The following is a 72089-nucleotide window of genomic DNA, read 5'->3' as shown; positions in this document are numbered from 1 at the left end:
CAATACCATTCTGGGGGGAAAAAAACATCACAGAAAGAGGCAGGTGCTCCATGGTGAAGAACCAGAGAGTAACTGCAATGAGTGCACGGTGGATGGATACACTCACCAGATGGAGTTGTGCAAAACAGGCAAAACTCTACACAGCCTGTATCACTGGAGGGAGGACATGGGGATCCGCAGCATCCGCAGCATCGCCCGTCGGTTATCCAGGAGGAGGACCAAGGCAGGAAAAAGTAATCTTCAACAGTGCATGATAAAGATAGGAATATAATTTAATTTATTGAGGTAAGATCATGCAACGCTTTTCAGAAACACTATCTAAAGAAGGAAGCTGTCCATTTCCAAAATGTATTAATGATCTTACCTAAATAAGTTAAAGGGATTGTACAAGTTATATTTATTGATGACCTATCCTCAGGATAGGTCATCAATATCAGATCGGCGGGGGTCCAACAGCCGGCACCTCTACCGATCAGCTGTTTGAAGAGAAGGCACGCGCTGTGCCAGCACTGTCTTCTCTTCATTGTTTACCTGCTCGCTGTAGCATCTGCAGCGGTGAGCAGGTTTAATTACACCCAAGCCGTCCCATAAATTTCAATGGGATGGATCGCTCCTATACAAGTTGTAAGAAGGTACAAAGAATAATCGTGGATGATAGGTATTCCTGGCCTCGGTGGAGTAAGAGCCAGTTTTCATGTGTCAGCAGCAGTTGATGTTTGACACTTTGCTATTTAGTATGGCTGTAAATAGCTGATCCAGGACGGCTCTTACTGGGAGTAGTCAAAGTGCTGGGTGGGTGACTACTCCCCACGTTCCAGGCTGGGGTTTTTTCAGGCCTATAAAAACAGCCAGCAGTGTCAGGTGTGGTGAATTATCTCTCTCTGACATTGGACCTCTGGAAATCTCTGTACCGGGATCTGAGCCTTGTGCCAGGCTGGAGGCCTGAATCCGGGAGGACTGCTCTGTTCTGAGCTATGCCGGTCGGCTGTGGATTAACACCCAGGACAAAAGGTGACTGTTTTTTTTTTAGCTATCTGGGTGTGATCTAACCAATACTGCATACTGTCGTACTGTGTACTTGCAACAAGTGTGAATAAACACTGACGTTTTTCAGTTATAAACTGGTCTTTGCCTCTATACTGCGTCCGCTTGTCCTGACTACCAGAGCGAGTCCCCACAAAGTGTATACTACAGAGCCTTCCCATTGAAATGTATGGGACGGCTTGGGTGTAATTATTCCTGCTCAACTCTGCAGATGCGATGGCGAGCAGGTAAACAATGAAGAGAAGGCAGCGCTGGTATGGCGCACGCCTTCTCTTCAAACAGCTGATCGGTAGGGGTGCCGGCTGTCGGACCACCGCCAATCTGATATTGATGACCTATCCTGAGGATAGGTCATTAATAAATATAACTTGGACAACCCCTTAAATTCCTATCAGTATCTTGCTCCGTTGAAGCCTGCTTTTTCTTGCCTTGGTCACCGTACCCAACACCATGGTTCCTTGGTCCGCTTGATAGATGACAGTCCCAGTAATCAGACCCTACTGACCACACATTGATACTATATCATATGGAATAGCTATAAATGTTATATGCCAAATAGGAGTTGTTGCAATGAGTCATTCCATGGGGAACAGCACAGAACTTTGAAGATGTTGCAGGACAGCTTCACACCACAGAAGGTCTATTGTCTCCAATGTAATAAAATCTATTTTTTAATAAAAGTTTTTTTTGTATTTTTTTATTTTTATTTTACTCTTTTCTAGAGCATGATTGGCAACTACATCCTATGGACTTGCTTTCTCCTTCTTCTGGATACACTGTATGACAAGGTAAACTAGATGGACTTATATCTCTTTACACCTGTCTTGCTATGTTATAGTGGCCTTTTACAAGTCCATGGGCCCTACTGTACCTCCATATACCTCCAATTAAAAAATAAATCTACTATTGGTACATGCTTCACCGGATGCCAGATTACAAAGCCGTCATATGATGCCACTATGTTTTCATAGTACAGAGCAACAGGACTACTCCGGCTTCTCCATTTCGAAAGGTACAGTATATAAATTCAATGAATAGACCAATTTTCTTGACACACAAATCTCTTGCAGCCACACAATCCGACCATAGCTATTTATTACCCATTGTGCATTAATATTACGGCCCCTCGCCTTCAGTTTATATAATGAAATCAGCCTGAGATGTTTACATTGCTTAAGTGTCTGAATTATTGTAATTACCTATATTATATCATTCAAACTGCAGATTTCCATTTACCATGCGCTCATTTTAATGAACGAAAGTAAAACTATTTCTTTCCTATTATTTACAGTTTTATGATTGCACTAAATTCAATGCAATTTCTTATTTAGGATTTACAGAACAGCTGAGGCCCACAAATATTACCAAATAACAGCTGCAACCACAAGTTTTTTGTTTGTTTTTTACCTTTGTGCCAGGCACATTTCCCTAAGGGTATTCTCCCTATCCAGGGGCGGCAGGGAGCTTCACTGCTAGTACACCGCAAAAGCATGGCAACACTGGGGCAGACCATCAGTTTTTTCCTAAGAATTGTGCACATACACCATTGGATCCTAGAACACACTTTTTGTACGCCCTGTTCTCCTGCATTAAAGTCTATGAGGGATATTCTCAGTTCCAGTCCAGCTCCGCATCCATACACAGCAATCAGTAATGCTGTAATATAAATACTAAGCTTAGTTTACCAGGCAAAGGATCAACTCAAGGTTTTTTAGACTCATAAACTCATAGCTAAGGAGTTAATGGAGATGTTTTCCCGAGTAGGACTACCTAAAGAGGTTCAGACCGACCAAGGGACCCTTTTTATGTCCAAGGTGATGAGGGAACTCTGTAAGTTGCTGCACATAAAACAACTATGCACTTCCGATTACCATCCGCAAATGGACGGTCTGGTAGAACGGTTTAACCAAACATTAAAAAATATGTTAAAAAAAGGTAGTGTCTAAAGATAGGAAGGACTGGGTCCTCCTTCTGCCCTATCTCATGTTCACAGTGCGAGAGGTAACCTAGGCCTCTACTGGGTTCTCGCCCTTCGAACTGCTATATGGCAGACACCCTCACGGTCTCTTGGACGTGGCCAAAGAGGCGTGGGAACAACAACCCACTCCACATAAAAGTGTCATTGAGTACGTTATCCAGATGCAAGATCGCATAGAGATAGTGTTGCCTCTTGTTAGGGAGCATATGGAGACAGATCAGCGAGCCCAGAGTCGGGTCTATAATCGGCATGCTCGGGTCCGGATCTTTAATCCTGGTGATCGGGTTTTGGTTCTGGTGCCGACCGTGGACAGTAAATTCCTGGCTAGGTGGCAGGGGCCCTACGAGGTACTCGAGAAAATTGGATATTTAAACTACAAGGTACACCAGCCAGGGCAGTAAAAGCCAGAGCAGGTTTCCCATGTGCAGCATCCTACTACGTGTGTGTGGGCACCGCTTAAAAGCACTTTTTTATATTATTATGAGTACTAGGTTGTTATGTATAACTTTGCATTTGTGTATCTGCATAATCCCTGTTAACAGGCCTATTAGGTGTAATTTATACATCCCGCCACTAGATGGGGATAAAGTTCAGGTCATATACAGTTGCAAGAAAAAGTATGTGAACCCTTTAGAATTATATGGATTTCTACACAAATTGGTCATAAAATGTGATCTGATCTTCATCTAAGTCACAACAATAGACAATCACAGTCTACTTAAACTAATAACACACAAATAACTAAATGTTACCATGTTTTTATTGAACACACCATGTAAACATTCACAGTGCAGGTGGAAAAAGTATGTGAACCCCTAGACTAATGACATCTCCAAGAGCTAATTGGAGTGAGGTGTCAGCCAACTGGAGTCCAATCAATGAGATTGGAGGTGTTGGTTACAACTGCACTGCCCTATAAAAAACACACACCAGTTCTGGGTTTGCTTTTCACAATTAGCATTGCCTGATGTGAATGATGCCTCGCTCGTCTCAGAAGACCTACGATTAAGAATTGTTGACTTGCATAAAGCTGGAAAAGGTTATAAAAGTATCTCCAAAAGCCTTGCTGTTCATCAGTCCACGGTAAGACAAATTGTCTATAAATGGAGAAAGTTCAGCACTGCTGTTACTCTCCCTAGGAGTGGCTGTTCTGTAAAGATGACTGCAAGAGCAAAGTGCAGACTGCTCAATGAGGTGAAGAAGAATCCTAGAGTGTCAGCTAAAGACTTACAAAAGTCTCTGGCATATGCTAATATCCCTGTTAGCGAATCTACGATACGAAAAACACTAAAGAAGAATGGATTTCATGGGGGATACCACAGAGGAAGCCACTGCTGTCCAAAAAAAACATTGCTGCACATTTACAGTTTGCACAAGAGCACCTGGATGTTCCACAGCAGTACTGACAAAATATTCTGTGGACAGATAGTGTTGTGTGTTTCTTTCAAACAACTTATGTGTGGAGAAAAGAGGCACAGCACACCAACAGCAAAACCTCATCCCAAATGTGAAGTATGGTGGTGGGGGCATCATGGATTGGGGCTGCTTTGATGAGTCAGGGCCTGGACGGATTGCTATCATCGAAGGAAAAATGAATTCCCAAGTTTATCAAGATTTTGCAGGAGAACTTAAGGCCATCTGTCCGCCAGCTGAAGCTCAACAGAAGATGGGTGTTGCAACAGGACAACGACCCAAAGCATAGAATTAAATCAACAACAGAATGGCTTAAACAGAAGAAAATACGCCTTCTGGAGTGGCCCAGTCAGAGTCCTGACCTCAACCCGATTGAGATGCTGTGGCATGACCTCAAGAAAGCAATTCACACCAGACATCCCAAGAATATTGCTGAACTGAAACAGTTCTGTAAAGAGGAATGGTCAAGAATTACTCCTGACCGTTGTGCACGTCTGATCTGCAACTACAGGAAACGTTTGGTTGAAGTTATTGCTGCCAAAGGAGGTTCAACCAGTTATTAAATCCAAGGGTTCACATACTTTTTCCACCTGCACTGTGAATGTTTACATGGTGTGGTTAATAAAAACATGGTAACATTTAAATCTTTGTGTGTTATTAGTTTAAGCAGACTGTGATTGTTTATTGTTGTGACTTAGATGGAGATCAGATCACATTTTATGACCAATTTGTGCAGAAATCCATATTATTCCAAAGGGTTCACATACTTTTTCTTGCTACTGTATATACCTAGGTCAGGCCTAGTTAGTCAGTTGAGATCCTAGTTGAGACCAGGAGGGAGATGATGATCAGGATAGCTAGGAAAATGTAGTCAGAAGAGAGCAGACCTGAGGTAGTCACATCAAATTACTGGGAGGAAAGATAGACTGAAGACTTCGCAACACATATTAGTGAGTGGAGCCAACTTCGCTAGGAGGTGTTACTCAGATGTTAGGTGCAGAAAAGCGTTTTCCTTCTGTAGCTGGACTATAGACTTGCATCCCTGACCAGTAGGAGAAGAGCATTCCTAGGAATTCATTGGTGATAAGAGCCATTATTGAGGGCCACAGACACCTTTGCATGGTGGAGGTTTTATAGCTTCAGGCAGCCACACCAACCTTTTAAGAGACGGTTGAGTTTTCCTGTCTAAAATATTTAGCTTGTAGTGAAAGACAAGGAATAGGATCCAAAGCATCTAACGGAATCAGGTACATCTAACCCACTGCTCCAAAAAACCAAGAAACCTGACAAGCCTAAAACAGTGGATTTTCAGAATTAACTCTGTACCATCTAGAGACTGCATAATTGTACTGCTGCAACCAAGAGACATCCAAAGTAAAAGTTGTGAGTTGCATCTTACCACTGTCTATCTCATTATTACTACCTATGGTTGTACCACCATTAACGGTACTGGCGTCATGACAAAAACCATCAAGGGACTCAGCCGCAACAAGCACCCTAAGCACCCCTAACATCAAGGGCACCTCAACCACCATCTTGGCTGATGCTTCCTACCACAGAGCGTGCCCTGGAGGATTTCGTGCTGTCCACCTCAACACTGTGCTGCCAGCCCAGGGAGGCTATCTGCTAACCGTGAGTAAACTGATGAACTGTGTGTTATACTATTTGACACCTCATCGGTCTACTGTGTACCTCACGTGTTGCCCCTGCGACTGGCTGGCTGCACATGTAAATTTACTCAAACCGTGGTAAGATAGGGAAACCTGTACAGAAGAAAGCTTGCGGCCGGGTTTTCTAGGAGAAGAGGCACCGGCCCCTCTGTCTGATGCAAGAGAGAAGGCTGCCACAGTAAAAATTGCTTTTGGAAACCACAGGCGAGTCTAGAGTCCCCCTCGGTCAGGAGGGGAACATGGAGACAAAAGAAGGGGTATGGGGGGCGCACAATAGGGTAGTATGTTCAATACAAACTTAATTGTAAAACAAGTTAAAGGTGCTCACCTTTTTAGGTTGTGCAAGAATAGACACAACTCTATTGTAGGTATGTAAAATAAGCCAGAGAGATTTTTCGGATCCGTGGATGCAGCCGCAGAAGAGGTATCTTTGGGATCGGAGGCCCAATCCCCCAAAGGATGCTTGTAGAGAAGAAGGTTTTCTGGTCAGGCGCAAAACACATAGGATCCAAACCGTCTCTTGTAGGTGAATCTTTTTTATAAAAAAGATTCACCTACAAGAGACGGTTTGGATCCTATGTGTTTTGCGCCTGACCAGAAAACCTTCTTCTCTACAGTTAAAATTGCTGACAGCCTCTCCTCTAAACAGACTCAGGAGGCCAGGGAGTTCGTTAGTCGGAACACGGATGTGTTCTTGGACCTCCCTGGACGCATTTCCATAATCCAGCATGACATTGTCACTGAGCCAAAGGCAAAAGTCCGATTAAAACCATACCGGGTACCCGAGGCTCGGCGACAAGCCATATCGGAGGAGGTGCAGCTAATGTTGAGGAGTCAAAATGTGAGTGGGCCAGTCCTATAGTATTGATACCCAAGCCGGACGGGACGTTGCGGTTTTGTAATGACTTTCGAAAACTTAACAAGGTTTCCAAATTCGATGCGTATCCCATGCCCCGGGTGGTTGAGCTCATCGAGAGGTTAGGACAAGCCCGGTATTTTTCTGTTTTGGACCTCACGAAAGGGTACTAGCAGGTGCCATTAACGGAGGCTGCCAAAGAGAAAACTGCCTTCATCACGCCTGAGGGGCTGTATCAATATAAGGTCTTACCCTTTGGTCTGCATGGCGCCCCCTTCATTTTTCAGCAACTAATGGACATTGTGCTTCGTCCACATCGTTGGTACGCTTCAGCTTCCAATATTGTCATCCACAGTACCGACTGGGAAAGTCATCTACCCAAAGTGCAGGCTGTAGTGGACTCCTTTTGAACATAATAGAGGCTATACGGAATCGGCCACGACCTGTCACCACTAGGTAAATAAAGTAATTCCTGGGAATGGTGGGCTATTACATGAGGTTTGTTCCCCACTTTGCTACTGTAGCCGCACCCTTGACAGGGCTCTTGAAGGGACAAAAATCAGTGATGGTTCACTGGGATGATCGGGCGGAAGAGGCTTTTGCCGCTTTTAAGGCTGCCCTGTGTGGGTCACCGGTTTTGGTGACGCCCGACTTCAAGAGGGAGTCCGTGGTACAAACAGATGCCTCCGAAGTAGGCCTCGGTGCTGTACTGTCTCAGGAAGTCAACAGGGAGGAGCATCCTGTTGTCTTCCTAAGCCGCAAGCTCACCCCAGCCGAAGCCAGGTACAGTATAGCGGAGAGAGTGCCTGGCTATAAAGTGGGCACTCGAGTCTCTCCACTACTATTTGTTGGGGAGAAAGTTCAGCCTGGTGACCGACCACTCCCCTCTCAGGTGGATGAGCCAGGCCAAAGATAGGAATGCCCGGGTCACCAGATGGTTTTTGTCTCTGTAGAACTTTAAGTTCTCGGTAGAACACAGAGCAGGCCGGTTGCAGGGAAACGCGGATGCCCTGTCCCGGGTGCTTTGTCTGGCGTGTGTCCACCCCCTCGGGGTTGAACAAAGAGGGGTATGTGACACAGTGAGGGGTTGTGTCTGGCAAGGAAGGTATTTTCCTCCCAGCATGTGCGGCTGGGCTGGTTTCCAGCCAGGTGAGGTTGAATACCAGACCGGAGTTTAAGTGCCGGTCCGGGTTTTGGCAGCACCTGGCTGTCCTTAAATAGACAGCAAGGCTCAGCAGAGATCTCTCTTTTTTGGGATGTGAGACTTTGTGCAGTGCTGGAGGGCTGAGAGCCGCACGCTGGGGAAACAGGCCCCTAAAGCCTGCTGTGGACTACTGGAGGCAGAACTGCCAGCAAGGTGACTTGGGTTATGTGAACTTTCCATTGCGTGTGAAATAAAACCAAGACTGCAAAGTTGCGTGCTGTTTTGTGCAATTGCCTCAAGTGTGAATAAACACTGACGTTTTGAGTTAAGAACTTGTATTTTGCCTCTGTACTGCGCCCGCTTACCCTATCTACCAGAGCGAAACCCCACTATATATATATATATATATATATATAATTTATTTAGATGAATAGACAGATAAAGGAATAGGTAGATAGATAGAGACTGACAGACATATATAACGATACAGTAGATAAATGATAGATATATTTAAGATAATTAAATAGATCTATAGATATTAGATCAATAGATAAATGGATGAATGAATAGAAGCATAAACAAATAGAAAGTGATAGATAGATAGATAGATAGATAGATAGATAGATAGATAGATAGATAGATAGATAGATAGATAGAGGCAGATACAGTCCTTTTATGTGCTTCCTAGATCTACAGTGATGTTACATTTAGGAGTCTGTTTCTTTTTAATCTCCAGACAGATTTGTAACTAAAAGCTGAGATATCATTTTATAAAAGACAGTTGGTTGGGAGATTAAGGAACTAGTCCGAGGGAGGTGAACACAGATTAGACTCTGTAAGATAAGACATGTCTAGAGAGGTATGAATAAGATGAGAAGCTTCCCGACAACAGGAAATATGATGATCTTCTGCAGATTGTACCCAGCTCACTTTGTATACGGTGGCTTTCATTTATAGCGGAATAAAAGACAGTGTGTTTTCTTTGTAGTGTTGTTTGAGAACTATCATAGGGACTGTAATAAGCACGGAGGGGGTAAGTCAAGCACAATGCCTTCTATATGTATCATTAAGGTCCCCTGGTTACCAATGTCAATGCGACAGATCATGGACAGACAACAGACAGATAAATAGATAGATAGATAGATAGATAGATAGATAGATAGATAGATAGATAGATAGTTTGGAGGGAGAAGAGGCGTGTTCAGTAACAGGAAGGAGCCCGCTCTTAATATATCAGCGTTGGGTGCCATGTTTAAACCTCAGACATCCACAAAGGGGGTAAAGAAGACTATGATTCCATTAAATTAAATCCAGTTTGTGATCCTCCTATATTATAAAATGTGCAACTGAACAGCAAAAATATCCAATAAACTGCAGGTTATAAAGGAGTCCCCCGCTCCCTTCTAATTGCCTTTTAAACCCCATGCAGTCAGTTAATATCCCTGGGAAGCTGCTCGACACCTTCATTACTGCAGCCGGGATCCAGCCAATAACAACGCTGATTATGACTCATACTTATGGCCATTACCATCAGATATATGGCTGCTTTAAATTTACTACATCCAAGTCCTGCCAGATTTCCTATATATATTTTTACATTACTATCGACTTTTTATTTATTAGTACAGTGTTAAACACGTTACTGTCACTGCTCAGACTATGCTACAATAAAATTCATGCACTGGAAAATTAGACTCGAGAACAACTCGAGACTTTGGAAAATCACCCAGCTCCATGAACCCACCTCTTCTCGTCTTCTCTTCTGCAATACGCCGTCTTTTTATTTCACCTTTATATGTTGCCTTACAGCTACAGCAGTCAATTCCGTATATTACATCTGGCGTTTGATCTCGGTTTACCTGTTCCTCTGGTTCTGTCTGTTCTTCTCTGTAGAGATTTCAGGTTTGTAGGTCGCTTCAATGTGATCGTTTTATAGATTCTTTCTAAGTTGTCTATTTATCACCAGCAAAACCTGAATTACTATTCATACTTTTACAGTTTCTTTTTTTTTTTTTTCGTTTTTTTATTCTTTTTTGTTCTGTTTAAATTCTCTTCCAGCTGAGCCTGAAAATCATTACAAAGTAGCGGAGACGAGTGTGTGGAGCAGAGTGGTATAATGTAACACACCTTGATTGAGCCTTCCTCATTTTAAGCTTCAGTGTTTCCAGAAGTTCCTCCGCTTACATTATAAAATAAAATAAAATTAAAAAAAACTTTTTATATTCAAATGTCATTTCTATAGAAAACTCATAATGTAACTTGTCTAGATTATTGAACCTTGGCAAGAGAGATAAGACTGTTGGACCAAAACCAATATCCAACGTAATGTTCAGAGGGTGGATTATAAGGGATGAATTGTTCTTCTTAAAGAAAGGACACCAGCCAAAGTCAAACACCCAAACCAAACTTGCCCAAAGTGCAATGAAGGCTCTCGGTGAGTTGTTTCTTTTACAACTTTTTTATCACGTTCTTTCACAGAAAAAAGTGTAGCATGCTACATAAAAAAGTTTTTAAACAAAAGTCCCCACCAAAGGGAGAAGAGCCCATAATCTAATCCTCAATGGTCAGAGCCAGGAGGCCCATGTTTTAGGTCAGAAACAAGCTTTCCAAAGCCCTCACCAAAAGGAGAAGAGACCATAATCTATTCCTCAATCGTCAGAGCCAGGAGGCCCATGTTTTAGGTCAGGAACAAGCTTTCTAAAGCCCTAACCAAAAGAAGAAGAGATCATAATCTTTTCCTCAAACATCATAGCCAGGAGACCCAGGTTCTAGTTCAGGACCAAGCTTTCCAAAACTTAGAGAGAACCCTTGCAAGCACATAAATATCCTACAGACAGGTTCTGTATTTGCTATGGAGCCTGTAGGTAGTCCTAGTTTATAATTACTCCATCCATGCATTTTCCTCATGGTTCACGGGGTTGTTGGGGATCAACCAAAGCAAGGCAATGGTGGTAAATGGCTAAAATAATAAAAGAAGCATGGCTTATTAAAGATGTTCTCTGAGATCAGGAACCCTTTTGGATTTTGCTGTGAAGGCTACAGGTAATAAAAATAAAATACTCACCTGTCACTGGTGCCCTAGTTCCTGTAGCAATCTAGAAGTTCCTGTAGCAAACTGGAAGTCTAACGCGCCATCTACATGTCACTTCTGTTGGCCAGTCAATGGTCTCAGTGGTGACATGTGAAGGCATGCAACCTGAATGTTTCCATCACTGATGCCATTGATTGACTGCCAGCAATGATGTGAGCATTAATGGCATGTCACACTTCTGGTCCAGAGATGACTGGAAGTAGAGGAGAAGGTGCTCAACATTGAAACCAAAGCACCAGTAACAAGACCCAGCACCTTGTCTGGCCATTTGAAAAGAAGTTCCGTCTCGGAGAAAACCTTTGAATCCCTTGCTGTTCAAGCACCACTGTTGCGGTGAAGTCACATGAACTGATGTGCCCACTGCAGTCAGTCACTGGGCTTAGTGATGAGACTGGATAAACTGAGTGAGGAAGACCCTTTCTACAAGCAATGTGAAGTGTGTGAGGGGGGGAGGGGATAAGCTTGGTCTTATCCGTCATGTTTCCACAGGACTCTCCTGGCAATCAGACTACAAAGAGGCAGAAATTTCAAGATAATATAGCAAACACTATACTCCTCTATGCCAGTGTTCTTCAATCCAAGGTTCCCCAGTTGATTCCAGTTGAAGTCTTAATGTATAAGCATGATAGGAATTGTAGTTTTACAACAGCTGGAGAACCAGAGGTTGAATATCACTATATATGAAGATATAGCACATGTATAGGGCCCAGTGCAAATAATGACCCCCAAAAACTGCACTTGCAGTGACCTGGAGGGCAGGGGAGGATGGGAGGAGAGGTAGTGGCTATGATGCTGGTAGTGATGATAGGAGAACGAAACCTTTGAGCCCTTGGGGAACTCCCTGCGCACTTTTGGGGCTTGTGCCTGGTGGTATTTGGGGCGCCCTTGATGGTAGATGTTTGTCAGGGTGCAAGGCAGGAGATCAAGTGTACTGGGTCGTCGGATGTATGGTGGAGTCAATAACCAGTCCTGTTAGCTGCAGTAAATACAGTATCGCTTTAATGCATTGATGATAGGAGTAGTAATACATTCATCAGCAAAGCCACAGTTCCTAAGTACGTCGCAGTGCAGGCTTTTCTCAATCTCTGTGCAATGACAGCAACAATGATGGTAGTAGTATTCCCTGTCTCTCTCTATGCACACTTTGTAGTGTCTCCAAATTGACCACAGGCGTGCTATCCCCTTCTGGATAACCTTTTCCGCAATTCTCAGGCGGATGGGTCCATCAAAAAATGTGGTGTGCACCGAGGCAATATTCCCTTTCCACGCAGCAAGGTCTCTTTCTGCCGTAAACAAATGAATACCTTGCGGTTGTTATCGTGCATGGCCTTGATGGTGGTTCTCGACTTTCGAAGATGGCTGGTCTCTTTCTCTGAGAGGTACTGTGGTGGCAAAGTTACTTCTTTGGCAGCTGTAGTCTCAGACAGAAAAGTTCTTTGGACTTGGGCCTAGTATGCAGGAGCTCTCACACAGACTTATTAACCAGGGGGTGGGCTTAGTCCATGACCCTGGCAACCTAACCCCGTCTGCCAGTTTCCATTGTATATTGCCCATACATCGCTATTAGGCATACCCAATGCAGAGAAAATATTTAACTCTGCAACAGTAAATTAACCCTTTTAGCAATAATTAACCCTTTGCAGTGAACTACGGAGGCACCGCACACTGCAGAGCAAAGGCCAGTAATTTCTTTCCCACAATCTTTCGTCTGTCAACAGAAATGTATTAGTTTACAATTCCAGCTCCTCGTCACATCTTCTCACATCCTGTCCTTGTCTTTTTTTTTATTAAATCTTTCCATTTTTGCTTCTATATCCAACAGCAAATACCTGCTGAACTTTACCAAGTCTGCAATTATACACTGTGAATAGAATATTTGTTTCAGGTTTTTTTTGTTTTGTTTTTTACTTTGTCGCAGTGGACTAAAAATTTACATAACTTATCATAAAAACGCAAATGTGTCTCTGAAAATATCACACTTCCTATCATTCCAGATTTTAGATCGTCTTCTGTTCTGATGGAGCTGGGCACCTTAGCGGTCTGCTCACACAACACTAAATAACGGCATGACCACTACAGTGGGGGGCATTTACCAAGCATGTTGCCCCAGAATTATGGTGCAAAATACACCAATAAATTGATGTTTTGATTTGTGTCAAATTCAACTGTTTTCTCCAGAATTTTCACCATAAAGAAGGCATCACTCCAGATATGAGTTATAAATGTCAAAGTGGGTGGGGCTATCAAATTGGCGCATATTACGCCTCCTTTTTCATCCTCTTATTGGCAGAAATGGCTCAAATTGTTACAGACAATTAAGCCGGCTTATGTGGTGGTGTTTAGTTTAAAAAGTCACGTTTATGGCAAAGAAATGCAACTTTTTGTCAAAAAAGTCGCATTTATGAATAGAAAACCAACTCGTCGTGGGAAGAAGTGATTGGTAAGTATTAAAACAGGGTGCGATTATTTTTATCTAATATAAATGAGCCAAACTACAGGATTTTGTCAGAAAATTTACATTCAACAAAAACAAAACAATAACAAAAAAGTCCAGAGTCGGAGACAAAAGTCGCAATTTACCACGGGAAATGTCACATATATGCTTCAAAAGTCGCAACTATGTTTAAAAAAATCTCAAGTGTGGTCTGGCAGGGTTGACTGAAATTGCGCAATTCTGTTTAAAAAAAAGTCACTTTTGTGTGCTATTTGCGTTAAAATGTCGTAAATCAAGAGAAAGAGGGGAATAATCAAGTTTCTATTTAAAGTGGCGCATACTATTTTTTGGCGCACATTATGCCATTATTGATAAATGTCCCCCAGTGTGTCAAGAGCTTGTGAAAATTTGATTGTGACGTCTCTATTGGCCCCCAGAGTTGAAATTACTCTTCAATTAATGGGTTCTCTGGGACTGGGACCCTGATGAACTATTCTTAAAGGGAACCTGATGAACTATTCTTAGAGGGAACCTGTCACCATGAAAATACAATGTACGTTGCAGGCAGCAGGTTATAGAGCAGGAGGAGCTGAGCAGGTAGATATATAGTTTTATGGGAAAAGATTCAGTAACACTCATTCTGAACTTTGAAGTCCACGAGGCGGTCCTATCAGTGATTGACAGCTCTCTCTGTATACACAGTCGTAGAGGCGAGGCTGTCAATCACTGATAGGACCGCCTCCTGGACTTCAAAGTTCAGAATGAACAGGAATTTAAATAAATAAATTACAAGTTTTACTAAATCTTTTCCGATAAAACTATATATCAATCTGCTCAGCTCCTCCTGCTCTATAACCTGCTGCCTGTAGCTCAGACACCATGTTTAATGTGATAGGTTACCTTTAAGCTGGCCATGCGCATTAGTCCTTTGCCGGCCAAGCCAGCCAAGAGCGGTGGCTTTGGCAGACAAACTAATGCAAATTGTAAGCAGTCTGCAATAAAGTTCCAGATGGGTGTTACCAGTTGGGGTTGTGTCCCTGCACAGTCTGACATTATCCAATCAGCACTGCCAGTGACAGACTGTGCAGGGACACATCCCCAACTGGTAACACCCATCTGGACCTTTATCGCAGACTGTTAGCAATTCATCCATAAACATCTAGTAGAAATAATAGAAGAACTGCACCACGTAGAGTCCTAAGAATAGATGCCCCAGAATTGCTATTAGATGGAGAATGCAATTAGTTGCTAAAGCGGAAAGTCAGAAGAGGTGACAGGTCCCCTCTAACGAGTGGTATGGTAACAACTAATTGTCAATTTAGTTATATATTTGCAGGAGGAATAATACACAAACTCGCTCTTTCTCTCTCTATATATATATATATACTCCAAGATACACTAAGTATATATACTCCAAAGTAATTTCATGGAGAATTAGGAAAGTATTTCTCAAAACAGACGTGTCAGGATAGACCAAGGAGCCAACGCTAAACCCCGCGCCTCCTTACCTGAAGCTTTGGCGGTATTATGCTGTGAAGTGTTCTTGGCATACAGTATACAAGTAGGTCATGCATCTAATATGTAGCTATTCGGCTTTAAATTGCCGATTGTGGACTGAAATTGGCTTTCAAGAGCAGGACAGATGATCATTTCAACTTCCTCAAGACGCTGCAGAGATTATGGAAGAAAATACAGACCAATTTAACATTCTTATCTGCATCACAGATGCATAAAACGGGATAATTTCACAGATCACTCAAGAGAAGAATTTATGTCTCTTCAAACCAAGGGGATATATCTGAGATCAGCAGAGTCAAACCACACAGGTGAATTGCACTTTACAGCTGGAGTAAAACTAACACATAGAAGGTTGGCGGCAAGAATAGAAAATATCACAGTTTCTAATAAAATAAAGGTACGAGCAGTAAAATAGTACCGTAATTGTGGATAGTAACACAAACAAAGTCATACCAGATACATGGAGATTATTCTAGAATCTGGTCTTATGGTCTCATTTCAAAATTACTAATGCTGAGATTTTGCTCTCACTAGATTTGACCATCCTCCTTCCCACGCCCTTCACCCAGATTTTAGGGCAACAATAAGGTGGAAATTTCTTGAGTAATATGAATGTCTTCTCTTCTCCATACTTTGGTCAACGTCTGGCAAGGCATTTTTGGTGTTGTGAACAGATGTAGACAAGAACATCATGTTGGGGGAACCACCATGAGCCCACCAGGAGAGATACCTTTGAGGTCCCATTTATTCTCAAAGTGAATATTCTTCTTGATTCCATCATAGGTTTTCATCATTTCATTGTATATAAAGCCACATAGACTATATGAACCCACTGGTCATTTGCCAAACAACCCCAAAATATTGGGTAAACCCCCATGGCAAAAGACCTAATCAGTTTCAGATGGGATAGTATACAGCTGGGCATCATCGGCCCTATTCTGCTGAACCAACAATCATTTCAGATCTTGCATCCATCATTGGTTCTTCTGGTTCTATGCTGGGCCATGCGAACTATGAGTCTAGTTTAAGGCATTGTCTTTGAAGGTTCTTATTCATCCAGGTTGTGGTATACAGTATCAGTAGTTGGCTAAAGTAACTGGACTTGCATTTTTAATTTCTTGGAGACATTCCACTAGTCTGACTGGCTTTTTTCAATTAGAATAATGTGTACAAAGAATCACCAGTATTAAATACTCGCGACCCATGCTTCAAGGGGTTTTCAGATTTTTTTTTTACTGATGACGTATCCTCTGGATAGGTCATCAGTATCTAATTGGTGGGGTCCGACCAAAGGGACCCCCACAGATCAGCTGTTTGAGAAAGTAGCAGTAGCGGCATGGCCTTTTCTCTGCTTTTTCCAAAGCTGAGTGACCACACGTTCAAGTATCAAGTGGCGAAGGAGTAGTTCAGCCCGATTCAAGTGAATGGGGCTCAGCTGCAATAGCAAGCACAGCCGCTTTACATTGTATGGTGCTGTGCTTGGTAAACAGCTGATCGGAGGGGGTTCTGGGTGTTGCACCCCATCAATGAGATAGAGGAAAGGTCCTTAGTAAAAAAAAAATCTCAGAAACCCTTTTCAGTCAGCCTAATCTATTTATCAAAGTCAACCAAAAATCAAGGTTCTCTCAATTAGAATAACTTGTAGAAAGAAAAGGCAAGAAAAAAAGGCAAGAAAGACAGGAGACATCACCTCTTGTGTAGTATTGCCACAGTAGGCTAAATGTGTAGGAAAGTAATGTGCTTACCTATTCACAGCTATTATAGCATGGTGTTTTGTATGACCGCACAGCAAGCAGAAGTCCTGGACTGCAGACTCGGTTCTTTACCAGCAGCGCTTGGACGTGAATATAAAAAGCAAGAAGAACCATACTTTGGGTGTTTTCATCACAGGACTTAAAGACAGCTAAGTAAAACAATAACTTCTTTATTTGTCTATGTGCTTCGAGGGTGAACAGCCCTCTTCGTCAGGACAATAACAGTAATAAAAGCATTAAATACTTGTCATTCATGCTTCATTAAAGCATAATTTGTTTATTATTATCAAAAAAGAACAAGGATTTCTCAATGTGTATAACTTGTACAAATAATCTTTAGCATTAAATATGGGGACTCACCCTTCATTCAAACCTGTTTAACATAATCAACAAAAGATCAATTCTTTCTCAATTAGTATAGCTTGTATAAAGAATCTCCACCATTAAATACTGGAGACACATACTTCAGTCAGCATAAGCTGTTTATCACAATTAACACAAGATGATGGACCTCGTGGAGTTAAAATGAAGGCAAAACTTTCCTACCAACTTCCACACTTTTATGGTCAGAAAGGCAAAGAGGTCTCACTAATTGAAACTTGCATATAATTGGGCAAAGCAGTAAACAACTGTTGCCCAGAATATAGAGGAGAATGCTTTGTCATTACTCAGAAGTTCTTTAAGGTCGGAGGAGAGGTTTTCTGGAATGGGACAAATGTGGAGGTCCTACTATGAAAAATAATTGGCATTTACTGATCTAAAGGTCTTGTCCCACCTGACAACTCCTCTTATAAAGGAGGACCCTAGCAATCGGATGTTATTGATGTGTGAAGATGTTATTTTCCTGTAGTGGCTTTGCATGTTCAGTGCCCCAGTACAGGGGTTATCTGCAAATGGTTAGTAACATTATGTAATGTTATGTTATTTAATATTATGTGCACACAGCACAGCCAGGTATGGATGGCAGGGAAAGGGTTAATAACTCTGTTCCACCCCTCTCAGGAGGTGCAGGATTGGGCTGATCCTACTTCCTGACAATAGAGACTAGTGTGAGTGAGTGAGGAGGGAGGAAGAAAGTCCATGTGCTCCATCTTCTTAGGCCTCAGAATCCAGAGACTAATCGATCTCTGCAAAAGTTAATGCTTCTGCTACAGCAAGAAAGAGAGAAAGAAAGGAGAACTTGGAATCTGCATGGCCAAGCATAGGAGTCAGCAAGGAAACCTGCGACTACAGCTAAACAGACCTTGTTGCTTGTAAGGGACTACAGTTAGGACACCCATCAGACTTAACCACGTCCTGGCCAGACGTGCTTCTAAACATGCATCCTGTTTAGCCCTCTCCTTACACTGCACTGGCCCTAGGGAGCAATGACCTGAGGAAGACCACCTGAACACATCATACTGTTAGAGCCACCACCACTCACATCCTCGACCCTGACTCCCCAACGGCTTGCTGGACAAGTTGTCTATTCAGATGAGAGGAAAAAAGTATTCAAAGAGTAGAAGTCGTTCATAGGGTAGATAAGTAACAGTGCATGGTCCCTCAAGGAGATGTATTTTGCTCGCCTGAAACTGTTGTGCAAAGTGGGTACAACATTAACAAAGGTTTAGGCAGTGAAAAAAGGGTTGGTGCAGCCACTGCTATCTTTGTTCTCTAGGGGCAGATGCCAGTCAACCAAACGAGTAGTAGAACGGTAAAGCAGAAACTAGTGTACTGATTGCATCTCGATCTGAAGTGATAGCTGGCATGCACAAAACTACAACCTAAATAGTAGTGAACTATAGGACCTTTATTCGATATTTTACATGGCCAACATGTTTCGGGGCACTCAGGACCCCTTTTTCAAGTCTTAAAGTTGGCAGTTGCCACTTGCTGCTAGAGTGTGGCTGGAAATTAATATGTGCAGAGTGCGTAGGGAGTGTCAAGAGTCGGCTCCGCTCTAACAGTGAGCGGCAATTACCCGTCAGCTATCTCTTTCGGGTGAGACTCAATCAGTTCACTTGTTTCGGCTCTATGATTCAGATGAGAGGACAACCATGTACGGTAATACATGGTCATGATGAGTCCTCCAGAATCCCAGAGACCTCCTCTGTGATGTCCACATGAACTTATAGGTCATATAGTCTCTGCTTTTCCTTATGTGACAACCTGTTTCAGAACTAGTAAATAATACAGCCGCCAACAGAACTTAGTTATGCCTGTAAGCACACTACTACCCTACTTCTCCATTTCTCCAGAGGCCCTCATTCTAGGACCTCATCCCTTCCAACTAAAAAACGATGCATTTACTGTGCCGTACCAGAATAAAATAAATAACCTTTTAAGATATGGAATTTTCTCACAAGGATTAGCCTGTGAAAATGTGGAACAGAAATTTTCTCTTGTAGTAATTTCATTTCTAATAAATATTTAACTAAGGCAAAGTACAGTTTTGCCCTGGATGCAAATGTTAAGTTCACATTTAAAGTGGCTTTTAGGTTTCTTGCTGTTTAATACTTGCCTTCAAGGTCTCTGATTACAGATATTTTGCGGTGCAATGAGGCTTACCTGCCATTTCATGCAAGAAAATATATAATGGCGCGGCAGCCTTGTTACATACAGAATACCACTCTGCCCGCGTTACACTGGATTTTACATGGTAACAAGCATCAATCTTCTTAAGCCATGCACAATACGACATGTGGAATTTAATATGTAGTAGCGTGGAGACATTTCATTTCAGGTTTCCAATGTTGAATGGTATGAAGATGTAGAATTAATGTGTTGGCCCTGGAAAGATAAAAAAAATGACCCCAATTGAGTCTAAAGCTCCTCGAGCATTTGCACAGACCACTGGTTGGGTCTTAAGCATGTTCCAGAATGGAACGATTTTTCTTTTCTTCCATCCATATCCATTTATATAGTTTCCAGCTGTCATTGTTTCCTTGCATTTAGTTGTCAACCATATGGATAGCTGTGGTGCCCCCTGTCGGCTAGTCAATGTTTTGCTCTATATAAAATTGGAGTGCAAAGTGCATATCATGTATGTCCAGCTATTTGTTCAAGATTTCATGTGGAGAAGTACCTTTTATGGGGTTTTCTCAGGAGGATTGAATAGGGCCTCAAAGGTTCAGGGCCTTTGGGATCCCTGCCGATTGTGAGAATGATGTGGCCATTAAGTCTCTTGGTGGCCACATCTCTGGAGGCCACATGATGGGCCCATTTATAGTCAGTGTCCAATCATGTGGCCACACAGAAATGGCCAAGTGAAACTTAAAGTGGTTGGCCTGTCTCAGACATTGATGGCATATCACTAGGATAGGCAATCAATATCAGAAAGGTATGGATCCTACCTCTGGGACCCACTCCTATCTCCAGAATGGGGTCCCCGAAGTAAAGGAGATTGCACAGTTATTGTGTGGCTTGCTCTCCATTTACTTCTATTGGAGTTCTCATACAAGTGGATAGAGAACACACCACGCATGCACAGCCTCCTCTCCATTCACCGCTATGGGAATTCCAGAAATAGCTGCTTGCACAGTTCACTTTCCTTTACTTTGGGGAGCTCGTTCTGTAAGCTAGGATCAGGTTCCAGAGGTCAGACCGGCACCTATCTGACATTGATAGCAAACCCTAGTGATATGCCATCAATATTCAAGGTGATACAACCCCTTTAAAAGACAATGCTTTATAAAAGGATTTTCTAGTAATGCACGTTTTACTTTTGCCTAAAAACCTGCATCACCTATTGAAAGGGTCATATATCATCTGCTCCTCGCTGCTCCTGTCCTTGCACCCGCTTGTACATTTTCCAGTCCCTGGCTTTTTATTTCTTCCATCCAATCCAAGTATGGACTTGGTCACCTGCTGTTCTGCAGCCAATGATTGGCTTCACCGGTGAGGTACCATTTGGGAACCATGCACATTTGATCATGTCCATACCTGGGTACCAGAAGATGGACGAGCCAGCGATGAAGACCATAGCAGCAGGGAGCAGGTAAGTATGAACTTTTCAATTGGTAATGCAGGCTACTAGGCATAAGTAATAGTGTATTATTACTAGAAAACCCCTTCAAACTTCATTCCAAAGATCAGCAGGGGTTCCAATCAGACCCCCAGCAGTTGGAGAACAGCAATATACCACCTAGCGAAAAAATTTATGTAGAAAAATGTGCTAGAATTCTATCTCATATAGCCTCATATAAAGCAATACATGGCATTGGGTGAGTTTATTATGTATTTGTGCTATATTTTATGCCAGCCTCTGCAATTTTGATGCCAAAGCTGTGCGTTATTTTTGTACATGTTTTATTCTTGTACATGTACAGTAGCAATGAGGTGCTGTAAAGTAGACTAGCTGATACTGGTTACATTAAAATTATGAGGCAGTGTGAGCCATTTAGATAGATTTGCACAATTTTTGCCAACTAATAAACACACGTCTAACTATTGATCAATTTCCTTTATAGTTGAATTAAAAGCCACATATTATGCCATAACCAGTGTCAAGAACTCACTTGCCTGTGTCCCCGCAGCGATCCTTGCTATGAAGGCTCCACTGACGTCCTTCAAATACTGTGGCAACCAGCTCTGATGATGCTGGGGCTAGTTGGCCGTCATCATGTCTTTCCTGTTGGTGAGGTATTTAAACAGGCAACTGCTGGCTACAAGCACCTGTGACTGATCTCCATTGCCACACTAGCCTTAGTACATTTTGAAACTCCTGGATCTTGACTTTTGCTTTCATTGTGACTTTGCCTGTGATTGCTGATTATATTTCTGATGGTACCTCCGGGTATTGACCCTGCCTATTATTTGATTCTGTTATTGTATCTTGTTTTGGATCTGACGTTTTACCTTCTGATTTTGTCTTTTTGACAGTTGTTATTTTTACCTCTTTTTGCTTAGGCCTCTTCACTTAGTAAAGTTAAGGACCATCGCCCAGTTGGGGACCGCCATTTAGGGCAGATTGTCCACGTAGGTAGGGAAAGTGGTGTTCAGGGCTGCATTATTCACCACCTGATGTGCCAACCAAGAGCCATTTACACCTTGATTATGACCTATACAGAAATCTTAATTGGAAAAATTAGCATTTCTGATTTCCAGAACACGTGTGGGCTGTTGTGTGGCTATCCCTGCCTTCCTGCTAACCATGAGTGTAGCACACACTGTGTGTACAGTTATAATAGGAAGAGACACACTAACTGTTGCTGTAACATGTAAGTTCCTGTGCGCACAAAAGCTGTCCATACGCATTAATGAATTAATGAACCTGGCATTTTTGGGGGGCCCAGCCAACAATCTAATGTTTATTGGGGCCTACCAACTCTCCCTAGGTGGCGGATCTAGGGCAAGATATGGATCTGGCAGTTGGATTACAGCTACCCAATCTTTTTGTCCTCAGGAGATAAGCCGCTGTAAGAGGTGTCTGGCAGCTGCTTTCACTTTTTTCCCTAATCAGGAAACATACATGCTAGGCTGAGCATGCATGTGTATGCGGAGATTGAAAGAAATACCAGTCATCAGAGCATGCTATTGAATGTAGATTTAATATGGCTTCTTCTCTGAACTTCGACAAGAAATTTGATTTGTTATGACTTACTTCATTACAAATCACTTTCCACTATATGGAGCAGGCGCAATGGCGGGGAACAGAGATCGCGCTGTTCTCCATCATTTAACCCCCCCCAGATGCCGTGTTCAAAACTGATCACGGCATCTGTGACTCACATTCAGCCTTTTGGGGGTTAAACATGGGAAAAAATAAACCCTCATCCACTGGCTCGCGGAGAAGCCGCCCACTCCTGTTTTGATTGAAGAAAACCTGCCAAAGGACCTTCAGCGAGCCTGATTATGTCACAACGTTATCACGCTGGATGCACGCGGTGACGTCACCAGCGCAATCACGTGGTGATGGCATCATGTGGACGGCCTCTCCGTGAGCAAATAGATTGTGATTTTTTTTTCTTTTTCAGCCACCATTTTAGGAAAAAATGATTCGTTACCATGAAGCGTGAGGAAATTCAACTTCGTAATAAATAAAAAATTTCCTGAAATTTGGATTGAAGTCCACATCAGATACTTTGATTCGCTCAACACAATATATGGCCAGTATAAGAGAAAAGTACCAAATATGACTACAATTTAGTTCAGTGATTGCCAAATATTAAGTCAATTTTATAAAACCTACTAATGGAGAAACAATCAATATCAAATTTCTTGGTGTTCGACCGATAGAATGGAGTGAAAGCAGCGCTAGGAAAGTACTGTCTTTTGTGTCCCTATCAACGCTACTCAGCTTTCTCTGGAGGGCACATGTTGGGCCAAAGACTATAAAGTATATACCATATAGACAAAGCAGAGCTGACCGCTGCCAATTGGACATTGCTCCCAGTCAATGCACTACATGTCACTCATTGGCTAAATGGTATTTTATTAGTGTGCCAACCCAAGGCGACAGCATGTTGTGCCACCTCTATGGCGGCATCGCATGTCAGGCGCATGTAGCCCAGGGTTAATATTAAACTAAACACGCTGTTTAGTAGAATAGGAAATGTTTAGTGCATAATTTCTTGAAATGTTGAGATAATTCTTCGGAGATGACAATGTAACGACTATGAACATTTTATGATCCCGCCTGCTGCAATATTTCTCCAAAATTGTTTTGCATTGTAAATTTATATCAGGAAAAAAAGTTAATAAAATGCAAACTTAACTGAGTGGAAAGTTACACAATAGTACTGTGCATGTCATCAGGCGGATTAGAGAAAAATGTGCAGGGGAGTCGCATTCTGCCAGTTTTATCTTCTCTAGAAGTAGTTTCTATGGGGAGGATGTGATACAACCATGCCAATAGAACGCATCACATTCAACACAAATCCAAAAATAACAACAAGGTGAATCAAACCGTAGAGGACCCCCGTGTGGATGCAGTGGAGCTCCTGGTGAGGACAAGCCCAGTCAAGGTTAATCCCCCCAAAATCAGTCGGTTCAGCCAACATTTATCTAATGTATATGGTTGGTTTAAAGGGGCTCCCTGGGATTTCCCGGGATAGGTCATCAATATCTGATCAGTCGGGGTCTGCCATCCATCAGCTGTCTGAAGAGGTTAGTGCTGTGGCCTCTTTACAGCTTACCAAGCATGACGCCGTACACTGTATAGCGGCTGTGTTTGGTATTGCAGCTCAGGCCCATTCACTTGAAAGGGACTTAACTGCACCTACCCCATTTGATCGATAAATGTTATGACACTGGCCTAGGAAGTGTAACAGTCTCTTAAAACAGCTGATTAAAATGGTACCAAGGCTTGGACCCCCACTACACTGATATTGATGACCTATCCTATCAATATTGTACCCCCCAAAAAAAACTTTTGACACTACAATGAAACCTGCCCAAGACCACCTCTTTGAGAAGACAACCCTTTTAATTTAGAAGAGAGTTTCTGTGATAGACTTTGAGCTGCACCTTATAGAGTGTACATCAGCCATCTTCTTTGAGAAGACTACCTCTTAATTAACTGTTAACGGAAGGCCCCTAGCCTGCATCATCTACTGAAAGATTCACACTTACCTGATCCCCGCCGCTCCCATCATCTGGTCATCCATCTTCTCCCCCCCTGGTATGGACCTGGTCTCATGTGCCACTGAAGCCAATGACTAGCTTCAGCATTGTATCCCCAAGCAACACTTCACTGCTGAAGCTAGTCATTGGCTGCAGCTGCACAGTTATCCATGTCCCTACCCTGGCCACAAGAAAACAAACCAGGATAGGAAGATGGAGAGATGGAGGACAGTGAGCAGGACTGGACTGGTGGAGAACATGTAAGTATAAATCTGTCATTAGGAGATGTAGACTACATCCTTCAGCTAATCGTTAATCATTCCAAGAAAATCCCTTTAAAGGTTATCTGAGTTTTCAGCAAACTTTTGATGTTATAGAGACATATCAAAAGTTTTGACCTGTGGCAGTGTGAGTGCTGAGACCCTCACCGATCACACTTACATATCACGCTTTCTCTCCTTATTGTGGGATATGAACTCAAAGGAAAATCTATGAGAGAGTGCAATATATGTTCAATTCTCTATCCTCATTCTAGGAATCGGTGGGGGTTTCAGCATCCAGACCCCAACAGAACAAAATTTTTGATATGCCTCTGTAATCAAAAGTTTGCTAAAAATTCAGTGACCTTTTAACGAAATCCAAATATGATGGTAAACGTTTTCCTTCAAGAATATTGGACGCAACAAGCAAATTATGCCCCCGGTGGCCCATTTTTCAGACTTGCATCCTATGACAGTATTGAGAAATATCCCTCAAAGTATTCACTATTTTTCTCTACTCCTTCAGCGCGTAAGGTGGTAAGTCACTTTTCACTCCATTGTAGCTATTACTAAGACTGTAAATCTCCCCTTTGTCTATTATTATACTGATAGAGCTAAAACCAGGTTTAAGTCCTACTAGCCAGAGCTTCATCTGACAGAAGAACAATTACTTGTAGTTAAATTGCTATGTAGCTTCATGGTTGTATCCGTCAAGGTCATCTTGTCCTCAGTTATCCATTTGTCTATGAAGCCACTTCTAATTTCTCCCAAATGGAAGGAAAAAAATCCTAACAAATGCAATCAGATTATTCCCTGGATTAAGGTTTTCTGATGACGGACTGTGACCTTCAGTTCCATAGTCTCCAAAAGTGGCCAAATCTACTTCGCCTTCCACATTGTTACTAAGCGCAGCCTATCAATAAAATACCATTATGGTGATGGCGTCCCAATGTATATTTGTATTTATGGAAGAAGCCAATGGATATTTCCTAATGTTTCACTGCAGCTGACGGGGGGGGGTTTAATTCTTCAGCTTTTAAGATTAGGCGTCTGGTGGTCCGTGGTTCACTGTAAATGAGAGGATTAGTGAGAGTCTGAGCCCAGTATGCAGGAATCATTCACTGCATTCCACGTTAGTATTCATAATGACAAATGCTATGATATACTATACAAACATTGCAGGAGTATTATAGAGAAAGCCATCAGATTATCGGTGCATTCCAAGATTATGTGTCACCTCTGTCTGTGCTATTAGTCCAGGAGTCTCCGAGAACAAAGTAGCAGCAGAAGAGAAGCCCGTACCACTCACTCAGTGAAGCAACAGATGTTCCATGTTATTTGGGGTTCTTGTAGACTGTCATTTATTAGTCTGAACAGGAGATCATATAAGGTTTCACACTGAGACAGCACTGACACACATCTAACTAAAACAATGAGAGGAATTCGCTGTCTGATGTCCATAAAATACTTAGACAATAATGAAAAGATATGTAACCTGATGGCAAAAACAAAGATATAAAGATATAAAGATATAAATATGTATGTATTAGTCATTTAGCTATTTATCTATTTATTATTTGAATTTACATTATGAATAAATATGTGGCAGATTTATCAGGAGGGAAATTTTTACAGTCAATTTTGTAGGAATCTGCACTTCAGGAACTTGCTCCAAATATATTTAAAGGCTATGTACACCTTTATAGGCATAGTGCATTGTACTCATTATAAGCTAAAAATATATATTTTTTTTCAATTGGTCTTTATTAAAAATATGGAGTCGTTTTGTCGGTACAGAGCTGAGATGCTCTATTAGCAAGAACTGAATTTTCTCTCTTGTCCATCAGACAGGGAGCTGACGGGCTCTTTATCTCTGACATTATAAACCCTCATTATAGCTCAATCCTTATCTTACTGATAAGAATGTGGCTTAAATAAGTGTTTATGACCTCTTATTAATTTAGAGATAAGGGTTATTAAATAACCGGTACAAAGTGAATGTAGGAATCACACAGCTAGAAAAACAAGTAACCCTGTGTGACAGAACCGCTCAATATTTTTAATAAAGACCAATTGGAAAAAAATTTTTTAACCCCTATATGAGTAAAAAGCAATCATAGGAAAATTATTCCCAAAGGTGTACATAGCCTTTAAAGTCACACAATGTTGGATACATCTGGGACATCTTTAAATTGAAGACTTTTGTCTTGAGACGTTACGCCCCTTTAATGGAGTAGGACTGTGAAAATCTTTGTGACATCTTAAAAAGTCACAGTTGAGACATCTGTCTTGAAAGGGTTTTCCCTTTGTAGATTAAATTACTTCCCCACCCCAACCAATTAAACCTGCGAAGGAAAGCATACGTACCTTTTCCCGATGCTCGTTTTCAGCTCCATACCTCCAGAGCTGACTTCTCCAGACTTCAGGTTTTTACATTTCGGCACATGGAAGGGGTCATGTTTGAAGCTGCAACCAATGACTGCCCTCAGTGGTGATGTGTCCCCCAGCAGGACATAACCCAGGAGTCAGGTTCCACTTTGGGACTTGTCCCCACTGAGTTCAGGCATTGGCTGCAGCGGCACAAGTGACCCTGTCTGTGAAAAAAATTTATTGGAGAAGACAACACAGGATCCACGGAGCAGGTAACTATGCTTCCCTTGACAGGTCCCATTAGGTGGGAAACAATTTAAAAAAAGCAAGAAGTTTAAAAACCCCTTTAAATCACCACAACAAACTACTAATGCTCATTTTTCCACCCACTTTTCAAAACTGGAGTGATAATAGTAATGTATACTGTATGTATATATTAGGTAGCAAGTGACCAGTCAGTTTCAGAAGTTGATGTGTTGGGAGCAGATAAAGGATATGTGCAACTTTGAGAAGGGCCTAATTGTGAAGGCTAGATGACCAGGACAGAGTATCTCGAAAACGAAAGGTATTGTGTGTTCCTGGAATGCAGTGGTTGGTGGCTATCAAAAGTGGTCCAAGGAAGGATAAATCATGTACTGGCAACAAGGTCAAGGTGGTGCCCAAGGATCACTGATAATCATGGGGAATGAAGGCTTGCACTGTATCTGATGATCCTACATGGAATATGTGGTTGTGTATTTCCTGCCCCCTCCACCTTCCCTTCAAATTTTGGGACCCAGCTATCTCAGGAATCACCAATGTACTATATCAGAATGGAGGGGGCCTAAAATAGCACACATATACAAAACCCATGCTAAAAACTGATTCCTCTTATGATAACTGATGATTTGCTGATGCTCTCATGTGTTAACAGGAAATTCTTCCTTAACTAAATGACATACTAATGTATCTGAAGTAGTTTTACTTCCAATCATTTAGACATATTAATCTGCTCTCTGCAAATGCTTTTTCTTATATTTTAAGCACTGCAATCTAGTTCCAATGCAGGAACTGTATTTCAGAAGCTTAAAAAAAACCTGTCAAAATATCATACTACCAGACTAAGACTTAATAGAAACTTAGCTTAATTTAGCAGACTTAGAGACACCAAATACAGGTATAGAGCATCATAAATGAGCAAGGTTGGAAAAAACTGTAGAGATGCCATATGTTATGTAGTTCAGTAACAAATGGCCTAATTTCAACTTCAGTAGAACGTTGAGTAAACAATCTTCAGGTGATGATTTCTTGAAAATCTGTACAAATAAGTTTATTCCTGTCCACAGCCTGTCCTCCTCCTGCTGGGCCTCAGAGGGCAGAATTCCTTTGAGCGAAGGGTTTATTTGGCCCATCTTGAGAGGTTGACAGATGAACAGCTTCTCAGCCAATACCTCAGGAGAAGATCACATATGCGACCATGTGCTGTCATGAGTCTTTGGACTACATAAAGTTGACCTCAGTAGAAGATTGAGTAAACATCCTCCAGATGATGATTCCTTGAAAATCTTGCCCTCTATATTTCTTAATGACCCTCCCAGGGTCAGAATTCTTATTTGAGAAGGGCTATGTTGTCCATCATGAGAAGTTAAACAACCGGTCAAATAATAGCTTGGGCAAGGATTACATCTGTAGTGATGAGCGGCAGGGGCAATATTCGAGAATTCGCCATTATTTTCTTGATTCTGAAAATCGGCAATGTAATATGTGCGTATTGCACGCGCAATACAGGCGTGGGTCACTTTTGTAACACTTTTCAAGGTTCTAGAAGTTTCCTGAGACTGGAGAAAATGGTTGGCACGGCAGAACATTGCAATAGCTTTATAGGCAGATAGAGTGCTCCAATATATTTGCGATTGCGTAAATTAGCAAATAACGATGCGCATATTTTTGTGCAATACGTGCAACTTCACATTTTAGCAGGTCTGACTACATATTACTGATTGATGCACTAAGTATTGTTGTGAACTTGTGACATCACAGCACTATGTCTGTAGCATGTATGTATGGGCGCAGAACCTATCAGCTACACTATATCACTATCTAACCTACACTGACTATCTGTATTATATACATAAGCTAACTAACTAACTATCTAATGTAATGACACAGCAAAGCACAGAGCACAGCAATGACACTGCTGTCTCTCTCAGAACTTTAAAAAACTGTAGAAAATGGCTGCTGGAGAGTTTCCTATATAGTAAGGGGTAGGCAACTTTCCTATTGGTTGCTAGGGATGTTGCTAAGCTCAGACAAATACATTGCAGCCTTCTCATTGGCCCACAAGCAAGAAGCAGAGAGGGATCATGGGTTCAGATGAAAAAAAAATCTAGAATATTCGCGAATACGAATATATACCACTATATTCTAAATCTTCGCGAATTCTCAAAGTGGCAATATTCGCGATTAAAATTGGCGATTCTAATATTCGCACCAAACAATATCTGTGACCAGGTGTGGTCAACATTCAATAGACTACAAATGAGCATCCTCCTATTTTTGGAGTAAAAGAAGTCAGGATAATTAGGACTAATTTACAAGGGCCAATGCATGGAGCAATGATCAAGAACAAATGTTCATAAGAATGCTCGTTTCAGATTATTGCCAGCTTGTTAGCTGCATTTACATACAACAGTTATTACTAATGTATGGTAATGAATGATCACTACTACAATCATTCCTCCTAGTTTCATTGTCGGTTGCACCACCTTGTTTACACAGGGCAGCATGCTGCCCAGGAACATAGATTTTTATATATTTTTTTGTGCCACAAAGAACAAGTATTGTTAAGAATGGTCGCTCCAGAAAATTCGCCTGTTCCCTCATTATACCGTATATAGATCACTGGATGCAGTAGTATGTTTGCAGTCATTGATGGCAGGGTATATTTTATTTGCTCGTTTATTTGCGACGCGAGATTACATCCTCTTGTCGGCCAGCATGATGACGTCATACGTCACCACGCCAGCCGGCGTGATGAACTAATGTCGCGCAGTACGGGATTTCGGCCGAGATCTTCAAGCAAGATGGCGGCGGCTGGCACATCGCAAGCAAATGGTGGCAGTAAGTTAGAATTTTTTGTTTTTTATGCTATTTCAGGTTAAATCGATTCACTGACGCGAAGCACGAGGAAATTTTGGCTTGTAGGTGAATCGAATTTATCCTGAAATTCGGATCAAATTTCACTTCGCGGGATTAGATTCGCTCATCTCTAGTCTGGATTTCAGACTCCGCTACCGGTCTCAGTAGCAACAGTTCCTCACAGGCAGGGAGCTTCCTCCCTCTATCTGCGATGTGATGAAGGGCATTGGCTGTCCGGCTCAGTTCATTAGCTAAGCCTGTTCTCTTCTGCATCAGCCATGTTGAAGAATAGATTGAGCCAGACAATGATGGGGGCTGCGCTATTGCAGCTCCCTGTCATTGCACCCGCTACTCACAAAAAAATCCGCTTTGTGACAAAGTATTTCATCGCAAAGCAAATTTTTTTGTACAGTTCGGCGAAGCAGCCGAACCAAATTTTCGAGAAATTAGCGAATCTCTAATCCAGACATTGGTGCAGTTTTCATAATTAAAATATGTTAGGAAGTTTTATTAGTTTTCATTTGCAAAACATTCATATACCGGTACATGTTTATGTCAGTGTACAACTCTTTTAAGTACATCAGGGTGACAATATACACATGTCTTTATTCTACCAGCATTGTAGGGTACTGCCAAAAAAAAAGATTATGCCCTCTTATGGGACTTTCAAAGTTGTAGTTCTTTCAGTTCTCTCAAAAGTGCGAGAAGCCATTCAATGTTGTCTTGCTTTTTTCGTATGTTAATACACATATGATCTTGTAAATCATTGCTCTAACCTGATTTTGGTGTCCCAAAAGGGTCTTGCCCCAGGTCAAACATTTTTATAGGCCTGCATAATTGTATGTTTATTGGATGGCATGTTATTTTTAGGTTTTTTTCCCATTGCGTGGGGAATATGTTTTCTACGTTTTCTATGCTTTTTATGATAAAGTGACTTTATTTGGTCCTATAGAAGCCATTATGGTGATTGATGCGGAGGAATGCACATTATAAAGTTCAAATATGAATATTTATCTCATATATTAGCATATTATCATTTTTTACTTGAACCAAAAATGTGTATTTTAACAGATGCTGCGGAACTTTTGCATTACCGGTCAAACTGTGAAAAATAAGAGCTTAAGATTTACTCTAGCCAAGCCACTTAATCAAAGCAGCATTAAATATGAGATAATTATATAGAATTAATTAGATAGATGAGCTGATCCCAAGGATGCATACAACACCAAACCTGGGGATTTGTAGGTAATTTTTTAAACTGATTCATCTGTTTCCAATTTATGCACCGAAAAGAAAAATACCAGCCTTTGTCCGAAACCAGATAATGTTTGAAACCTTCCCTGGTTAGGTTTGTGATTAAGACCAGTGCTTTGACCTTTATGAAAAGTCAAATAACTGTAAAATATATCAAAAGTACAACTTCAATATTTAGTTTAATGTGATTTAATCCTCATGTACTATCTTTCAAAAGGATACTTACTTTATAGGGTGCTCTTAAAAAAAATTACCGTATACTTTAGCTTCAAATTCGTATTATTTTATTATTGCCCCTTGTTGGTCAATGTAAAAAAATAATAATATATATATATATATATATATATATATATTAAAATAAAAATACAAAAATTACTATAAAGGCATCAATTCTGATATTTATATCTTTGGTAAAGAAGAAAACCAAACCTCTCATCTTGTTTGGTGCAAGTATATTTTGCCTTGACCTACTGTACCACAATGTCTTAAGATTTAATCATCCAATGATCAATGGGACACACTCAGGGTATAATTGGAAGGGGGGGAACATCCAATTAACCAGCCACCCAAATCTACATTATATCCATCTGCTTTGGATGACATAAATGTCTCATGTATGCAGTATTTGTCTCAGTATTTATCAATTGTCACTTTTGCATTATGAATTGGAGAGTGTTGGATTAAGATTTGATGAGACATGCCATCACAAGAACGTATCTATGAAAAAAATATATGCTTGCTTCTAGACATAAAAAATATAAAGGATTTTTATGTAGACCTGGGATGCTCAACCTGCTGTCCTCCAGCTGTTGTAAAACTACAACTCCCACCATGCCCTGCTGTAGGCTGATAGCTTTAGACTGTCTGGGCATGCTGGGAGTTGTAGTTTTGCAACAGTTGGAGGGCTGCAGGTTGAGTATCCCTGATGTAGAGTGATGCATGCTGCTGGATGCCTGCTACAGCCAGTGATTAGCTGCAGCAGGCATATGTTGTGTTGGTATGCCATTGCTGGGGAATCCAGGAAGGTATGGGAGACCAGGGGATTGGTAAAGTGGGTATAAAGGCCCCTGATACATGATAGATTATCATCATCTGAACAATTTCGATGGGGACAAATCAACTACATATCTAATGTACATGGGGCATCCCAACTGTATAAGAAGGATTGAGACAAGCTGAAATGCGACTTCTGATCTTCTATTCTGGTAGGATATAAGCTGCTGCCAGAAGTGTCCTGGTGATGGGACAGCCCCTTCAAAGAACATGGGCAGTTTTAGGTGTCAAAATCAGGTTGACCGATTAATTTCCATATCTGAAATAAGCTGGTCTGTTTTCATCTTTGACACTACATTACAGAATGTGTACCTTAAAAAGATTGTCCCAACAGTAAAATGTCTGTATGCCGGCCATATTAGTGTATATAAAGGTCATTTAGGGGGTCTCACTTCTATTATTCAGAGCAAAGAGCTTTGGAGGATGTGGTGTGACCATGTATTACACTGTCTCCCATTAATTTGACTGGGAACCACTCGTAGGTGATATGAGCTGACCACCAGGAATTCCAGGAATGAGACCCGCTACGATCTATGCAACTTTAGAGTAAGGGGTTGTCCAGTTGATGTGATCTCATGAAGTCATCGATACAAGGCTCAAGTAGACATTCTATGTGGAAGCAACATCCAAGAAAACAGATTAGAAATGCAGACAGTACTTGCATTTAATGCTGGCTGGGTGAACATTAATTTCTTTTAGGATTTTATTGCACATTAGGTCACCTAATTAATAGTTCATAAATAAATAAATATATTTTCAAGATGTGATTGGTCTCCAAAGAATTCCACTCAACCCTTTCTGGCATCCAGTGGTTGCCTTAGCAGAGAAATGGACACGAAGAAGGGGAATTGGCACCAAGACCAAAATGACCATTTTCTGAAACACCAATCCATGACCAGGATTTAATGTCCGTTGTAAATCCAAGACTTCTCAAACCAAGAACTCCTGCCACAGTGATGAGAGGCTTTACTTTTTTTGCATATGTCCAATACCTTTCTAAACAGCAGGAAAATATGCAATTTAACAGATCACTTGGTATCTTTTCTCCCCTCAAATATGACTAATTTCCACTATTATATGCTTGTTCGCGAGGTTTTGCATTTTCTTGGACACAGTTGGATCTCTTTATAAGACATTTTCCAGTTAATTAGACTACTGTGTTTAAAGACAATAGCGTGAGCCGTTCAGAAGGAAGTCATTTAACTTCTCTTGCCAAAGTGCTTGAACATCATGACCTTCCAGGTAACTAAAAAAAGACAACATAAAGCAATGAAAACATTGTAAATAAAATTAAAAAAGTATATATTAAAGGACTTTTCTGCAAGTAAGATATTGATGACCAATCCTCAGGATAGGTCTTCAACATCTGATCAGTGAGGGTCCAACTCCTGGTACTCCTAGAAATCAGTTGTTTAAAGGAGTTGCAGGGCTCTGGCCGTTTTACCGTATACCAAGCATAGTGCCAATCACTGCATAGTGGCCATGCTTGGTATTGCAGCCCAGGTGCATTCACTGGAATGGAGCTGAGCTGCACTTATGCCATGTGACCGATGAACATGACATCACTGGCCTAGGAATAACAGCTAATCGGCAGGGGTGCTGGGAGTTGGACAACCGCCAACTTGGTATTAGGGACCTATCCTGAGGATCGGCCATCGATATTTTACTCCAAGAAAACCCCTTTAATATCTTTAAAATAAAAATATAACATTTCCAATAATAATTTCCCAAATGACCAAATGACTTATATGATGATATATTTCTGTTAAATATATACAGTGATCCCTCAAGAAACAATGGCCTCTGGATACAATATTTTCACCTTACAATTGTCTTTTCTGACCCATCGTAAGTTGAAACCAGACTCAACATACAATGTCTCAAACTCAGATCCAACCAATCAAGGCCACTTCTCTGGAAAAATAGCTATATTAGTTGCTAGCTAGCAGCTGTTCCTAACTGTTATATGTAAGAATCTGCCTTAGTTATCTGCTTATTTTTCTCTTATCTTCATTTTCTCTTATCTTGGATGACATCTTGGGGTTTTGGAGCCAATTACTCAATTTACAATGGTTTCAACATACAATGGTCGTCCTGGAACCAATTAATATTGTAACTTGAGGGACCACTGTAGATTTCATACCACAAATTAATTCTCACACCTTGGACACAATTACTAGAGCTGTGGCACTTGATATTGATAGAGTTAAATCCAGGGTCTTGGATACACCATTGCAACACCCCAATATGACCTCTGCTGATATTGGGGCTTTGGAGGAGTTGTGCCATGACAACAGCCTTACCATTAAGCCGGCCGACAAGGGTGGTGCGGTTGTTGTCATGGACACATCATGGTATATGGGTGAAATTAGGAGACAGCTGAATGACCAAAATGTATATAGGGAATTGTCTGGTGATCCCAAATTTGAATATATCAAAAAAATCTAAAATGTACTGGATTTGGCACGTGATCAGGGCATTATCGATGAAGGATTACATTCCTTTTTATTGATAGAATGTCCACGCACGCCAATTATTTATGTGTTACCTAAAATACTCAAGTCTTTGACGAATCCTCCTGGGCGACCCATTGTGTCGGGTATTGACTATTGTTTGTTCACATATTTCCATTTTCCTTGACCGCATACTTCGCACATATGCTATCAATACTAAATCCTATATCAGAGATACAGAGGATTTTCTGTCATACATGGGGAGTAAATGCGGTCATGAGATGTTTGGAGTATAGTGATTTTTCGACAGAATGTTGTGACTTTATCATTGAACTGTTGAACCTGGTCTTGAGACATAATTATTTTATGTTTGGGGATCAATTTTTCTTGCAATTACGTGGGACCGCTATGGGGTCAAATGTGGCGCCCACATACGCAAATGTTTTCATGGCGACTCTTGAGGAGGATCTTGTCTATGTGTCCCACCACTTCAGCAAAGTGCTGGGGTGGTGGCGATACATAGACGACGTCTTCCTCATTTGGCAAGGAGATTTAGAGTCTTTAGAGCAATTTCATGGTTTCCTGAATCAATTGGACAGTGAAATTGCCTTTACACTCACACATTCTGACAAACAGGTACAGTTCCTGGACACGATGGTGTCTATTGTTGGTGATAAATTGTCAACTGATAAATTGTCTACTGACATTTTCACCAAGCCAACTGACTGTAACACATTGTTACGCTATGAAAGCTGTCATCCCAGACCCACCATTGAATCCCTACCTCGTAGCCAATTGCTACGTGAGAAGAGGATTGTACAGGACCCTGAACGTTTACCTGCATGATATGAACAAATGATTAATAAGTTCAGACAGAGAGGATACCCACGAGGGAATATTTACAAACATCTGAGAAAGATACAAAATCCCCAGGGAATGGAGGCTAGAGAGAGGAAACTTAATCCTAGACAGTTTCCATTGGTCACCACATATTCAGAACAGATCAAAGATGTAGCCATTATCCTAAAGAAACATTGGCCCATCTTAAAGAGCAATTTTCCATTGATTGAGGCCTTTTCTTCTCCCCCGCTTCTGTCATACAGTCGTCCTGCTAACCTGCGTGACAAGTTAGTGAGGGCAGACGTCCCCATTAAAAGAAAGGTACAAACTTTCTTAGGTCCGAGGAAAACGGGTTGCTTCCCGTTTCTGACGTGTGTGAATTGTCCCTATATGATGAAGGGGAATTCTTTCACACACCCAGGTACGGGATTACAATATAACATACGTCATTTTTTGACATGTGACAGCTCGTTTGTCATATATGTACTGCAATGTCCATGTGGTCTCCTCTATGTGGGGGAGACTACATGTGACTTGAAAACACGACTAAATAATCACCGTTTCACCATTAGGCGCAAAAGAACGGATTTGCCGGTTCCCAAACACTTTGTTGAGTATGGTCATACTGAAAGAGAGTTAAAATGTATGATTATTGACCAAGTTCCAAGGGCTAGACGAGGTGGCGATCGCACTTTGACCCTTAAACAGAGGGAATTGCGATAGATACATCGTCTCCAGACCCTTAAACCACAGGGTCTGAATGTCGAGTTCAAATGGAATATAATGTAATGTTTTTTTGGGATCTTTCATCTTGTGGGCTTGTCTCTCTCATTCGGTACTCTGGTAATGTGATCACCTATGGTGTCAAACAATATATTTATCATGTTTTCTTTCTATTTCAGATTTTATCAGATCTGATAGATCTTTTCAAGCTCATCACAGCAATGGAAAACGATGGCAGTCATTTACAGTGTTTTTAATTCCATATTAGGGAGCATGATTGGAATTGTATTCTATAAATCGAGATAAATGTATTGTGGATAAGTCGTGAATGGAAGATTGTCACTTATAGTTTCTAGATGAGGGAAAATGGGTGGACTTTGGTTCTGAGGATGTTGGGTACTGATCGCACTTGACACCTTGGTGCCATAATTGGTGGGTGGTGATGATCATTAAAGTGATATAACCACATAAACCACACCCTCTCTTATTACCCTTTATTTTACAGAGACATTGTTTCCACATGGGAACTCATGACTCTACCTCTTCCTATATAGACGGCTTGATATCCCTCTTTTTTCTAGTATAAATTTTTTCCAGTAGTTTCACGATGTGGTATATATGTACTAGACAATCCTATCATGCCCCATATGTGACTCATCTATCCCCTTCCATGTCTGTCTTTAGCGGTGCCCTTTCGCCCTGGGTGGCTGTGGTTCGCCGGATTTTGGGACGCCTTCTGGTTGCCGGGTTATGGTATTATCATGTGATCTTGTGAATTGGTAGCGGGGGTGCCTCTTTCTGGCGCATCACGTGCACCTATGGTGGAGGCCGGTTGCCTGTTCACGCCTTGCGACTGACGTCACTGATCACGTGTGGTCAGGTGACGGGTCGCGTGACTCAGTGTGTACTGGTATCCTGGTTACCGGACATGTGCATTGACAGACTGGGGACGCTGAGGTTGGCGCCATCCGATTACACTGCTGTGTAAGTTGTCTCTTGCATAGTCTATTCGGCCAATTGGCCATTCATTTAATCACACACAGGTGATCACTTTGATTGATTAATGCACAATGTCACTATGTGAAATCACAAAGAAATATGTGATTTTAAATATTAATAATCATGGCTTCACGAGATGTATAGTAAGTTGTTGTATCACTGATTTGATTATATATTTTATATTATCCTTTTTACACTTGATTATGTAATTATCACTAATTGACTCACAAGGTATTGTGGGTATAAATGTGGATGTTCTGACACCAGTTTGATAAAGACTGCAATGAGCAGTTGAAACGTTGCAGAGGGGAATAAAGGGGGTCTTTTCACTTTTTATATTGGAGTGCTGCCTCTTTTTTGGAGAACTACTACCATTGATGACCACTTTGCCCGTGGTCGGAGGAATTTGCACCAGGATCCACCATTAGTGCTGCTATTTTTCTTTGTTGGATATATATTATTTTTTTTTTATTCCACCTGAATAGAGGGAAAATGCCATCTTCTGCTACTTTCATTTAAAGACTAAGAAAAAATAATTGGCTCCACTCAACACGTTTGCATGTGCAAAGTGTAAATTGTTTTTTTTTCTGCCAATATTTTCTTGGCCGGTGCGCCAGTGCAGTGTAAATTGTTGGCTCTAGCCCTTCGCTAACTGAAGCACAAATTCTCAAGTGGCAATGTTTTCTGCTTTGGTGAAAGTAAATTTTAAGGTGCAAAGCAACTTTGATTTTGTCGGCCAATCAGGGCAAAACAGCAAACGTAACCACATAAATGAATTAAAAAACATAATAAAAAAATATATAACAGCACTGTTTGCTGCTTTTTAAAATACATTTTTAAAACACTTTTTCACATTTGGCCATGGAAGGTTGAGTTTTAAAAAAAAAATCAAGTGAATAAATAATTTCCTCTTCTGGGGCCGTCTGAGTGCTCATTTAAAGGAACGCATTACATCAAGTGTCTGATTTCCCACATGGTGTAATCTCATTAGAGAATAGATGATTAATGTACATCACACCCTTGTTCCGTAAATTGCGTAAGATCAGGTCCCGTTTTGGGTTTTGTGGCATATTTATTTTCCATTTGTTTTTGCACTTACTGGTTACTTTGACACGTTGCTGTCTGGCCATTAACTGGTCTATTTATATTTAGTGTTAAAGGGATGCTTTCATCAATATTTTTAGCGCATAACAATATCCTGTATGTGAACTTTATATGCATTTTTTTAAATATAAAAAAAAGTGTGTGTTTGGACTTTTAAACAGGGTTTCCAGTCTTTTCTTTCTTATATTGATGACTAGCCATGAGCAATTTTCAGAAAATGTGTTTTATGTCCAATTCATCAGATTCGAGCATATGTTTTTTTTTTTTACCCAAATGGATTCTACCAGAATAGATTAAGCTATATATAGATATAGATTAAGCGATTAAGATTATTAAGCTATGGATGATAATCTAGTCTCTCTCTCTCTCTCTTTCTCTCTGCAAACCCAAATCAAATCATGAGAAATTTTGGGGGAAAAATTGATAGAATTTCGAATCTATAGATTCAGTTTTTTTTTTAAAGAATTTGGATAGAATTTTGATTTTATAGAATGAGAGTTTTTGGAAAATTTGGGGTAGAATTTTGATACTATAGGATCAAATTGCTCATCTCTACTGAAAACCTAACTACAGAATAGACCATCAATATCGGATGAGTGGAAGTCCATACCCCATGCCAATTAGCACTAGAAGTCGATGCTGGTCTGTCTACAGGTCTGTCTTTTGTGCGCTGCTCCCACTCAAGTGCAGAACAACTGATGAACGGAGGTACGGCATGTTAGATCCACACCAAAGGAAGGTGGCCACCCTATATACCTTAGAGGAACACTGTGATCGTGAACCCATATATCCAGAGGGTGAGGCTACATAGAACAATATAGAAATATATAAAGAAAATAACATAAGGCTACAGCCTAAAATCAGTCTGAAATGACTTCAATAAAAAGAAAGTACAAACAATCTTGTTTGGTACTCAAGTCACCAGGGAGGGTGGTGCAAGATAAGCACATAACACTTGACACCAAACCCTCCCTCGCCGAAATCGCTAATAAGTTGGTAGTTCCTTCATCGTCCTATTGATAGATGACCCAACGGACTTCCAAGGTACGAGTTAACTTTTTTTTATTTCAAGCAGCTCGACGCGTTTTGGGGCAATGAGAACCCCTTCCTCAGGAGCATCAAAGAATACATACAGAATTGCAGTATTTTATAGTCAAAGAACACATGGATAAGTTTGTTCCCCATGGTGGAGGGGTTCACTTCCTGTCCTAGAACCCGGAACCGGAAGTGAACTCCATTCAGTGGAACATATTCCGTAAAATTAGCCTGTATATAGCTGTGGTGATGAGATATAGTACATGTGGCAAATATAAAAAAGATATTACATAAAAATAACAAATTTAAAAGTACTATAAAAGTACCTGAATATTTCATTTTTGGCAGTGGAGGGTTCATCTCCGGTCCCTGAACCGGAAGTGCGCCTCAACCGCAATGTACAACAGCCCCATTCTCCCTAAAAACCAGGCCAATAGGCATCAAGGATAAGTGAATAAAATGAATAAACAAAATAGCCCGATCAGGGTGAGTTCGTTGGGGGCTGGAGTTGCTATGAGTTCACTGGAGCTTCTGGAACCGATGTCTTCCGGTCCGTACATCTCGGCCAGAGATGCGTCACCACAACAGGACGCACCAAAAAAATGGAGGCCTGTGGAACGCATCACAAGCAGAAATGCGCTCCACAGATATAGGAGCACCACGACGCGACGCCTCTGGGACCGCAGAGACCTTGTAATGGTGCCACCTGGAAGAGTGGAGACATTCAACCTGTGCAAACAATAATGAAGTAGAATGAAATATGTATATGTGCACATCCTAGAAGGGAAGATAAAGAAATGGTATAGACGGAGAACTTTCCCCAAAAACATACATATGTCTATAAAAAGTATGTGTGTATGCACAAGGTATATATATATATATATATATATATATATATATATATATATTACGTAAAAATAAATATGTTTTAAGAATTTTAAAAAATATTTGGTCCATCCTCCGCCAGGATCCAGTTATTGGTGCAACACTCCCTACTAAACCAAGTATCACCTACAGGCAAGCACATACCTTGAAAAACATACTAGCACCCTCATGTCCTAAGTTGGAAGGTTGCAACCTGAGTCCCTTCTATGGTAACCCCAGAACACTACCAACAGGTTCTTTCCGGTGTGGCTCCAGACGGTGCATGTGTTGCCTCATTATTTTGTATCATGTATACAAAGTGACTATTTCCAACACTGGTGAATCCATTACACTTAAACATCATATGAACTGTAACTCCAGGAATGTGGTCTATTTGTTGGAGTGCCCTTGTGGCCTACAGTACATAGGCCGCACCACCCAAACAATAAGGGAAAGGCTCAATCAACATCACTCCAATATACAGCGAGAGTACTTAAAACATGGGGTATCCAAACATTTCTCTGAAGTACATTGGGGAAATTTCTCAGGTTTGAAACTGACCCCCATAGATCTAGTCTCCCAATCTTATTCCCAGCTTTATAAAAAAGAGACCCTCGTTCCATTCAAAGACAAAGAATCATTAATCCTTGCCCTAATTAGACATGCATCCTCCCATATTTTTCATCCATCCATTTATTTATTTACTCTTCCCCTTATGGTTTTATTCATCGGAGTTTGCATTTATTTATATATCCATCTATTTATTTATTCATCTATTCATCGATCGAGGGAGCTATATAAAAAAAAATAAAAAAATTCTTAAAACATATTTATTTTTACGTAATATATATATATATATATATATATATATATATATACCTTGTGTATACACACATACTTTTTATAGGCATATGTATGTTTTTTGGGGAAAAAAAATTCTCTTCCCTTCTAGGATGTGTACACATACATATTTCATTCTACTTTATTATTGTTTGCACGGGTTGGATGTCTCCACTCTTCCAGGTGGCACCATTACAAGTGGGCTTAAAGCACGGTGGAAAAAATTCCTTGTTCAGGCAGCGCGGTTCTTTACTTTAACGCATTGGCACCATTACAAGGTCTCTGCGGTCCCAGAGGTGTAGAGGTGCTCCTATATCTGTGGAGCGCATTTCTGCTTGTGATGCGTTCCACAGGCCTCAATTTTTTGGTGCGTCTTGTCGTGGTGACGCATCTCTGGCCGCGATGTGTTGCAATTCCGGTCTTCGTCAGTACGTACTGGAAGTCGTCGGTTCAAGTAGCTCCAGTGAACTCATAGTCACTCCAGCCCCCAACGAACTCACCCTGATCAGGCTATTTTGTTTATTCATTTTATTCACCCATCCTTGATGCTTATTGGCCTGGTTTTTAGGGAGAATGGGGCTGTTGTACATTGCGGTCAAGGCGTACTTCCGGTTCCGGGTCCGGGACCGGAGATGAACCCTCCACTGCTAAAAATGAAATCTTCAGGTACTTTTATAGTACTTTTAAATTTGCTATTTTTATGTAATATCTTTTTTATATTAGGCACTATATCTCATCACCACAGCCATATACAGGCTAGTTTTAAATGTGTTATACGGAATATGTTCCACTGAATGGAGTTCACTTCCGGTTCCGGGTTCTAGGACAGGAAGTGAACCCCTCCACCATGGGGAAAAAACTTATCCATGTGTTCTTTGACTATAAAATAATGCAATTCTGTATGTATTCTTTGATGCTCCTGAGGAAGGGGTTCTCATTGCCCGGAAACGCGTTGAGCTGTTTGAAATAAAAGAAGTTACCTCATACCTTGCCGGTACGTTGGGTCATCTATCAATAGGAAGACAAAGGAACTAACTACCAACTTATTAGCGATCTCGGCGAGGGAGGGTTTGGTGTCAAGTGTTATGTGCTTATCTTGCACCACCCTCCCTGGTGACTTGAGTACCAAACAAGATTGTTTGTACTTTCTTTTTATTGAAGACTTAAGCATTGTTTCAGACTCATTTTAGGATGTAGCCTTATGTTAGTTTCTTTATATATTTCTATATTGTTCTATGTAGCATCACCCTCTGGATATATGGGTTTACGATCATAGTGTTCCTCTAAGGTATATAGGGTGGCCCATTAAAGTCACAAGAGGTGTTCACCTCCCTCCCTCTCTCTTCCTGCTACCCTTTCACTTGATCCTGACCACTAGGCGCTCCACTAACCATTTCCCCTTTTTTCTTGTATATTGATCATTCCTTGCAGCCTGCTAGTCAGGTTGGCCTGGACATGAGTACCAAACAAGATTGTTTGTACTTTCTTTTATTGAAGAGTCTAGTAGTCGTTTCAGACTGATTTTAGGCTATAGCCTCATGTTATTTTCGTTACTAAATACGGTACGCTGTGAGGAGGCTGCAGCACTCACCGGAGCAGCCGATCAGTGGGGGGAATCAGGGAGTTAGACCTCCACCAATCAGATATTGTTGACATATGTTGAGTATAGGCCAAAACTCTTGAACTCCTGGAAAACCCATTTAACTCTTTCTTCATCTACCGAGCTTAGTTTGCACTTGCAACTTGGTCTAAGGGTACTTTCACACTAGAGTTATTCTATTCCGGCATTGAGTTCTGTCCTAGGGCCTCAATACCGGAAAAGAACTGATCAGTTTTATCCTAATGCATTCTGAATGGAGAGCAATCCGTTCAGGATGCATCAGGATGTCTTCAGTTCAGTCTTTTTGACTTTTCAGGATGGAGATAATATATGCTGCGGTTTTATCTCTGTCCAAAATTTCCGGAACACTTGCCGGAATGCCGGATCCGGCATTTTTTCCCATTGACATGCATTAATGCAAAACGGATTCTGATCACTTTGTGTCCAGATTGCCGGATCCAGCAGGCAGTACCGGTGACGGAACTGCCTGCCAGAATCCTCTGCCGAAAATGTGAAAGTACACTAAGGCTACTTTCACACCGAATGACAGATCTGGCAGACAAAAACCATTGCATGGAGTGTTTTGCCAATTCTCAACATATTTGCACTGCCCAGATCTCTTCCTGCATTACCAAACATGCACAAGGGGCTGTGCTGCTTCTGGGGAAAAAAAGAGGACCCTTTTTTTAATCCTATAATTTTGTGCAAAGTCAGTGTCAAACCTCTTCTGCCCTGTTCATCCCATCAGTGATATCGGTGAGCTGCGTGTATCGGCAGTAGTATAGTTTTATTTCTTCAGCTCTCGCTGTTAAGCACATTTTCTTTTTCAATCAGCTCTGTCTAGTTTAAGTCATTGGAAAGTCTCTCTGGTTTATTGGTCCCTTTGAGATTTCTAAAATCTTATGCTGTGTAGGATGATGGCAGCAAAACTTACTATCCACATTAAATTATGTCATACACTATTTATCTTTGGTATGAACAAAATTAATACCAGTCTCCCAGACACTTAGAAATGTCTCTCCGGGGTTGTAAAGTGGCTGAAAATTAACTTCTGGTTTTCTAGAGGTATTGCCCTATTGTCTTTCTTAGGAAGAGTCTGGGAAATTCGGGTTTTAATACTGCGGGAATAAGATTAGACCACTCAGAAAAAATTGCTGTATCGGTATATCAATAGCATTGTGTTTGATCGGCTTTTGCCTCGTGTACTTTACAAAATACATTTGCGGTTTATGTTTTCTGCTCTTGTACACATAACGGAGTATGACGATTGGATAGAACATAATCCAATAGTATTCCTCTAGAACCAATATATTATAGTACAAGACTTGCATGGTTGGGATCATACATAGAAGAGATGGGGTCAAAAAGCTTAGATTAAAATGGAACGTGCTTAGCACGGGGTGACATCCCACATTTACTGCAACCACTCTGTACAGGAGAAATTGGCGATTTGTTCACCTTTATAGGGTTTTTTAAATATTGAGGACCTATCTATTGGGAAGTTAAGCTGCAGTAACCCTGTACGGTCATTGCACGGAGAATTGAGCTGTTTTACGATCTGGTTTTGTTCTCTGTGCAAATTCCGTTGAGAGAAGCTGCAATGACCAACTTATCTATGGGGTACAGGGCATCAGACCTTCAACGATCTGAAGTTGGTGACCTATCCTAAGAATAAGGATAGAACATCAATATCTATAGCCCCTAAAACCCTTTATAGTGAGTTTAACTAAATCAACAAGAATTTGGTCAAGAGGGAGGAATGGCATAAAATAGTAAGGCCACATTCACATCTCCAGTGAACGTTTCCAGCAGGCTCCTCTGGCAGAGAACAGCCTGCTGAAGTTCACTGGATCCAGCATTGTCAGATTCCACAGATCACCACTGAATCCTTATTGACTATAATGGGATCCAGTGGTGATCTGGCCACTTTCCAGCATAAATGCCAGGTTTCGGCTGGACAAAATTTTTTGCATGCAGCCAGAACAACTTGATGGAGAATAAATACTCACATGATAAATCCTCTGCCATTTCAGCACAACTACTCCAGTTGTTCCCCACTCGTCTTACTGTACTGCAGTCAAGGTGTGCCTGTCTACCCACCTTACTTTTGAAAGCAATTATTAGCTTCAATGTACTTGTGCTGTACACCGCTAAAGCCATTGATTGGCTACAGAACTCATGTGGGTAAATAGGCACATCATCGGTGAACTAAGAGCAGTAGTGTAACAATGTCTTTGGTACTAGAGGGGGTTTATATCTTGTGCAGATTGCTGAGATGGGTGAAATAAAAGGAATTCAGAAGGCTGTATGGTTGCAAAAAAGTATAGTTTACTGGAACAGTTTTTTTCAGGCATTATTTAGGGGCTGGATTTTAGTTTTTGAATGGTTGGTAGGATTGTTAGAGGGATCTACCATTCCAACCCACTCCAGTACAGCTATTCCCTCTAGCTTGAGGTATTCTCTGGTGTAGTAACTAGGATTGTTACTAGGAAATAATTTGAGGCCTCAGACTGTCAGTCTGTCTCAGAGCCTTGAAGCTGGTAGACCTGTCTCCTGTGAAAAGTCTGATCTGCATAGGTGAGGAGAAAACCACTGTTTAGTTAGTGCCCAGATGGGCTGTGGTTTGGTTCAGTGTTTGTATAACTGAGATGCCTTGATTTGTGCTGGAGACAAAATAAACCAACTGCTGAATCCAGTGACGTCTGTCATTGCCCTGTTAACACACAGATCCCTACATATGTTAAAAGAGTGTCAGACAGAGTTACATTTTTAATATATGAGGCAGAATTGAACAGTATAAAGAAGAACTTGTCACCTTATCATTCCTAGGTGAGACGGATCTGGCTGCAGGCATCTCCGGTGTGTTAAACTGGGAACAGGAAGCAGGAACCTGTAGGGAACAGCAGTGGCAAGATAATTAATGCTTTTTTCCTAACCCACTCTGCCCAATATATATAAAAATTTCAAACCCACTGGACAACCCTTTAAAACCAACTACGCCAACTAATCTGCATTATACAAGTACTAAAGGGTCATTATAATCTTAAAGACATGTTTACACATTGTGGGCATGCTCAATAACTAAATCTGGCCATACAGTATAGATAGCTATCCGCCAAACTCCTGCTTGGCTGGCAGATATTCCTCCTGATTCTCCACCATTTTTGACAGTGGTTTAGCTCCCCTGTGATCAAAAGAATTGATCATGTTAAAATCCAATAACCTGATCCGTCTTTCTCTTGGGGGAAAATTGGTACACTGCCATGCACACGTTTGGCCAACGTTAACCTCATGTGTGTGGCCACCTTTAGTTTTACATTTCCAAGACACTGGGTATAAATCTTGAGATGCATCTTGTTTGTCATTTCTCTAAACCAACTGTGCAGAACGTAAAAACAATTTCTCTACATGCAATACAAAGACCTGAACATGTTCTATTCTTCCCGCTGTTCTGCTGTAAACAGGTTAGAAACAATGCAGTATTTGTTTCTCCAGATTTACTGAAGTGCAAAAGCCATAAAATGAGACACCATTAATACTGCTGTCTCCAGTTAAGCACTGTGGGGTTTGACTCATAACTGGACAAAGGGTCAGTCGAGAGTCATAGAGGTGTCATTTCTGCTCGATAAGCTGCGTCGGAAGCAGCCAGAGGAATCATCAAAGCTAGTTAGAGCAACCTTCATTTCATGTCGGCCTTCCACTGATCCAAGGGTTAACCGTGAACCATTTAGGCTTGATAGCAGGGGATGAGATGGCTGTCGAATCCTAAAGTCAGACTAACTTTTCATATTGAAAAACACATTTTATTAAACCGGTGTGAATTCTCTGGATGAAAAGAAATGCAGAGAAGAAATAAAAATAAAGAGCTGGTTCACGGCTTCCTGCACAGTGTGTCTGCATACACAGAACCTTTGTGGTGTTGAGAGGTGAACTTTCCTTTGTCTGAGCTCCATGTCCCTCTACGTAACCAGGCTTTAAATCTATTCAGCGCAAAGTCTGTGCATAGGAAATGCTGCTTAAGAAACAAAAAGTTCACATATTATTTTCATGACTTGCGGTTTTGTTTAACTGCTCAGTCGATGCCTGAGTCGTCTTAAAGGGAACCTGTCACCGGGATTTTGGGTATAGAGCTGAGGTTGTTCAATGGCCGCTAGCACATCCGCAATACCCAGTCCCCATAGCTCTGTGTGCTTTTATTGTGTAAAAAAAACAATTTTATACATATGCAAATTAACCTGAGATGAGTCCTGTCCCTGACTCATCTCCGGGACAGGAGTCATCTCAGGTTAATTTGCATATCTATCAAATCGTTTTTTTGACCCAATAAAAGCACACAGAGCTATGGGGACTGGGTATTGCGGATGTGTTGGCGGCCATTTAGCAACCCATGTCCTCAGCTCTATACACAAAATCCCGGTGACAGGTTCCTTTTAAGAGTGAAAGAGAAATGCAGCTAATAGCATCTGTGAACTAAATTGTTCTGTCTTCGAAAAGGTCTGATGATAAATACAGTAACTCTCAACAGTCCCCCTTCTTGACTTAATTATTCTAGTCTATCTACTGCCCTAAATGCGCCTACTTTGAAGAATTGCATGTAGGTTGATCATATATATATGGCCAAGGATGTCCTTGCTGTAAAGGTGGCTCCTGTGGGTTCTTGGGGCTTCATGGAGAGAGGGGCAACACCTAGATTGGCCCATCACTGTAACTCACAGGTAGAGATAAGCAAAGTTATGAAAAATTCAATACGGCTGCTTTGCCAAATTTCACAAAGAAATTTGATTCGTAACAAATTATTTACGAACAGCATTCCTTTATATGTAGCAGGCGCAATGATGGGAAAAAGCGATTGCACCTCCCCCGTCATTGAAACTCTCAGATGTCGCGTTCATCACTAATTGTGGCATCTGAGGCAGGGGTACATCTAGCTTTTATGCTGCCTGAGGCGAAAACTAAAATGGCCCCCCATCCCCCAATGCAATTTCTTAACCTAACCCCTTTGCAACAATAAGAGCTCTCATTGCCCATGGCACTTCCGCTGCTCCCCTCTTGCCCCTACCTGGTGCTGCCTGAGGCGATCGCCTCACCTGGCCTCATTGGCGGTTTCACCCCTGATCTGACACTTTAGACCTTTCAGGGGTTAATCATGGTAAAAAAATAAAATAAAAATACTCCGTTCATCCATTTCCTCGCGTAGAGGCCATCATAGCCATCTAGATTGAAGACACCATGTGAAATCTCACGTCGTGACGTGATGATGTCATCACATCATCACACTTGCTGGGCTTGGTGACCTCATCACTTTCTGCAATTAAGATGGCAGCGAAGGCGTCTTTGCGCGCAAATGGATGAGCTGAGTATGTATTTTTTTTATTTTTACCGGCATTTCAGGAAAAATAGATGCGTTACCATGAACCACGAGGAAATTCGGCATTGCAGCAAATAAATTTTTTCCTGAAATTCGGATTGAAGTAAATTTGTTTGTCTTCCATTTGCTCCACACTACTCACAGGGTCAGACTAGCCCACCTGACTACCAGAGGATCCTCCGGTTGGCCCAGTCTATGAAGCCATAATAAGCCCCAAAGGTCCAAGAAAACTGTATTTGTAGCTGGGGAGTTTTTGAATCAACTACACTTTATTGATGATGTAGGGGTTGGGGTAATTTACTCTGGTGGGCTCAAGAACCCCCCTGGAAGTGGATGTCTGTGGAAGACAAAAGATGAATCTGTCACATAAGAAGACACCAGTATCAAACACAGCACATGACAGATAGGGAAGGGGAGGCTGTCAGAGATTTTGCACTGGGGCCCAGGAGCTTAAAACTCCAGGCTTCATGACCTGGATACCACCACCATCTCTGCACCCCCATTGTTATGCTCCTGCTATTACCCATGGGCATTACAAACCTGTGTAGGACATCCACTTCCATAGTTTCTTGGGCCAAACAAGGGAGGACCACATTGCTCTATTCTAACATAAATCATTGGGTTGGAAGAAGGAAATAATCAGGCCATCCTGCCCTAAATGTATAAAGTGAAGTGTTTTGTCAGTCATCTCCAGGAAGGAACCTCACTTTGAACATTATCCTGCTGAGAGAGGTCACTACCATTAGGTAATACCTCTGCCATTAAGGGGAGTGCTTGGTCTGTGCAATGTTTAGGTAAGTGGCAATGAATGAGGACCCAAGGACCCTGAGCATCACACCGCTAGCTCTTCTTCCCCTAGTGCATCCTCATGCCATCTGTTTCCCTGGTGAGGTCAACACATGCACCCAGCCATTAACATGACGTAAAAGGAAACGTGAGTCATCAGACTAGATCACCTCCTTCTTCCCTGACTCCATGGTCCAGGTTTGATGCTGAATTGTCTATTGTAGGCTCTTTAGGCTATGGTCAATGGTAAGAGACAATGCAGCCTCATGACAAGCAAGTTGTGATGCCCTGTGTGCTCTGAAACCTTTGTATCAAAGTCAGCAGTAACTTTTAGAAAGATTTTACTATGGTAGCTTTTCTGTGGGATCAGACCAGACAAAAAGTCTTCACTCCCTACATGCATCAATGAGCCTCAGGCACCAATGACCCTGTTACTAGTTGTCCTTCCTTAGACCATTTTTGGTAGGTACTACTAACCACTGCTTACCAGGAACACACCACAAGACCTGTCTTTTGCAGATATTCTGACCCAGGCATCTAACCATCACATTTTGACCCTTGTCAAAGTCACTCCGATCTATACGCTTGCCCATTTTTATGCTTCCAATACATCAACTTCAAGAACTGACTGTTCACTTGCTGCCTAATATATTCCACATGTGGAATTAGTTATTAATGTTATTCACTTCCGTATCCACTGAGGGTCTGAGAAAAGCAGGGTGATAAAATGTCAGCACTATAATGGGTGTCTTTACTATACAGTGTATTTTCTCCTTTTCTTCCCTCATAGCAACATAAGAACAATACAAGTTCTGTGCAACTGACTACCCAGGACTGTCTTGAGGTCACACAATATACACAAAATATATACAAAGTTTCAAATTATGAAATGTATCCATCCAGGAATCCTCATATTTATTCTAGTGTGGTACACAGCAGTTCTCAGCAATTTTCATCCAAGGTGATTAAAGGTTCACAGGAATGATTTGCTCTATTGCACAATCCTAAGTGATCATCTTCAAGGAGGTCTGAGTCGCTCCATGACTCCATGGTAGGAGCTCGTTAGTGATGTCACAGTTCACTGTTGTCTCACAAAACAAGATAAAGACAGTGATTTATTGAAGGTGACTAGAGAGACTGTAGAGTAAACATAACCAGGAGATCTGGACACTAGGAATGCATTTTTGGTTTATCCACTCCTCCTCCACTTCCCTTTATAGTCTGAGCTATCGGAATCATGCTTCATCTGATGCTGCCCTGCTTTAGGATTGTTTTAAGAATACCTCACCTTGCCATGGGTGTTGGTAGGGTCTCAAACAATCTGGTGCCCAAGCCCTAATGTATATGTGCAAAATTCTCCAACCAACCACTCCCATGTCCTAGCACTAAAGATTTACGGTATTTTACTTGCTTAAATACAGGACTGTAGAGCACTACATACCTATTACACCCAGTGCCTCACAGGTGATGTCTCATCTGATGTAGACATTCTCTTTCCTCTTCTTCATTTGGCCATGATGACTTCTTTCAGCCACAAAGACAGCCTGGTGCCCCAACAGTGTTAGCTTGCTGCTGCCCCCCAAAAATATACTGCAGAGATAATACTGCCATACAGACACTGCCGCCATAGTAATATAAAAGTCCCACCAATAATAATAATAATAATTCTCTCTCAGAGTGCCCTTATTAATAATAATACCCCCTACAATACCCCAATAATGATAATGCTCCCCAAGAGTGCCCCGTTAGTAGTACTAAATGGTGTGTCCAATAGCAATACACACCATAGTGCACCTAGTAGTAATAAGGCCTCTCTATAGTGCCTCCTGTACAAATTAGGCCCCCATGCTGTACCAAGTAGATAAAATGCCTCCTATAATGCACCAGCAGTTAAAATGCCTTACTGTAGTACCCCTAGTAGTTAAAATATCCCCTATAGTGCCCCCGGTAGTTAAAATGCTCCTATAGTGCCACAGTAGTTAAAATGCCCCCTATAGTTCCCCTAGTCGTTAAAATACCTCTATATTGTCATCAGTAGGTAAAATGGCTACTGTAGTGCCCTCCATAGTTAACATTCCCCCTATAGTGCCCCTAGTAGTTAAAGTGCCCATGAGCCTGTAGTCCCTCAGTAGTTAAAATCATCTTAGTGTTTGACACTGTGGGGTTAATTTAGATGTATTGCTTGTCTCTCTTAAGGTGGCCATACACATTAGACAGAAGTTGGTTGATGATTTAACATCAGTGGAACAAACATCCAGAGAACATTTGTTTCGCAGAGACTCCCATACACATCCATTAGTCCATATGGGCTGTTAGAGTGCTTTAAACCGGCCATATATGTTCAATGAAAGTGAAAATATTTCTGGGAATGTTTTTTCAAAGAGAGATCTTTCGTCCACTAATGATCTTTCTTTCAACGAATGAATTTTCGTCTACCTACCAGACGAAAAATATTAACCCCTCAGTGACCAGCCTGTTTTGGGCTTTAGTGAGCAATCGGTTTTTTGAAGAACACATTGTAGTTTTTAATGGCCCCATAACTTACTAATTCACTTTTACAGACTCTTTTTCGGGGGGATAGGAAAAATAGCAATACGGCCACTGAGTTTTTAATTTAAAAACTTTGCAATGTTCATTTTTGCAAGGTGCACATTTTTTAATTGGATTTTTTTTACTTAATAAAACTTTCTTTTTTTCCACCACAAGTGAACTTTTACAGGTGATCTTCTGATCCCTTCTATAATACACTGTACTGTTTATATATTGCAGTGTATTATACTAAACAGCCTTATAGGAATACGGGCAATCCTAGAGCCTTCATTAGGCCACAGGCTGCTAGACGCAAACATCGCACCCCACAATCTTATTTGCGGGTGGCTGGTGGGAGACAGAGGGAGCTCCCTCCCTCTAAACTACTTGGATGCCGTGGTCGCTATTGATTGCAGCATCTAAGGAGTTAAACATCCCAGACTGGCACTTGTGCCTATTCAGGCTGTTAGGTCAGGAGCCCAGCTCTTTCGTGTGAGAGCTGAGCCCCCCACTCTTCTGCTCAGAAGACTCATGCAGTGCTTAGAAAGCTTTAAAAAGGCAGCAGCCTAGCTTAAAGCCTGTTAGTGACTGCCGCAAAAAGGTGCATTGGCGGTCACTAACAGGTTAAACGCATCTGACTTCTTTTTCAGACGAAATTGGTCTTTCACTGGTCATTTAAAAAGATTACTCATTGTTAAATTTAACCAGATAAATATCAGTTTTGGTTGAAATTGTCCATTTTGATCAACTGTAGACTATTGTTACGACCACCGTTGGATCCTCCTGTAGGTGTCCACTTCGAATAGAAGAACTGAGACAGTTGATATGTTGAGCAAAGGAGGATATCTTTGAGCCTCTGAGTTGGCACTTTGGGGTCATCTAGTGGAGTCAGCGGTACTGCTAAGATTTATGTGCAGGTGCCTACTTGGCCAAACAGGTTGACACAGTGGAATTTGATAGTTCAAAAGAAGAGGTGCTTCAAACAGCTCTACATGTTTTCAGGTAGTGGTACCTTGGCACTTTTAGATTGGCATTTTAGGGTCATTTAATAGGCCCCGATGGGCAACTCACCTTTTTTCAGAGCTTTTCATCATAATTAGTGTTGAGCGAACAGTTCGAGCATAGTTCGGGTCCGTACCGAATTTTGGGGTGTTCGTGACACGGACCCGAACCCGAACTTTTTCGTAAAAGTTCGGGTTCGGGTTCGTCGTTCGGCATGTATTTTGGCGCATTTTGAAAGGCTGCAAAGCAGCCAATCAACATGCATCATACTACTTGCCCTAAGATGCCATCGCAGCCATGCCTACTATTGGCAAGGCTGTGATTGGCCAAGTGCAGCATGTGACTCAGCCTCTTTATAAGCTTGTGCGCACGTCGGGACGTGCTCACTCCCGATGTGAATAGAACAGGGATAGACGCAGCTGATGCTAGGGCGAGAATAGGCAGGGATAATTGAATAACTGGAAGCAAATTTCTCTCCTCCACCTGTGATTCATCTGAACAACTGCAGCTGAGCTGCTTTTTTGATAGGGATTGGCTATTTTTAGAGTGGCCAGAGTGATTTTTCCATCCACATGTACCTGGGCTGACCGCCGGCCGCCATTTTGCGACTTGTAGTGCTGCAGCAGAAGCTGCCACAGTGTGCATTCCAAAGCTCCAAACAAGTCAGACATCTACACCTGGGATTCAGACCAATAGCGATTTAGCAGCACAGTCCAAGGCTATTTTTTTTAAAGGTTGTGCAGACCATTTTGTGGCACATGTTACTGGGCTGATAGGCGGCGGCCATCTTGGGACTAGTGCTGCAGCACAATCTCTCCCAACGTCCATTAATCACTTGTAATAGTGGTCTGTGCCATAGAAATCCTACATCAGGGACTTGGGTGTGCTTGTGTCACCCCTACTAATACCAGTCCACCTGTAATCCATACAGTGAAAAGCCATAAAGTATTCCAGTGAGGGAATTTTTTTTTTATTTAAAAAAGGCCAAGTTAGTTTATCTGGCGTTCAATATACTAGATACAGTTAGGCCTGCGTTTCATACATCTGGAATTAGCAAACTAATGTGCTGGGGTTGGGAAAACATATATGTACCCATACTAGAATCTGTCAAAGAAAGCAGTACTCACATATAACAGTCATTCCATCTGTAATCCATACAGTCAAAAGACTGAAAGTATTCCAGTGAGGGGATTTTTTTTATTTAAAAAAGGCCAAGTTAGTTTATCTGGCGTTCAATATACTAGATACAGTTAGGCCTGCGTTTCATACATCTGGAATTAGCAAACTAATGTGCTGGGGTTGGGAAAACATATATGTACCCATACTAGAATCTGTCAAAGAAAGCGGTACTCACATATAACAGTTATTCCATCTGTAATCCATACAGTCAAAAGACTGAAAGTATTCCAGTGAGGGGATTTTTTTTATTTAAAAAAGGCCAAGTTAGTTTATCTGGCGTTCAATATACTAGATACAGTTAGGCCTGCGTTTCATACATCTGGAATTAGCAAACTAATGTGCTGGGGTTGGGAAAACATATATGTACCCATACTAGAATCTGTCAAAGAAAGCGGTACTCACATATAACAGTCATTCCATCTGTAATCCATACAGTCAAAAGACTGAAAGTATTCCAGTGAGGGAATTTTTTTTTTATTTAAAAAAGGCCAAGTTAGTTTATCTGGCGTTCAATATACTAGATACAGTTAGGCCTGCGTTTCATACATCTGGAATTAGCAAACTAATGTGCTGGGGTTGGGAAAACATATATGTACCCATACTAGAATCTGTCAAAGAAAGCGGTACTCACATATAACAGTCATTCCATCTGTAATCCATACAGTCAAAAGACTGAAAGTATTCCAGTGAGGGAATTTTTTTTTTATTTAAAAAAGGCCAAGTTAGTTTATCTGGCGTTCAATATACTAGATACAGTTAGGCCTGCGTTTCATACATCTGGAATTAGCAAACTAATGTGCTGGGGTTGGGAAAACATATATGTACCCATACTAGAATCTGTCAAAGAAAGCGGTACTCACATATAACAGTCATTCCATCTGTAATCCATACAGTCAAAAGACTGAAAGTATTCCAGTGAGGGGATTTTGCTTTTAAAAAATAATATATTTCATTGTGGTGCGAGTTGAATCGCAACAATGAAGAAAAATACTATTAAGGGACGAGGACGCGGTCGTGGTGGTGTCCGTGGAGCCTCTGTTGCTGGTAGAGGACGTGGCCTTTCGGCCCCAGGCGCACACAGTAGGGAACGAACTCCCTCAACTAGCCGGCAGAATGTACCGCAATATCTCGTGGGGCCCAATGCCGCTCTTAGGATGGTAAGGCCTGAGCAGGTACAGGCATTAATCGATTGGGTGGCCGACAGTGCTTCCAGCACGTTCACCACATGGTCTTCCACCCAGTCTTCTGCGGAAAGCGCACAGGTGGCACCTGAAAACCAAGCCCATCAGTCTGTCACATCACCCCCAAGCATATCAGGGAAACGGTCTGAGCCACAAGTTATGCAGCAGTCTCTTCTTCTGTTTGAAGACTCTGCTTCCAGGGTTTCCCAGGGGCGTCCACCTAGCCCTTCCCCAGTGGAGGAAGACATACCATGCACTGACGCACAACCACTTATGTCTCCAGATGAAGAGGACATGGGAATACCACCACAGCAGAGTCACCGACTCTCTGATGATGACGAAACACAGGTGCCCACTGCCGCGTCTTTTTGCAGTGTGCAGACTGAACAGGAGGAGGTCAGGGAGGGAGACTGGGTGGAAGACGATGCAGAGGACGATGAGGTCTTAGACCCCACATGGACTGAAGGTCGTGGCGATGACTTTCACAGTTCAGAGGAAGAGGTAGTGGTGAGACCGAGACAACAGCGAAGCCAAAGAGGGAGCAGGGGGCCAAAGCAGACGAGCCGCCGCCCCCAGAGTTCGCCTGCTACTGGACATCGCCAACAGGGACCCAGCCCCACAAAGGCAGCTTCAAAGAGTTCCCTGGCATGGCACTTCTTTAAACAATGTCCTACCGACAAGACCCGAGTGACTTGCACGCTCTGCCATCAGAGCCTGAGGCGAGGCATTAACGTTCTGAACCTCAGCACAACCTTCATGACCAGGCATCTACATGCAAAGCATGAACTGCAGTGGTGTACACACCTTAAAAACCAGGCACTCGCTGAGGCTCCCCCTGCTCCCTCTACCGCTGCTGCCTCGGCTTCCGCCTCGAGAGGAATGTTGCCACCTGCCGAGCAGCAAACAGAGGATGTGCCACCGACACCACCACCACCGCCACCGTCAACTAGCGTCTCCACTATATCACACAGCAGCGTTCAGCTCTCAATATCTCAAACCTTAGAGAGGAAGCGCAAATTCCCCCCGAGTCACCCTCGAGCCCTTGGCCTGAATGCCAGCATTTCTAAACTGCTGGCCTTTGAAATGCTGTCATTCCGGCTGGTGGACACAGACAGCTTCAAACAGCTGATGGCCATGGCTGTCCCGCAGTATGTGGTTCCCAGCCGCCACTACTTCTCCAAGACAGCCGTGCCTTCCCTGCACATGCAAGTGTCCGATAAAATCAAGTGTGCACTGCGCAACGCCATTTGTGGCAAGGTCCACCTAACCACAGATACGTGGACCAGTAAGCACGGCCAGGGACGCTATATCTCACTAACTGCACACTGGATGAATGTAGTGGCGGCTGGGCCCCCGGCGGACAGTTCCTTGGCGCACGTCCTTCCGCCCCCTAGGATCGCAGGGCATCATTCTCTGCCTCCTGTAGCCTCCTCCTCCTACTCGGCTTCCTCCTCCACTGCTTCCACCAGCTCATCCGGTCAGCCACACACCTTCACCACCAACTTCAGCACAGCCCGGGGTAAACGTCAGCAGGCCATTCTGAAACTCATATGTTTGGGGGACAGGCCCCACAGCGCAAAGGAGTTGTGGCGGGGTATTGAACAACAGACCGACGAGTGGTTTCTGCCGGTGGGCCTCAAGCCAGGCCTGGTGGTATGCGATAATGGGCGAAATCTCGTGGCAGCTCTGGGACTAGCCGGTTTGACGCACATCCCTTGCCTGGCGCATGTGCTGAACTTGGTGGTGCAGAGGTTCATTCACCACTACCCCAACATGTCAGAGCTGCAGCATAAAGTGCGGGCCGTCTGTGCGCGCTTCCGCCGTTCACATCCTGCCGCTGCTCGCCTGTCTGCGCTACAGCGGAACTTCGGCCTTCCCGCTCACCGCCTCATATGCGACGTGCCCACCCGGTGGAACTCCACCTTGCACATGCTGGAGAGACTGTGCGAGCAGCAGCAGGCCATAGTGGAGTTTCAGCTGCAGCACGCTCGCGTCAGTCGTACTGCCGAACAGCACCACTTCACCACCAATGATTGGGCCTCCATGCGAGACCTGTGTGCCCTGCTGCGCTGTTTCGAGTACTCCACCAACATGGCCAGTGGCGATGACACTGTTATCAGCGTTACAATACCACTTCTATGTCTCCTTGAGAAAACACTTAGGGCAATGATGTTAGAGGAGGTGGCCCAGGTGGAGGAGGAGGAGGAGGATGAGGGCTCGTTTCTAACACTTTCTGGCCAGTCTGTTCGAAGTGGCTCAGAGGGAGGTTTGTTTAAGCAGCAGAGGACAGGTTCACAAGTCGCCAGCCAAGGCACTGTACTGGAGGACGAGGAGGATGAGGAGGAGGAGGTGGAGGGGGACGAGGATGACGCAAGTTCACAGCGGGGTGGCAGCCCAGGCCCATCACTGGTGCGTGGCTGGGGGGATACGGTGGACGATGACGATACGCCTCCCACAGAGGACAGCTTGTCCTTACCCATGGGTAGCCTGGCCCACATGAGCGAATATATGCTCCAATGCCTGCGCAACGACAGCAGAGTTGCCCACGTTTTAACGTGTGCAGACTACTGGGTGGCCACCCTGCTGGATCCCCGGTATAAAGACAATGTGCCCACTTTAATTCCTGAACTGGAGCGCGACCGTAAGATGCGCGAGTACAAGCGCACGCTGATAGAGGCGCTCTTGAGAGCATTCCCACATGTCACAGGGGAACAGGTGGAAGGTGAAGGCAGAGGAGTGGCAAGAGGTCGCCAACGCAGCTGTGTCACGGCCAGCTCATCTGAGGGCAGGGTTAGCATGGCAGAAATGTGGAAAAGTTTTGTCTCCACGCCACAGCTATCTGCACCGACACCTGATACGGAACGTGTTAGCAGGAGGCAGCATTTCACTAACATGGTTGAACAGTATGTCTGCACACCCCTCCACATCCTGACGGATGGTTCGGCCCCATTCAACTACTGGGTTTCGAAATTGTCCACGTGGCCAGAGTTAGCATGTTATGCCTTGGAGGTGCTTTCCTGCCCGGCGGCCAGCGTTTTATCTGAACGCGTATTCAGCACGGCAGGGGGCGTCATTACTGACAAGCGCAGCCGCCTGTCCACAGCCAACGTGGACAAGCTGACCTTCATAAAGATGAACCAGGCATGGATCCCACAGGACCTGTCCCTCCCTTGTGCAGAGTAGTCCTTATTAACTGCCTAAAACATGTCTTGTTGTGCTACGGGCCACTTCTTTATTTGATACAAATTTTATGAAACCCACAGTTGAATGAAACTCTTCTCTGTCTGGGCGCCGGGGCCTAACCAGATGAAAGTGGCCGGTTAAACTAACGGGTGACATGAAGCCATAACCTCTGCCATGCTACCTCTGTCTTCTGTCTGGGTGCTGAGGCCTAAGTCAAATAAAGCGGTCTTCTGCTGTGCTGGGGGATATGAAGCTAATCTCTGACCTCTCTCCTCTGTCTGGGTCCAAAGGCCTAAATCACTGAAAGAGGCCTTCTCCTGTGGTGTGTGATATGATGCCAGAATATGTGCTGTGGGGCCTCTCTCCTCTTCCTGGGTGCAGGGGTCAAATAAACTAAATTGTGGCCTACTCCTGTGGTGGTTGATATGATGCCTGATTCTCTGATGTGGAACCTCTCTCCTCTGTTTGGGTGAAGGGGTCAAAGTAACTAAATGGTGGCTTCTCCTGTGGTGGCTGATATGATGCCAGAATATGTGCTGTGGTGCCTCTCTCCTCTTCCTGGGTGCGGGGGTCAAAGTAACTCAATGGTGGCTTCTCCTGTGGTGGCTGATATGATGCCAGAATATGTGCTGTGGTGCCTCTCTCCTCTTCCTGGGTGCGGGGGTCAAAGTAACTCAATGGTGGCTTCTCCTGTGGTGGCTGATATGATGCCAGAATATGTGCTGTGGTGCCTCTCTCCTCTTCCTGGGTGCAGGGGTCAAAGTAACTAAATGGTGGCTTCTCCTGTGGTGGTTGATATGATGCCTGATTCTCTGCTGTGAAACCTCTCTCCTCCATCTGGGTGTAGGGGTCAAAGTCTTTCAAAGTCGCCTTCTCCTGTGCTGATTGATATAAAGCTGATGGTTGTGCCATCTGACATGGTTGCCAGGGTCTGATTCAATGGGGGCCTACTCCTGTGGTGGGTGATCTAAATGCCTGATTCTCTGCTGTGAAACCTCTCTCCTCCGTCTGGGTGTAGGGGTCAAAGTCTTTCAAAGTCGCCTTCTCCTGTGCTGATTGATATGAAGCTGATGGTTGTGCCATCTGACATGGTTGCCGGGGTCCCATTAAATTGGGGCCTACTCCTGTGGTGGGTGATCTAAATGCCTGATTCTCTGCTTTGAAACCTCTCTCCTCCGTCCGGGTGTAGGGGTCAAAGTCTGTCAAAGTCGCCTTCTCCTGTGCTGATTGATATAAAGCTTATGCTTGTGCCATCTGACATGGTTGCCGGGGTCTGATTCAATGGTGGCCTACTCCTGTGGTGGGTGATCTAAATGCCTGATTCTCTGCTGTGTAACCTCTCTCCTCCGTCTGGGTGTAGGGGTCAAAGTAACTAAATGGTGGCCTACTCCTGTGGTGGGTGATATGATGCCTGGTTCTCTGCTGTGGGACCTCTCTCCTTTGTCTGGGTGCTGTGGTCAAAATAATAGTAAGTGACCTTCTCCATTGGTGGGTGACTTGAAGCCTGATTCTGTGCTATGGGACCTCACTCCAATTAATATTGTTTAATTTTTATTTATTTTATGTTAACTCATCATTTCCCTATCTACATTTGTTTGCAGGGGATTTAACTACATTTTGCTGCCTTTTGCAGCCCTCTAGCCCTTTCCGGGTGTGTTTTACAGCCTTTTTAGTGCCCAAAAGTTCGGGTCCCCATTGACTTCTATGGGGTTCGGGTTCGGGATGAAGTTCGGGTCGAGTTCGGATCCCGAACCCGAACATTTTTCGAAAGTTCGGCCGAACTCGTCGAACCCGAACATCCAGGTGTTCGCTCAACTCTAATCATAATTTAAAAGAATTTTCACAACAAACAAGAATAATTCCCAATAGCGGAACAAACAAGATCACCTTACTTAAGCCTCATTCATACGTCAGTGCTTTGGTCAGTGATTTCCATCAGTGATTGTGAGCCACAACCAGGATTGGAGTCTCCACAGAGATAAGGTATAAGGGAAAGATCTGCACCTGTTCTGTGTTTAGCGCCGCACCTGGTTTTGGCTCAAAATCACTGATGGAAATCACTGACCAAAACACTGACCTGTAAATGAGGCATTAGTGTGATCTTTTCAGCATGCTTCGAATGCCATCATCATCAAGTCTGTTTGCAATTTAGTTCACTGGTAGAAATAACATACACCCCAGTATTCAAGCAGAAAAGGCTTGTGGCTAAATTTGGTCCAGGACTGTTTGTTCACTAACTAGGAATTTCTGAAGATATGTAACAGCTGTGTAAGACGTCCAATATCTGGTTTTAGGAGACACATATCTCTTTGGCCTTTCATTAGGAGATCTACTGTGATTGGGCACCTGTCCTGTTGAAAGTATTTAAGTATAAACTTGCCATTCCTTTATAGACACTGACTTGCAGTAGTTTCCATGAGTCATCAGGGCCAGGTGGTGGGCAGCACAAGTTTTTAAATAAAGTCTATGAACAAAGCTTTCTGATTCAGATTCCAGACACAACTGATGGACAGGCTTATAGGTTTCTGGAAGAAAGCAGTCATGTTCTTTTAATCCTGTACAACCCTTTTACTGATGAGTATTTTACACAATACCTACCGTATCACATGTGATCATGGAGGCTGCAATGCCCTACAGCCAAAATCTGCTCAAGGAAAGGTTATTGAAATGTGACAACCCCTTGGAGATAATATAATTGTGAAGGAATGGTCCAAAATACTGGATGATCTGGTATCAACAAAAGTACTCAATTTTAATCCAGAATAGAGTAACATTCTAGAATTTTTAGGTGGTACATGACATGTAGATGTAGGTGGTTTATTGAACGCAGATCTTCTGATAATGATCTTGGAATCTTATTAGGTTGCCTACATTGGCCAATGTCTTTGGGTTAGAAAAGTCCCCCAATAATAACCTGACCTCGAAGGTGTCTCACTGCTGGAACCCTCAAGGTCAATGTAACCTGTTCGTTGAGCCTGGTAGAATTTTTTTTATTCCACTGCAGAACCACTTGATAAATGAAGCATTACACACTTCCCTCAATGAAATCAATGGGCTCTCCATATAATACATTCTGGCTAAAAAAAAACATTAGGGTCCTCTGCAGAGTACCTCTTCATAAACTCAGAATTCCCTGGTAATAAATGAAAATTAGACATCATATAGTAAATGACAATCTATTTCTAACCTCTCAGATCTCCAGAGATCTCCTCATTCATTGCTCCAATTGTTCTTAGTAACATAGTGACATAGTACATAAGGCCGAAAAAAGATATTTGTCCATCCAGTTCGGCCTGTCATCCTGCAAGTTGATCCAGAGGAAGGCAAAAAAAAAAAAACTGCGAGTTAGAAGCCAATTTTCCCCACTTTAGGGGAATAAAAAATTCCTTCCCGACTCCAATCAGGCAATCAGAATAACTCCCTGGATCAACGACCCCTCTCTACTAGCTATAGCCTTTAATATTATTACACTCCGGAAATATATAGATGTAGTTCAAGCTGGAGGTGTGTCCTTCCTCAGGTAGTATGTTCTTCATCATGGGATTTGTCCTTATTGATGAATCTTTCTCCCTATTACAGCTCAAGAGTCATGTCCTTTCTACTGTCACATCTTCTAACAGTAGATAAAACTGGTGACAGTTGAAATATGGAACTGAGCAAGTGTGTCCACTTCAGTGAGGTGGACAGAGAGATGAGGAAGAGAACAAACAGCAGGTGGCGCTATACAGATACCTTTTATTGAATAACTCAGTGGCTACGCTACATTTTTTTTACAGGCAATTACAAGAGTATTCAGATTCAGGGACTGGTTAAAAAAAAATAAAGATTACTTTTTGTGGGACATCCCCTTTAATTTATAGATACATTGCATTTTGTTTTCAGAGCAGTCTTGATACAGCATCTTTATTTACGAGCACATCTGAATTCTGAATTATGAGAATATATTTTCTTTAAGTCTAAATGATTTCAAGAAAGTCAATATGTTGATTTTTTGTTCTTCTTACTTTGTCAAGCTTGGGTCACATAAAATATGAAGGTAAATCCTGTTCCACCACTCTATAGATCTGCAGACGGCTTGGAAGAGCCAAGGGTTGATGCAAGTCAATGACTGGGTCAAATGTTACCACTCCAATTTGTTAACATGTCTCAAGAAAAGGATTAATGGAAGCCTTCATCAGAAATCAATCTGTTTTTCATCTAGAGTGCTAATACAAATATGACTTTATATGTATATTCTACCCAGGACTCGCACTGATGCATATCTACAATACAGTGTGTGTGGGAGGGGGGGGGGGGGAGATATTTACAAAGGCCGGCATTACCTGTGTGTGAAATCTGTGTCTGATCTATCTATCTATCTCCTATTATCTATCTATTTATCCATCCATCTATTATCTATCTATCTATCTATCTATCTCCTATGATCTATCTATCTATCATCTCTATCTTCTATCTATCTCTATTATCTATCTATCTCATATTTCCTATCTATCTATCTATCTGACATCGCTTTTTTCGCAGATCTATTGTAGCAATGCCTGTCTTTGTCCGCAAAACGGACAAGAATAGGAGATGTTCTATCCTTTGCGGAACGGACATACGGAAACGGAATGCACATGGAGTTATTTCCGATTTTTGAGGCCCCATTGAAGTGAACGGATCTGCATACGGGCTGCAAAAAAAAAAATGGAATGGATGTGAAAAAAAAAAAAACACCACATACTAAGGCCACAGATGGTCAACCCTTCAAATATTACTAAAAATTGGAAACAGGTGCCAAATATTTCTAAAAGGATCCCATTGTGTGGCATGGAACAAAGAGAATGGCTGCTCGGAGGCACTGGACCAGGCCAGCAGATGTGACCGCCTGCACTCTCTATCCCTGGGCTATCTCTTCGATTGCCTTCACGTGTGTCTCGGGACATGATCTGGAGCGGAATCTCTGTCTTCCTTAAAAGCTAATGCATCACAATGTCCTTCATCTCCAGCTGGACCATCTATCCATTAAAGTCCGCACAGGATGCAGTTGGCTAATGTCACAATCTTCTTGGACTAGGCTCTTTCTCTGGAGCCTGATAAACCGGTTTGTATCAAAGGAACAAAAGGACGTCCTTTGTTGGTGGAGAGATAAAAAAAGAAAAGATCACAAAACCTAAAAGAGGTGAAATTCATAGTATGAACTGAGCAAGTGCTTCACTGTTCTAGCCAAGCCTGAAAGATATTTCTTCAATGTCTTTTTAACCTGTGAAGGTCTCGGCACATGTTCGGGCAGGATTTTTCCCCAAAGGTTCAATAAAAATAAATAGGATTTATAATTGTATCTAATTTGCATATCAGTTACTTGCCTTGCTCTGGGGTTGTATGGCAAACGGTAAATCGGTGGCAACAAGCCAACTGCCCCGGTCATATGTATAAGCATGTTCTAGGACTAGGACTAGGGCAGCACATTGGTCGTAGTATAAGGCCTCTTTCACACGGGTGTCATGTTTTTTGCCCGGATAAGATGCGGGTGCGTTGCGGGAAAATGCGTGATTTTTTCGCGCGAGTGCAAAACATTGTAATGCATTTTGCACGCGCGTGAGAAAAATCGGCATGTTTGGTACCCAAACCCGAACTTCTTCACAGAAGTTCAGGTTTGGGTTAGGTGTTCTGTAGATTATATTATTTTCCCTTATAACATGGTTATAAGGGCAAATAATAGCATTCTTAATACAGAATACATAGTACAATAAGGCTGGAGGGGTTAATTTTTTTAAAAATTATTTAACTCACCTTAATCCACTTGATCGCGCAGCCCGGCTTCTCTTCTGTCTTCTTCTTTGCTGTGCACAGGAATAAGACCTTTGATGACGTCACTGTGCTCATCACATGGTCCAATCACATGGTTCATCACCATGGTGAGCGACCATGTGATTGGATCATGTGATGTGACGTCTCCACAGGTCCTTAGCCGGCGATCAAGTGGACTCGGTGAGTTAATTTTTTTTTATTTTTAACCCCTCCATCACTATTTAACTTTGCATTCTGTATTCAGAATGCTATTATTTTCCCTTATAACCATGTTATAAGGGAAAATAATACAGATCGGGTCCCCAGCCTGATCGTCACCTAGCAGCCATGCGTCAAAATCGCACCGCATCCGCACTTGCTTGCGGATGCTTGTGATTTTCACGCGGCCCCATTCACTTCTAAGGGGCTTGCGTTGCATGAAAAACGCAGAATATAGAGCTTGCTGCGATTTTCATGCAACGCACAAGTGATGCGTGAAAATCACCGCTCGTGTGCACAGCCCCTCAGAAATGAATGGGTCCGGATTCAGTGCGGGTGCAATGCGTTCAACTCACACATTGCACCCGCGCGGAAAACTCGCCCGTGTGAAAGGGGCCCAAAGGTCAGTGACAAGGCTTTAAGGGGTTGGGCAGCAATTTATAGACATGACTAGAGATGAGCGAATTTCTAAACGGTTCGATTCAGCTGGCATGGTGGCGTATGATGTTATCACACCGGCCGGCATGATGATGTAATCTTGCGGCGCACGGGATTTCGTCCGAGATCTTCAAGCAAGATGGAGGCTGGCGGTCTGTCGCAAGCAAATGGAGGCGGTAAGTTACTTTTCAGGTTAAATCGATTCGCTGACATGAAGCACGAGGAAATTCGGCTTCTAGGCAAATCAAATTTATCCTGAAATTCGGATTGAATTCCACTTCATGGGATTCGATTGGCTCATCTCCGTTCATGACCTATCGTCAGGATTAGAGACGAGCAAAGTATTCCAAAATTCGATTCGGCTTCAGAATTTGACAAAAAAATTGCTTTGTGACAAATTACTCTGTCGCGAAGCGCATTTCTTTGTAAGTAGCGGCCACCGCCATCTTGATTTAAGATCTGCCACGAAATCTCATGTGTCCTGTGATGAGGTTATCATTTTGTGCGAGATCTTCAATTGAGATGGCGGAGGCCGGCCCGTTGCGATCAAATGGATGAGGTAAGACAGATTTATTTTTATTTTATTTTTTTTCTATTTCAGGAAAAATCTATTCGCTACCATGAAACACGAGGAAATTCGGCTATGCGGCGATTTGAATTTATCCAGAAAATCGGATCGAAGTTCACGATTCGCTCAACACTAGTCAGGATAGATCATCAATATCTTATCGGCGGGCGTCTGACACCGCCGCCAGTCAGCTGTTTGAGGAGGAGGTGGTGCTCCATGCGAGGAGGTGGGGCTTCTTTCTCTTCATGACACTGCCTGTCGTCTCCCTTGCAGTGGTGGCGTAGTGTAATTACAAGCACTCGCCGAGATTTCTGGTCATCGAAGAGGAAGCTGCTATTGCATGGAGTGCCGCCTGCTCTTCAAAGAGCGGTGTTGGACCCCGCCAAACAGATATTAAAGGGAACCTGTCACCTCAAACGCATATAAAACCACCAGCATTACCTTATAGTAGCCCCCAGTCTGTTCATAATCATATGTTTGGGGGGTTAGGGGGCGGTTAGGGGGCGTGCTTACCTTGACTTGAAGCAAGGAAGCCGCTGCCCCCTTGACTTGAGGCTGACCGGCAAGATGGCGCTACAAAAATCGTTTTTTTAAGCTATTGAGCATCAGACTACCAGATCAAACGTAAGATTATGAACAGACTGGGGGCTACTATAAGGTTATGCTGGCGATTTTATATGTGTTTTTGAGGAGACAGGTTCCCTTTAATGACATAACTTGAGGGATTTATTAAGTTATTTTTTATTAAATTTTTTTGCAAACATGTATACAACTATGTCTATCTATATTTCATACAGTTTTATTTTTTATCTAGATCTGTCATCTATCTATTTACTATCTATCTATTATCTATCTATTATCTATCTATCTATCTATTATCTATCTATCTATCTATCTATTTATCCTCTATCTATTTACTATCTATCTATTATTTATCTATCTTCTATCTATTTACAATCTATCTATCTATCTATTATCTATTATCTATTATCTATCTATTATCTATTATCTATCTATCTATCTATCTATCTATTATCTATCTATCTATTATCTATCTATCTATTATCTATCTATTTATCTTCTATCTATTTACTATCTATCTATTATCTATCTATCTATCAAAACAAGTTCCACGGCACTTCCAAATGAAGTAGATTAAAATAAGTGTTCTTTAATCACCAGACAGCGACGTTTCCGTCCTCTTACTGGGACCTTCCTCAAGCAGTGACAAGATACAATGGGGCCATGTGCAACTATAAATACATCCTCACAATAATTGATCATCAAGCATAATTAATAAAGAAAGTGAAATTCATGTACATAAATAAAGATAAAACGTGATCCATCCTCATAACAGTGTGCCCGTGAGTATATACAACCGGAAATTAGAATAATGCGTAATAATATATCCATGCCCATACTACATACATAATTGATTAAGATAAAAAAAATCCCCCTTCAGTTGTGTGAACAGAGGAATACATTAAAAACATAATGGATACGGGAAACCACAAACCAGCATGGACCCGCCACACGTGTGTTCAGCGTGGTACACTGTGCACTGCGCATGCCTACAGGTTACCCGTGCTTCCCAGTAGAGCCGGGTATTACGCACAGATCTGTGCGCCGCCAAGTCACATGACCGCACCCCATATGGAACGCACCCTGAACCGCAAGCATCCACATAGCAATACAGTCACAGGATTATGTACGATACAAGCATCTATAGAATCATACAGTCACAAGATTGTACATTTGAGCTACCAAGTATAACTTACTATCGAAGAGATAAAAAATTTGTAATAACGTAATGGAGAATAGAATGAGATGCCCGACCTATGACTATTAAATGGAGATTCCGCCTGTCGTGTAACAGCTTCCACCGTACACAAGACATGCTGGAAGACCGATGCGATTGCTCGATATCTGCTTCACACAAACACCAAACACAATCACAACAGATCATAAACTCTTATAATTTATATCTGAAAAACCATTAACCATCATAGATGGGATAATAAAAAACCCTGATCCATGCAGGGCCATCTTTAACGCGGGGCAAAAGGGGCAGCTGCTTCTTGAGCCCCGCTGGCCACTAGTGATGTGGGGGGCGGCGGAAGGGCACAGGGAGATGAGCGCTTCCTCCTCAGGACAGCAATACAGATAAATGTGCTGCGGTGGGGGAGGGAGAGGCTTCTCCCTTCCCCGTTCATCTGATAGGCGCTAGACCTGCAGTCTATCAGAAGCCGATGCAGGCAGGGCGACGACGTCATCACACCACCTGATCCATACAGCGCGGGACACAGGCCGGAATAGTCCTGCATCGCATCGCTGCCAGCCTGATGGAGGTAAGTATAAGTGTTTATTATTTTCCTATGAACTACTGGCACATGATTGGGGAGCATCTTTGGGGGCACCTGTTACTGGCACATGATTGGAGGGCATCTATGGAGGCACCTGTTACTGGCACATGATTGGGGGGCATCTATGAGGGCATTTGCTACTGGCACATGATTGGGGGGCATCTATGGGGGTACTTGTTAGTGGCACATGATTGGGGGCATCTATTGTGGCACTTGTTATTGGTACATGATTGGGGGCATCTATGGGGGCACATCTTACTGGCACATTTTTGGGGGGCACTGTGGGGGCATCTATGGGGGCACTTCTTACTGGCACATTATTGGGGGCACTATGGGGCATCTACTGAGGCCACAAAGGAGGGGTATTTTATATGGAGGAAGGGGGGAGAGGAACACTATGGGGGCTTCTACTGAGGCAACAAAGAAGGGGTATTTGATATGGGGTGCTCTGTATAGGTGTATTTTATACTGGGGCACATTATGGTGGGTACTATGGGGAAGGGGAGAGAGGAGTACTATGGGCTCATCTATGGGGAGCACTAAGAAGGGGTATTTTATACTTGCAAATTATGGGGGACACTGAGGGCATCTACTTGGGCACTATATATGAGGAATATTATACTGGTACAGTATGGGGGCTCTAGGAAGAAGGGGGGAGAGGAGCACTATGGGGCATTTACTGAGGGCACTATATAGGGGTATTTTATACTGGCACATTATGGGGGCACTATGGGGACATTAGCTCATATAGGGGCATTAAAAGGGGGTATTTTTTGCACTGGCACATTATAAGGAGAATTATTACTCCTGGGGGCATTATGATGGGCTTTATTACTACTGGGGGTCTATGGGGAACATGATTACTAGTATGGGCACTATGGGAGCATTTTTACTTCTGGGGCACAGTGGGGACAAGTTGGGGGCACTGTAGGAGCACTATTACTACCATGTGTGTTCTAGCAGAGAATTATTCCTATTGATGGGACTTTTGGGAGCACTATTACTGTGAGGGCACCTTGGCACAGTATCAGCTTACCACAATTATTTTTGGGAGACGTTACATTTACACTATTAGTGTCAGGAGCACTATTTGCTGGGCGCAGTTATTTTAGGGCACTGTGTGCCAATAATTATTGAAGGGCACTATCTGCATTGTACTACTATCAGGGGGTTTATCTGTTTCTGCCGTATAATATTGGGGAGCACAGCAGCCCAGTATTGGGGGTGGGAGGATGAGTTGTCCAGAAGATGGGAGGATGATGGAAAAGTAGTAAACTAAGATTTTGCTTGTCAAACTGCAGAGAGAAGAATTGGCTGAAAAATGGTGGTCTGGTCTGAAGGTCTGAAAGGAGAAGATGAGTAAAGAGAACATCTACATCAGAGAGACGTCACTGGATGTAAGAGGTATGGGGCGCTGTATTACCCTGTATGTAGGGGTGGATGGAGGCGTTAGTAGTACAGTACTATCTGCACATTGTAAAAAAAAAATAAGTGATCTGCAAAATACTATATATTTGTGTCAGAAGTTGTGCTTTTTTAATTTTTAGAATAATGGTACAGCCATTTTATTTGATATTTTTGTGCTGATTCTTTTTTTTCCCCTCTATATTAAGGGACACTATAGTCCCCAGAACCACAACAGCTAAACGTAGTAGTTCTGGTGTCTATAGCAGGTCTCTGCCAAGGAACGCCTCTAGTGGCCACGCATCATTATTAAAGTTTACTACTCTACGAGGTGTGTGGATTATTTTTTTTTTGTCTGTGTGTTGTGGTGGAGGGCGTGATTGCATGCTAGGTGGGATCCAGGGGGCCCAAGTAAATTCTTGCCCGGGGTCCAATCAATATTAAAGACGGCCCTAGATCCATGACACAATAAAGTTACATGAATCAGGGTAGCTGAGGGATTCCACGTGAGATCCATGTCGGAAATCCAACATTCAATCATCATCTAGAGCACCCCTACCCGATTCCATAATGTAATATCACTACATTAACTGAGTATTGTATAGAGATCAAGCATTCCATCCAAAATTTCACAATTTGGAAGAAAACATAGAAGCTTTACCAAGTCATGATAGAATAGTTTACTAGCATAAAAATAAAAATAAAATAATAAAAAATAAGCATAATCAATTAATAATAATAATCAACGTGAAAAGGGTTAATGCTGGTTTCACATATCCGGTATTTCCCATACATTCTTTTCTGCAAGAGAGAAAAAAAAATTGATCTTAGTTATTTGTAGAAATATCAATTTAGCACCAATTGAAATTAATATTTCTACACAAAAACTAAGATCTACTTCATTTGGAAGTGCCGTGGAATTTGCTATTATTTTGGTTGGTGGATCGCCTCTTCAGCCGCTGGCACTCCATATCTATCTATCTATCTATCTAACTCTCTCTCTATCCATTATCTATCTATCTATCTATCTATCTATCTATCTATCTATCTCCTATCTATCTATCTATCTACTATCTATTTATCTATCTATCTATCTCTCTATCCATCTATCTATCTATCTATCTCTCTATCCATCTATCTATCCATTATCTATCTATCTATCTATCTATCTATCGATCTATCGATCTATCGATTATCTATCTATCTATATATCAATCAATCAATCAATCAACAAAGCTCTATTTACAGGTCTAAAATGATACACTAGTATTGCCAATGCATGTGGGAAATAGGGGGTTGCAGAATGGGGACACACCCGGGGTCGGTGTATAGGAGTCAGTGGCGTATCATAAGAGGGGAGGGGGTGCGGACACACCCTGGGTGAGGGCATAGGGGTTCATGGCATATCAGGCTCCTCTCAGTCTGTGCAGGCACTGATATATTGTGCTGCTATGTCCACAGTGTTCTCTTCCTCTCCCAGCAGGATGGGCAGTTTCTCTTCCTCCTCCATGGAGCTGAAGTCTGGGCAGAGATCAGAGAGTCTCCTAAAGTGGATGTCCCTCACTGCTGAGTATTTGGGACAGTATATCAGGAAGTGGGCCTCATTCTCCACCACCTCCAGGTGGCACTGCTGGCACAGTCTGCTTTATCTAGTCATGTAGCTCTGTCGATGCCATCCGGATTTGACGGCCAGGCTGTGGGCGCTCAGTCTGTAGCGGCTCAGGATTTTCCGGTTTCTGGGGTTCCCTAGTTTCTCCACATATGGGACCAGTTTGTAGTCTCTCTGCAGGCCCTGGTACACTGTCAGCTTTTGGGATGCTCTTATCTCCTTCCTCCATTCACTGACGTATTCCTCTTGTCTTTTGTTTACTGTGTTCCTGATCCCGGTTTTTGTGAGGTGGTGTGGGTTGATTATCTGGTCGGGCTGAGTTTTAGTAAGTTGATTTTGGGGCTTTGCCTTGCCTGGGATCCCTTGGTGTAGCAAGGCTTTATGGTGATAGGAACCTTCACTACTACCATGTAGATGGCCCCAGAATGATAGCCCCCTCTTCTGGATTGTAAAGTGTAGAGGGAATCTGCCCAGCTCCCCTCAACAGGCACTGTTAGAAATAGAGGTGCTCCGATGGACCTGGAGGAGATGCTTACAGAATTCCAGGTGGAATATTTCTGTTGGGCTGCAATCCCATCTTGACCAGTTGGGGTACGTGTGAGGACCCCAGACTTCACTGCCATACAGGAGGATTGGTGCAATGATGGAGTCAAAGATTTTAAGCCAGACCCTCACGGGTACCTTAAGGTTGCACAGTCGTCTTCTGATGTTGTAGAAGGCTTTGCATGCTTTGTCTTTCAGCTCCTCAATGGCTGATTTGAAGCTCCCAGTTTGGTCAATTATCAGGCCCAGGTAAGTGTACCTGTTGGTGGCTGTAAGAAGGCGGTTGTGTAGCGTAAAGGTAGGGGGCCTGCCTGACTATGTTTTCCTTCTCTGGAACACCACAGTGGTGGTCTTTTTTAAATTGATCTGAAGGGTACATGTGGTGCTGAATTTCTCTAGAATAACTAGCTGGTCTTGGAGACCTTTCTCAGTTGGTGATAGTAGGAGAAGTTCATCCGCATACAGGAGAAATTTTACCTTGGTGTCATGGAGGATGAGACCTGGTGTTGAGACTCCAGAGCCGCTGCCAGCTCGTTGATGTAAATCTTAAAGAGAGTTGGACTGAGGTTGCAGCCCTGTCTGACTCCTCGGCTCTGCTGGAAGTAAGCCATTCTTTTCCCATTTACCTTAGAAACATAGAAACATAGAATGTGTCGGCAGATAAGAACCATTTGGCCCATCTAGTCTGCCCCATATACTGAATACTATGAATAGCCCTTGGCCCTATCTTATATGAAGTCTGGCCTTATGCCTATCCCATGCATGCTTAAACTCGTTCACTGTATTTGCAGCTACCACTTCTGCAGGAAGGCTATTCCATGCATCCACTACTCTCTCAGTAAAGTAATACTTCCTGATATTACTTTTAAACCTTTGCCCCTCTAATTTAAAACTATGTAGCAGTATCGGTTCTCGGTGTAGGAGCTTTTGATGACGTCATATGTCTTTCCTCCTATTCCGCTCTCCAACAGCAATCCTGGGTGCCACAAAGG

The sequence above is a fragment of the Bufo bufo genome, chromosome 10 (assembly GCF_905171765.1).
Source record: "Bufo bufo chromosome 10, aBufBuf1.1, whole genome shotgun sequence".
Classification (NCBI taxonomy): domain Eukaryota; kingdom Metazoa; phylum Chordata; class Amphibia; order Anura; family Bufonidae; genus Bufo; species Bufo bufo.
This window is presented reverse-complemented; position numbering follows the sequence as displayed.